Raw genomic sequence first — 72,089 nt, forward strand, 5'->3', positions numbered from 1 at the left:
GTGGGCATCTGGGCTAGGGAGCTGACATGTGTCCCTAATTCCCTTTGTGTAAAGGGAGCTTGTGTGTGTGTGTGTGTGTGTGTGTGTGTGTGTGTGTGTGTGTGTGTGTGTGTGTGTGTGTGTGTGTGTGTGTGTGTGTGAGTGACTTTCTCTGTCATCCCCTAGAAGAAGGGCTCGCCCCCTCCCATGTAGGGATATGCAAAGACTTTTTTTACACACACAAAGCATCCAATTTCCCCTAGGGTTGACCTTTGGACACAACCTTTGAATTTTGGAACCTTAGCATTTTGGAAGTCTTAATGGGCTGAACCTTAGGGTCTTTTTAACCCATTGTTGCACATGGATCTTTTGCAGATGGCCCCCCCTTTGGATCCCTATTGTGGCCAGTCTGCTAGCTTAACCAATATTCTAGCTTTTTCTCCCCTGGCACTTCCCCACATTAAATGATCAGTTTAATATGAGAAAACCATTTAGGAGAATTAGATATTGATTATTATGACATTACCTCTCTCTTGAAATCATAGTCGTCCTCGACTATGGTGTAGAGAAGATAAAGCATATTCATGAGTCCTTTTCTTAGCGGGTAGAGGATCCCTATGTTACCCTACGAAATCATTCCACAATGGATGACTAGTCCATTTGGCGCTTGAGAGCCTGAGGCTGCCGCAAGCATGTCTACACATTAGTCCTATCAGTCTTCCATAGTAGAGTGACAAGCTCTACTTTGTGTTTGGGAGACGTCGTCTCCGCAAACTTGATCTAAGCATGCATACTACTTCATTTGCACTAATAGCACAGGTGAGCAAAATGGAGATGAGCTAGGCCTAACCATGTCCTTCTCAACTAACTCATGCACTTGCCGCATAATCTCCTCTTGTTGAGCTTGAGAAACTCTATAAGGAGGTTTGTTAGGTGGTGAACTTCCTAGAAGAAGTTCAATTGCATGGTCATCATTACCTCGTTTAGGAGGTAGCTCACAAGGGATGTCGTCAATAAAAACATCTTGAAACCCCTTGAGAAAATTAGATAACTCTAATTCCTTTTGGTTTATTTTATTTTCTTTTGCTAAAGCATTAGGTTCATTTTGAGAATCTTTAACAAAAATCATGTACACAGAAATAGAGCTCTTTATTGACTTGTTGAAAGCTGGTGTATGTACAATGGGGATAGTGTTACCCATTTCCTTAGCATCTATATACATGTCTTTTTCCCTGAACTTAAAGGAGATTCTCCTTTCAGGAAATTTAACATCGGCCCAGGCGGTCAAACCATGGTGCCCCTAGGATTACATCCTCATGCTTGAGAGGAGAGATAAAGAAGTCCTCTTTGTCCACATAGCCTTGGACATGAAGCCTCAATTTCCCGATTAAGGGAGTGACTGAAGCTTCTTGCCCCTTGAAGGCACTATCTGCAGGTAGGACATCTCCCATCTCGTAGGATTGTATGCCTAGCTTGGTGGCCAACTCTATAGATATAAAATTGTGAGTAGAACCAGGGTCAAAGAGAATAAAAGCATCATGTTCTCTTACCTTCCCCCAAGCATGGCATAGAGGAGATCCTTTGTGATGAGTTTGGTGAGTCTCCTCCTCTTGGATTTCAACCAAGGAAGCTCTAGGAGGATCTTGGCGGTTGTTCTTTTGGGGACAAGCGTGGTACGCATGCCCTTGTTCGCCGCACTTGAAACACCGGTTATCCTTGCGATAACGCTCAAGTTCTTCAGGAGAGAGTTTGTTCTTACCTTTGTAAACTCCCTTCTCATTAGCTTTGTTGGAGTTGCCCTTAGGAGACTTTTGGACATTGTCCTTCCCCTTAGGCTCATTGGAACCCTTGTTTTCCGGGGGCTTATTATTTCTTTTAGCCCCCGTTTGAAATTGATTCGAGAGGCCATCATAGTATGGTGTATTACCGCTGATATGGTACGTGGCCTTTGCGAGTTGACATACTCCGCCATTTCTTCGGTTAAGCCCGCACAAAATTGTTGCTTTTGCTCTCCAAAATCCAACTTTTTAAAGACAGTGGCTTTGAGTTGTAGGTCCGAAAACTTGTCTACATATTTGTGGATGGATTCATCGGGAGAAAGCTTTAAGCTTCCCCATTCGGTGAGTACTTTGTCTTTGGCATCGGTGGCCAAAAACTGCTTCATAATGGAAGCTCTTAAAGCTTTCCATGTTTGTGGAGCTTCACCGCCGTTGGCTCGTAGGCTAGACCACCATTGCCTGGCAGACTTTTGAAAGTGCATAGCTACACGGCGTAGCTTAGAGGACTCCGTGAAGCCCTCATCTCCAAAGGCCGCATCAAATTGCTGGATAAAGGCCAAGACTTTGTCCATAGCACCAAAGGTGCCATCATAGGTAAGGAAAGAGATGCTCTTCCCTCCCTCTTTGAATTTCTTCAACTTGGACGACCTCTTCCATGCGGCATAGGATTTCCTATGGCCTCTTCTTTTTGATGGTTCAAAGGTTGCACCATCACTTTCTTCAAAAGGTAAAGAATTTGAAGAAGGTGGAGAAGAGGGTGACCTCTTTCTCGCCTTTTTCTTGTCTTGATCTTCGTTGTCTTCACCATCACTTTCATAAGAGGAAGAGAATGAAGAAGATGGAGAAGAGGGTGTCCTCTTTCTCGCCTTTTTCTTCTCTTGCTTTTTATCATCCCTCTTTGAATTATGGCGTGGAGAAGAGTGTGATGGTCTTCTCCACTTTGGTGGTGATGGAGAGTGTTTGGCCCGCCGTCTTCGTGGAGCCATCTCCGCCGAGGTGGTGGGAGACTCACTTCTTTCTCGTTCCTTCGGTGGAGGCTCTTGAGTTCTCCTTTGGGAAGGAGATGCATCATCAAGAAGTAAATTCTTGAGCCCTTCGTATGGATTCTCTTCTTCTTCACAAATTAGAGAGAGACCTCTTTTGGGAGTCTCACAAGGAGGCTTCCTAGGTGTTCTCTCATCATGGTGATGAGCTTGGAGAATCCCGTGAGCACGGAGCTGCCGTTGCACTTCGTTTTGGAGAGATGGATTTCCCATGGCTTGTTGAAGCCTAGAAACAAGATAGTTAACAAGCATTGAAGCATCATTAGTGGCTTGCTCATGAGAAAAATCAAAGTTATCAACATTAATTTAACTCTCTTTACTATTGTCAGCCATTCTAACAACTTTTAGGTGTAAAATTTTTAGGTGTACTTTGGCACTTCAAGCCCTAGTTGGTACTCCTCTTTACCCCTTTAGAAAAAGAACTCAAGCTACTGTACCCGCGGCTCGAATACCATTAATTGCAAGGAATAGAAGAGAGGGTCTTTCGACACCAAAACACCACCGGCTCCTGTCAAGCTTCTAATAGCTCAATAGTGGTTAAGACGTAGGCAAACCCCGTAGGACTCCACTATTAAGACCATAGCTCTCGACGGTGATGCCCCGTTAACTGCACAAAGGCAGGCGCACAACAAGGCTGAAAAATCCCTATTCTACTTACTCACAGGCAATTAATAATACCAACCATTTATAGCTAGCTTGAGGACCTCCCTTATTGAGCAAGAAAAAAGAAAACTTGTGCTATGATACCAATGTAACATCTAATGGCCTAAAAACTTGTGTGCAGCGGAAATTAGCATGAACATAGTGGGCATTTCATTAGAATAGATTCCTAATGAGAATTACAAGAGTGCTTGGGTGGAGAGAGCAACAAAAATCATAACACCTAGTTAGATAGCATCAACAATACTTTCAAAAAAGAGAGAAATTAAGCTATTGACAACAGTTGAGGATCGGATTTGCATGGAGCCGGTCCCCCCTCCAAAAGGCTTTGTATTATGGTTTCTCCCATCAAGAGAGACATTGTACAATACAATTCTTTGTGTTCCTTCAAGACTAGCTAGTGCAATGAAGATGAGAGCTTCATGCACTAAGAAAAACACTTAGTAAACACAACTTTAATTATCCCCGTTCTCATACCCAAGACCTCACACACCTTCGAAGATGGTGAGAGCTAGCAGGGTGTGAGAGTAGATTGAGAGGAAGAAGGAGTATCTTACGAGAAAGATGTACATCTCCTCACATAATCACTCATATTAGCATAGCTTTAGCTTAGTACTTAGCTTGGTAGAGGAGATGAGCATGCATTGAAGCTTGGCTCTTGGTTGGATTTGCATCCACAAGCCAAGAGTGTGTCGATGTAGGCTTCTATCTCACAAGCTTGGAGTAGGTGATGAGTTCTCCATTAAAGCTTGGTAGAGATAGTCTTCTCTTTCTTCACACATGAGATTGTGTGAGTGTGTGTGTGATAATGCCTTGCAAAAATCATCCCCCTCTCTCTATTGGGCGAGCCCTCTTGCTAATTGCTTTTGCAGGCTCCCCATTGGACCTCCCCAAGTCAAGCCAATGGCTATTAAGCAGCATAAGTGATAGCCTTCTGACATGTGTCCCCCTTTCCCCTTTTGTAAGAGCTTTAGGTAATTTAATAATTAAACTAAACTCTCATTGGACCCCTTTGCCTCCTGGCCAATAGGAATCAGGCAAGCCATTGGGCTCCTGAATGCTCATTGGACCCCTTGGGAGACTGTCCAATAGTCTTCTAGGAGACTTAATTCTCATTGGTTCTTTTATTAAGTGTTTTTAAATTAATTAAACTAGATTTTATCTAGCCTAATTCTCATTGGTCCACCTTCAAGGCCATCCAATAGGAATTTGGCACACCTTGTGGGCATCTGGGCTAGGGAGCTGACATGTGTCCCTAATTCCCTTTGTGTAAAGGGAGCTTGTGTGTGTGTGTGTGTGTGTGTGTGACTTTCTCTCTCATCCCCTAGAAGAAGGGCTCGCCCCCTCCCATGTAGGGATATGCAAAGACTTTTTTTACACACACAAAGCATCCAATTTCCCCTAGGGTTGACCTTTGGACACAACCTTTGAATTTTGGAACCTTAGCATTTTGGAAGTCTTAATGGGCTGAACCTTAGGGTCTTTTTAACCCATTGTTGCACATGGATCTTTTGCAGATGGCCCCCCCTTTAGATCCCTGTTTTCCCTCCTTTGGATCCCTACTGTGGCCAGTCTGCTAGCTTAACCAATATTCTAGCTTTTTCTCCCCTGGCACTTCCCCACATTAAATGATCAGTTTAATATGAGAAAATCATTTAGGAGAATTAGATATTGATTATTATGACAAACACCTCAAGCACCTTAATCAGCTCAAGCATGACAAGCACCTCAAACACATGCCTACCTTGTTTTAGATCTAAAGTACCTAAAGATTCTAGGTCTAAGGACTTTTAACACTAATCTTTGGAGGTCTTTAATGAAGCTAACCCTATGGTCTTTTAATGTCCATTATTTGGAATTGCTCTTTGCTAGACCATCTCCTATTTGGACCCATTGCCTTTGGTCCCGTGGTGCTTAGATAAATCTAAAAGCACATGTCTATATTCTAGCTCTTGTTTCCGTTTATTCTCCCACATTAAATTATCAATTTGATATGAGAAAATAATTTGGTTTAGTTAGATATTAGATTTTATGACATTACCTCTCTCTTGAAATCATAGTCATCCTCAACTGTGAGGTAGAGAAGATAAAGCCTTAGTCATTAGTCTATGTTTCTTAGCGGGTCATTAGTCTATCATCCCTTTTTCCCCTACGACATCATTCCAAAATGGATGACTAATCCGTTTGGGGCTTGGGAGACTTAGCTGCTGCAAGCATGTATGCTCTTAAGTCTATTTCATCCTGCCAAAGTAGAGTGATAGATTCTATTTGGTGTTTGAGAGAAGGTTCATACTATCCTTAAGCTGTGTTCCTTGCATCCATCTAGCATCTTCAAAAGGGTTATTTTTTAATTTAATAAGATACCATCGGATAATCTTACCATTTCTTAGTACCTTGTCTTTGTCGTCAAAGAATCGATTCGTGCTCAAGCACCTCTTCTTGATCTTCGATCTCAGGTGGGTCCTCAATGATTGGTTCTTGTGGTGGATCTTCTTTGTAAAACTTAACTAGGCTCATATAAAAAGCATTGTAAATGAGCCAATGGCTGGGCAACTTGAGTTGATAGGCCATCTCATTGTTTGGTTTTAGAATTTGAAAAGGACCATAGTATCTTTTTGCTAGTTTAACATAATACTTTTGGTGGCCCATAGGATTTTTGCACGTAGTCTGCCTCAATCAAGCCTTAGGAAATTTGAGTAGGACCCAATTGTTTTCCTTGAAAGCTAAGGCCCTTTTGTGCTTGTTAGCAGCAGCCCTTTGCTTTTCTGTGAAATATTCTTATAGGTCTTGGCTATACTCATTGACAACCAAGATCTTTCCATGTACCTTAAGTGGCAAGGGACTTTTAGGTCTTTGTTCAATGATTTCAAAAGGTGCCTTCCCATAGTAGTATGGACGGTGTTATTGCATGCATATTCTACAAGAGGTAGGTACTTTTCCCTTTGGGAATGTTAATTTACTTTCATAACATAGGTCTTAAGTAGATCTAGAATCGTAAGGTTGGCTATTTCACTTTGGCCATCCGTTTGTGGGTGATAGGCCGAAGACAAATTAAGCCTAGTACATAGATTCTCAAAGAGACCCTTCTAAAAATTACTGTTCATTCAAGGATCTCTATCCAACACTATTGATGTTGGCAAGCCATGGTGTTTAAAAATTTGGGATAAGAAGAGGGTTTCCATTTGATGTGCCTTAATAGTCTTTTTGACAGGTACAATACGTGCTTATTTACTAAACATATCTACTATTGTCCATATTCTCGTATTCCCATGGATGGACTTGGGCAATCCAAAGATAAAATCCATGGATATGCTCTGCTATGGTGAATTAGGATTTGGTAAAGGCTGAAGCAATCCAAGTTGCTTTCCCCTATCATACTTTGTCTTTTGGCATACCACACATTTTGACACATAGTCTTGTATGTCCATCTTCATGGTAGGCCAATAGAAATACGTCTCTACTCCGCAAAGGGTAGGCTGAATCCCTTGATTCCCCACATAGGGAGGAGCATGGGATTCATACATCACTTTTTCACAAAGAGAGTGAGTAAACATAGCCTATTTCCATAGAAAAGATGACCATCTTATAAGGTGAATGGTTCTTATTTCTTCCCTTTAGACAAGGGATGAATTTAAATCTTTAAAATTGGGGTCAGTAGCATACTCATCTATCATAGAAGATAGATCATTGTGAGTTGCTATGGACATTGCATTGGCTCTTGGCCATCATAATAGTGCATCAACTACTTGATTGTGGTTGCAATATGAAAATTGAATTGCAAAAGAAAATTTTCCCACCTCATTTGTTTGTCGGAGAGCTTGGTTTGCATCATGAAGTACTCAAGACTTTGGTGATTTGTGTGTAGGATGAATGGAGTCCCCAAAAGATAGTGCTTCCATGTGTTGAGGTCATGTAGGATAGCTAGGAGCTCCTTCTCGTATATGCCCAATACTCGCTCGTCAGAATTGAGTCTTCGACTCTCATATGCTATGGCATCCCCTTCTTGAAGCAAAACTACTCCAAGGCAATCTTCACAAGAATCACATTGGACCTCAAATGTTTTTGAGAGATCCGATAGTGTAAGCATGGGTTGAGAGGTAAGCTTTTCTTTAAGCTTGTCAAAAGCACTTTTCTCTTTAGCAGTCCATATGTACTTAAAATTTTTCTTTAAGTTGTGTAATGGTTGTGCTATTTGGGAGAATTTAGCTATGAAGCATCTATAGTATGCGCAATAAAGCTTTGTAGCTCATGTAGATTCCTTGGATTAGGCCGTCCTTTTATTATCTCAAGCTTGGTTGGATCCATACGGATACCATCTTAGAGATAATATGACCTAAGTGTTGAATCTCTTGGAGAAAAAATTCACTCTTGTTTTGGTTAATGAAAAGTTTATTCTCCTTCATAGCTTGAAAAACTACTTGGAGGTGTTGCTTATGCTCCTCCAAAGATTTGGAGTAGATGATAATGCAGTCGAAGAACACTCCAGTGAACTTGCGATAGGGTCTAAATATTTTCTCCATTAGGCGGTTGAACGTGGTTGGAGCATTTGTCAAACCAAAAGGCATGACAAGATAGTCATAAATATCAAACATTGTATGGAACACGGTCTATATGATATCTTCATTCACTATCCTTATTTGATGATAGCCACTTTTAAGGCCAATCCTATTGAAGTAGGGCAAACCTTGTAGCTTATCAAACAGATTTTCTACCCGCGGTATGGAAAATCTGATAGTGATATGGTTTAATGCTCAATAGTCCACACACATGCGGTATGTGCCATCGTTCTTTCGCACTAAAAGGACTGGAGAAAAAAAGGGAGAGGAGCTAGGTCTCACCATTCTCTTGTCTACCAGCTTATGGCCTTGCCTCATAATCTCCTCTTCTTGAGCTTGAGAAACTCTATAAGGAGGTTTATTAGGCGGTGAGCTCCCAGGTAAAAGCTCTATCCTATGGTCATCATCCCCTTGTTTTGGAGGTAACTCCATAGGATGTCATCGATCAATACATCTTGGAATCTATTTAGAAAATTAGACAAGTATAATTCTTCTTGATTCCTACCACTCTACCACTTTGCTTTGTTAAAAGATTAGCATCATTTAGAGACTCTTTGACAGAAATCATGTACGCGGAAACCAAGATTTTCATTGACTTATCAAAAGCAGGTGAATTTACAAGTGGTATAGTATGATTGGACTCATTAGCATCTATATACATGCTCTTTTCCTTGTAGGTAAAGTAGATTCTCCTTTCAGGGAACTTCATGTTGGCAACCATGCGATTGAACCATGGTGCCCCTAGGATAACATCCTCATGTTGGAGAGGAGAGATAAAAAAGTCTTCTTTGTCAACGTGCTTTGGACATGAAGCCTCAACTTCCCAATCAAGGGAGTAATAGAGGCTTGTCGTCCCTTGAAATCCCCATTGGTAGTTACAATATCTCCCATCTCAAAAGCTTGTATGTGCAGCTTTGTGGCCAACTCCATTGATATGAATTTGTGAGTAGAGCCATGATCAAATAGGATGAAGGCATCATGTTCCCTCACCTTCCCTCGAGTATATGAAAGGGATGATCCTTTGCAATGAGCATCCTCTTTTGGAGCTTCGACCATGGAAGCTCTAGGAGTCTCATTGCAGGCATTTCTTTTGGGGCAAGAATGATAACCATGTCCTTGCTCCCCACACTTATAACATTTGTGATCTTTACAAAAAGCCTCTAGCTCTTCAAAAGAGAGTTTTTTTTTACCTTTTAAACTCCTTTCTCCTCGGTCTTGTTGTTGCTGTTGTTGTTGGAATTGCCTTGGGAAGAACTTTGAGCATTGTTCTTCCCCTTTGCATCATTTTGTTCTTTATTTTCCTTGGTCTTGGTATTCCTTTTAGCCATTTGTTGGAAATTGATACGAGATGCAACCATAGTGTGGTGAATGACTTTGGTGATAGAACTAGGCCATTGGGAGTTGACTTACTCGGCCATTTCTTTAGTAATACCCGCACAAAATTGTTGCTTTTGCTTGGTGAAGTCTATCTTCTAAAAGAATGTAGCTTTGAGATATAAGTACCAAAACTTTTATACATATTTGTGGATAGACTCGTTGGAGAGTAGCTTTAAACTCTGCCATTTGGTGAGCACTTTATCTTTGGTGTTGTTAGCAAGGAATTGCTTCATGATGGAAACTTGTAGAGTTTTCCATGTTTTTGGAGCTTCACCATTGCCATGAAGGCTAGCCCACCATTGACGAGCATATATTGAAAGTGCATAGCTACATGATGTAGCTCAAAGGATTCAGTGAAGCCCTCGTCTTCAAAAGCCACATCAAATTGTTGGATGAAGGCCAATACTTTTTCAGTAGCACCAAAGGTGTCATCATAGGTGAGAAAAGAGATACTTTTTCCTCCCTCTTTGAACTTCTTAAGCTTGTGGGACCTTTTTTCAAGCAAGGTAGGATTTGTGATGTCCTCTCCTCTTGTATTCTCTAGGAGAATAATTGATGCTTCCATCGAAAGAGGACGAAGATGAAGAAGAAGGACAAGAGGGTGACCTCTTTCTTGCCTTTATTTTCCTTTGTTTCCTCTCTTTCCTTTTGGAGTGACGAGGAGAAGGACTATAGGACGATATTTTCCTCTTGGGAGGAGTTGGGGATTGTCGAGACCGTTGTCTTCACGGAGCAACATCTTCAAATGAATTCGGAGATTCACTTCTTTCTCATTCATTGGATTCCTCCTCTTCTCTTATTGGAGAGAGTCTTCTTTTGGAAGTCTCAAAAAGAGGCTTCCTAAGCTCTCTCTCTTCTTGGAGAGGTAGGGAAATCCCATAAGCACAAAGTTGCTAGGAAACTTTGGCTTGCAAGGCAGGGTTGCCCATAGCTTGTTGCAGCCTAGCAACAAGATAGTTCACAAAAATTGGGGCATCATCAAAAGCACCTTCATGTGCAAAATCAAAATTGTCAATATTCATTCTACTCTCTTTATTATTGTTAGCCACCATGCTAACTATACTTATGTATATGCTACTATATGCTTTGGTACCCTCAAAAACCTCAGTTCTACTCTTCTTTACCTTTGAAAATTAGCTTTCAAGCAGCCACACCCATGGTTTAGAGACTCTTGATTGCAAATAGTAATGGAGAGGGTCTAACATCATTGCTTGGTTGATTATGTTTCTTGTTGAGCTTGCTAGTAGCTTAATAATGGTTAAGCTGAAGGCAAGCCCCGAGAGACTCCATTATTAAGTCTATAGTTCCCAACATTGTACCTCAAAATAAGTCCTTTTCAACCAAGATAATAGATCCATGTCCCAGTTACCCTCTTGCAATGAACATGTCCAACCTTTCATGGACAACGTAAGTACCTCTCTTCTTAAGCAAGAAAAGAGAAACCAATAGCTCTGATACCAATGTAACAAAAATGGAGCATGAACATTGAGAACAACGGAATTAAGAAAACTGTAGTGAGTATTTTTATGAGAATAATTTGAGAAAATAGAGGGAGAACTTGATTAGAGGTAGGAGTATAACTATTATACCTAATTAAATTTTCATGAACAATACTTTGCAAGAGAGAGAATTAAAGAACTTGAGAACAGTTGAGGATCGGATTTATGTGGATCGGGTCCCCCCTCCAAAAGTCTATTGTGTTATAGCTTCCCCCATAAAGAGAGACTTGGTACAATACAAGCTTTGTGTTCCTTGAGACCTTGATGGTGCAATGAAGATAGAGAGCTTCATGCACCACAATTATGCCTGTAACTTAGCTAAATGAAACCATTAACTTGTCCCCGGCCTCAGTCCCAAGACCTCAAACACCTTCAAAGGTGGAGAGAGATAGTACGGAACGAGGGTAGGTAAGAGGAAGAAGAATTAATCTTACAAGAAAGAAATAATCTCCTCACTTGTATTACTCTTGTAGCTTAGCATAACATAGTAGCATAGTAATGGAGATGAAGAAGATGGCAAGCTTGCACTTTGGAGCATGGGTCTTGGCTGGATTTGCATTCCATAGTCAAGAGTTGATGGTGTAGGCTCTCAACTTCTCAAGGTTGGAGAAGGAGATGGAGTTCTTTCTCAACACACCATGATAATGAGTGTGTGTGTGTGAGAGAGAGAACATATGGTCAAGCTACCCCCCTCCTTGCTTGGATCGACCCCTCTCCTAGCTCAAGCTTGAAGTTGATTGGACCTTCTCTAGACTAGCCAATAACATGCATTAGACATATCAAGCAACCATGGTAGCATTTGGACAAGTGTCCTCCTTTCTCCTTTAAGAGAGAAGGCTTGAAAAATGCTTAAACAATTAATTATAAATTCTCATTGGACCCCTTTAGAGGTCAACAAATAGGCTTTAGGCACTACATGAGGGCAATATGTGTAGGTGCTTGACATGTGTCCTTGTTGCCTCTTATGTCTTCGGCTTGCCTTGAGTGAGTGTGTGTGTGTTCTCTCTCATGCCCCTAGCTTTAGGGCTTGCCCCCCTTCTTGTAGGGATCATGGTTGCCTTGCACACCTCAAGCACATTGTCCTTCAAGTATGACAAGCACCTCAAGCATTGGTCATCAAGCACGACAAGCACCTCAAGCACCTTAGTCAGCTCACAACAAGAACCTCAAGCACATGCCTAGCTTGTCTAAGGTCTAATGTACCTAAAGGTCCTAGGTCTATGGACTCTTAACACTAACCTTTGAAGGTCTTTGATGAAGCAAACCCGAAGGATTTCTAATGCTCCATTATCTGGGATTTCTCTTTGCTAGACCATCTCCCATTTGGACCCATTACCTTTGGTCCCATGCTGAGAAAAATCTAAAAGCACATGTCTATATTCGAACTCTTGTTCTCATTTATTCTCCCACATTAAAGGATCAATTTAATATGATAAAGTCATTTGGGTTAGTTAGATATTAGATTTTATGACACTATTTTTCTTGTGGATGTGTATGCCAAGTGTGGTGACATTCTTGCCCATGTGTTAGTGTCCTAGAGAGAAAAGTGTTGGACTAACGTTCTTGTGGATGTGTATGCCAAGCGGGGTGTGTTGTCCATGTGCAAGTATCCTAGAGAGACACTTTTCTCTCAGTGTGATTTTTGGGTGCTTTGATGTCAAGGTATGCCCTTGGGTATACCAAAATATGCAATGCCAACTAGCTCTCAACTACTTTAGGCACATAGGAGGCAAATCCATTATGAGATTTGCATGTAGTATCTGTTTGGGTGTGATGTCAAGGGTCAATTACAAGGATGTTCTCATGGTGCATGTGTTCAAAATAGTCAAGAGCTTGTTGGCCTTGTCCAATCAAAGCACACCTTGTTATAAGAGCACCAAGATAACCTTGCCTAGAAGTCTCATCATGGACATTCTTTCCCATTCCATGGGCCCAATCCCACTATAGGGTCTAAGCCCTACATTTTGCATGCATATTCACGATAACATTACTGCATAGTATGATACTTACTAAGTCCTTTTTGGGACACAATAGACCCAAGTGAGTTTTCCTTGCAATCAAAGAAATCCAAGAAAGGATGCTACACGAAGGTAGGACAAGTTGTAGCCCACCACAAACGTTTTCTTCCGTGTGAATATCCAAAATCCAATAAAAAAACAAGCAATAGTTGACTCATTTAAAAGAATGGCAAAGAGAATTTTGGACCAAGCGGGCCTCAAATTAGACCATTGAATGTGACACTCCTACCTAGAAATGGGCACAACATTCAATACACATATGTGACTATGAGAGTATTTACCTAGCACATTATAATGCTTCAACATGAGACCCAATCATGGAGCTTACCCTCCACTGCCAATCATAACACAAAGCAGGCAATCCCCACCCAAAAATCTCATCATGGATATGCATTCCCTTGTCAATGGTATATATATGCAAAAGAGTATTACCCAGAGCTAAGGGGATTGGACCAACAAGCCTTATGGGTGAAAGCATGTTAACATGACATGTTTCTTGCTGTCCCGGACAGTGCTAGTTGGCACAATTTTGACATATGCTAACTAGTACAATAACATGAGCTAGATCTCTAAGGTCTATGATGTATGATATATCAATAGAAAGCTCCTGAAACAAGGAATCCAAATTCAAAAATCTCAACAAGTTTTGATATTATTTGTGAAAATTTTACCATGTGCCCAAGTGTTTTTTTTTTGTTGAGAAAAAGATCCTTCTATTAGTTAATGAAACTGCCCATAGGGATACAACCACCTCTTTGAGAGAGGGCTACAACAACCATGATGGGGAGACTCTCCCAAAGAAAAAACAGCATATGTACAATGAAGCTAAATCAAGGCATGGGAGGAGGGAAAATCCACACAGGTGGATGGTAGTGCCATCTAAGTACACCCTGGACCATGGTGAAAAAAGGCCCAGGATGCCAAAGTCGAAGGAAGGCCTCTCTACCCTCCCTCATGCGGTCAGAGCTGCCCTGAAGTCTCTCGAGATGTCCTCTGAGAGTGTGGATCAGCTCTAACCAAATATCGCTAACAGTCTCTACTGGTGGTACAGGGCGAGCCTCAAAGATTCCAAAGCAACGGGCCCACCAGATGAACCAGAGTGTCAGGCCATTGATGAGCTCCCAAAACTCCTCTCTCTCACTCCACCACTCCTGTGGAGTAAGCTCTATGGTAGAATGGAGTGTACGTCCCCCCCCTACATCACTATCATCCTGTTGGTGAAAGATAGATCAAATTGAAGTGTCGGGCCCGTGAGAGTGGACCAATCAGCTGCCCCCAAGTGTACTGTTGACCCGTCAAGAGCAGGCATCAGCTGAAGAAAATGAAGCCACACTTGTTGTGCCAAGGGACGGTCCGAAAGACAGTGAGGATGACTCTCCACAAGATGGTCACAAGCTGCACATGCGGTCGAGAGACCACTATGCACAAGCCATCTCCCAATTGCTGTAGCTCTATGTGCGACCAACCACTGAAACAAAGTGACTCGCCTCGGTTGTTTGGAGTCCCACAAATTCTCCCAAAAAGCTGCCAAGAACTCAGCTATGAGACCCTCCTCCTGCCAATGAGGTGTTGCAGCAGGGTGAGCCTCTTTCTGTGCTTCCAATATATGACGTCCCAATCAAACAGTGTACTGAAAGTAAGGGACACCTGGGTGGTCTGCAGAAGAGAAAGGGTCCCTCCAAATACACTCTCCAGGATCCCACTGTACTCGTGCCAGTGGACATCACTTCCAAGCCCAAAGTCTCCAATGTCCAGTCTCAAGAGCACCTGGGTCGGGATTGATGACACAAGTCCACCCACAGATGCCCACCACTCGGATCCTCTGAAAACAGCACTCTGCCACATGCGGGGCCTTTACTGCAACTGATTGTAAGCGTCCCTCACCCTGTAACTTGAAAAATAGGGAGGGAACAGTCTTTGAGAAAGCTCAAACTGAGATGAGAACCTCTAGTCGTGTGAAGGTTCCCATCCATCTGGGTGGACTCAAGACGTGTGAGCCACTCAGCTGGTACTACCTCTAAGATGTCCTGGCACATGCTTTGGACCCCTCTCATGCCCTGCTGAAAGCCTTGCAGCTCCTCTGACAAGCCTAAAAATTGTAACCAGTCACCTAAAGAGCGTGCTGGACCCGAACCATGGGGTTCCAAACAAGGGGCTGTTGCAAGTGCTCCTCTGTGCAAGTAGGCTATCGCTGTTCCAGGCCTCTCTGGAAGTGCTCCCAAAATTGAAGCAAACCCACAGCAAAGTGGTCCTACAGTCTCCTGCTCAAACCAACTCTACACATCTCTGTGAAGATCCATACGGTCGAAGGTTGCCAGGGGCCTCCTGCCTAAGGAACCCTAGCATGAAGCCGCTATAGTAAGAACTCCTTCCAGAGCTCCTCACCTAGAAGAAGTCCTCGAACTTCCCAAGAAGGGCTCTGCTCTGTTGTGTTGGGTCTATGATCCCAAGCCCTCCCTGTGAACAAGGAAGAGGGATGACGTGCCAACCCACTTTGGCCCGGGATGGCTGTCTGAGTGTCACGCCCTGACCAAAAGAAGTTCCTGATCAGCCTCTCTACCTGGCTGATACAAGAACTCGAGAAGATCCAGCAAGAAGTGATGTACCACACAGTAGCTAACAACACTTGGTTGGCCACTACAACTCTGCCAGCAAAATAAAGTCGTGTCTCCAATGTAACAACTTCCTCATGATAGACAGGAGGGGGGGAGAAATCTGCTACTCGGGAGACAAGTCCAAACCAACTTGACAGCCCAAGTACTCAACTGGAGTCCCTGGGGAATCCACCTGAAACCCTCACCTGGCATCCAATCAGCTACAGGAGCACTACCAACCGAGAAAGCCACTGTCTTTCTCCAGTTGATCAGTGCGCCAGATGCACAACAGAAGGTCTCAAGATCCTGCTCACAGCTGTGAAGGTTGGCCCCCTGGCCATCCAAGTACAAGGCTGGGTTGTCAGCAAACTCGGTGTCCAGTAGCTCATCTCCCCAAATAGGGAATGCTAAGCCCCGTAGACCAACCTACTGCTAAGCCCCGTAGACCAACCTACTGCAACACCAAAAACCTGCTCATCACCTCAGCATAGAACAGAAAGAGGAATGGGGCAAGACGGTATAGCCATGTCTGACCACATGTGTGAGCATGAAACGATCACCTCTACCTCCTGACAAAAGTACCTGGCTGTGTGCTCGTCTGTACAAAGATGACACCCCTCTGATCCAAGCATCTGAGAAGCCCATCCTACGTAGAGTACCCTCCAGAAAGTCCGAGTCAAATTTGTCATAGGCCTTCTCAAAATTGAGAAGAAGAATCACCATATCCTCACCACTCCCAAAAAGTAAAGGTGTTGTCAAGGATACTGCGCTCCTTGACAAAACCTCTAGAAGGCTCTCTAGAAGTGGCTAGATCCTCAAACTTAGAGCCTTGGCAAGACTTTTATAGACTGGGTTGAGGATGGTGATGGGGCGCCACTGTTGAATCTTATCCAAGTAGCCATCCTCCTTGGGAATGAGGTAGATGAGACTCTCACTCATGCTGTCATGCATCTCTCTTGTGTGCAAGATGTACTGAAAAGCACTACAGAGATCTGGGCCAATCAAGTCCCAGTACTCCAAGAAAAAACTGGGAGTCGAGCCATCCTCACCTGAATAGATACCATAGGGGAGTGCTATCATTAAATCTAATATTTAGCCAACCCGAATTATTTTTCCATATTAAACTGATCATTTAATGTGGGATAATAAACGTGAACAAGGGTTACAATATAGATATGTGCTTATAGATCTATCTCAACACGGGGCCAATTGTAAAGGGGCCCAAATAGAGATGGTCTGTCAAAGAGCAAGGTTAACTAATGTAGCTTAAAAGACCTTAGGGTTAGCTTCATTAAAGACCTCCAATGGTTAGTCTTAAAATTCCTTTGACCTTAGGCAAGCTAGGACTGAGCTTGAGGTGGAAACCCGACCTAAACTTTCCTTTGACCTTAGGCAACCTTAGGCAAGCTAGGGCTGAGCTTGAGGTGGGAACTCCACCTAAGGTGCTTGGCATGCTTGATGACTAAGGTACTTGAGGTACTTGTCATGCTTAATGAGGAAGGTACTTGAGAAGCTTCCCATGCATGGAGGGTAAGGTGCTTGAGTCAAAAAGATACCCTACAAACTTAATGATCAAGGTGCATGCGAAGCTTCCTATGCATGAAAGTCCCAAAGTTAGGGGAATCTTTGACCTAACCTTCCACTCACCCAAAGGGCACCCCTTTTCTCAAAGAGCACATGGGACACATGTCAGATCTCCCTAAGCTTAACCACATGGTGTGCTTGAATGCTATTGGTTGGGCTAAAGAGGGATCCAACGAGCTTCTAGTTCCATCCAATAAATATCTGGATATTTTCAAGTTCTCTCTCTCTCTAAGGGGTAAGGAGGACACTTGTCAAAAGACTACCCATGTACTTGAATGGATGTTGCATGTGATTGGCTAGAGGGAGAGGGGTCCAATGAGCTTGAAGCATGTGGAAAAGCTACCACTCACCCCAAGCAAGCAAGGGGAGTGCTAGGGGGATATACACCACACACACGTGCTCATTTTGTGGATCCATTCTCACTTGGTGAAAGTTGAGGAACTCCGCCTCCTTCTCCAAGCTTGTGAGAAGTGAGAGCCTACACAAACACTCTTGGCTCTAGAATGCAAATCCAACCAAGAGCCATGCTTCCATGCTTAAGCTTTCCATCTTCTCCATCTTCATTACTATGCTACTATGTACGCTAGCAAGAAGAGTAATGATAAGTGAGGAGCTATTTCGTTCTCCTATGGAATGTTTCTTCTTCCTCTTCCCTATCCTCATTCCCCGCTAGCTCTCTCCACCTTTGAAGGTGTTTGAGGCCTTGGGACTGAGGCTTGGGATAGTTAATGCTTTCTACAAAGTTTATGTTATGCTTGTGATGCATGAAGCTTTCCATCTTCATTGCATCACCTAGGTCACAAGGAACACAAATATTGTATTGTACCAAGTCTCTCTTAATGGGAGAAACTATAATACAATTGCCTATTGGAGGGGGGACCGGCTCCATATGAATCCGGTCCTCAACTATTGTCATGTTCTCTAAACTCTCTCTCTTGTAAAAGTATTTTTCATGCCAAGTTAACTAAGTACCATGTTTATGTTGCTACCATCAATTAAGTTCACCCACTATGCTCACAAAGTAATCTCACAAAAGTGCTTCATCTAATTTTCTAATTCCGCTACTCTCAAAATTAATAGACCATTTCCATTACATTGGTATTAGAGGTCCTTAAGTAGCCTATTAATGGTTGTTTTTGTTAATTATATTAGGGTAAGTGGGACTGGGATCTATTATCGGTTTTGTTGATCCCACTATGTGGGATATGGTGCACATGTCGGGAGCTTTGGTCTTAATAATGGAGTCTTTTTAGACTTGTTTACGGCTTTACCATTATTAAGCCATAAGAAGTTCGAAAGGAGCTATCCCTCGACAACTTTGCTATGTGAGACTCACTCCACTACTCTCTATAATTAACCAATTCGAGCCATGGGTGTAGATACTTAAGTGCCTATTTTCAAAGACTAAGAGGAGTAGCAACTAAGGTTTTGAATTTCCAAAGCATACACTAAGTAAACACATAAGTTTAATTAGCATGGCTGACATTAACCAAGAGAGTAGAATGAACATTGATAACTTTGATTTTGCACATAAAGGTGCCAATGATGATGCCCCCATGTTTGTTAATTATCTTGTCACTATGTTGCAACAAGCTATGGGCAACCCCACTTTGCAAGCCAAATTTACTCAACAACTTCGTGCTTATGGGATTTCCTTTCCTCTCCAAGAGGAGAGAGAGCTTACGAGGCCTCTTGATGAGACCCCCAAAAGAAGACTCTCTCCCATACGAGAAGAGAAATCTAAAGATCAAGAAAGCAATGAATCCTTAAATTCCTCCGAAGATGTGACTCCATGAAGAAGGCGGACTAAATGATCGCCAACTCCTCCCAAGAGGAAACGGTTAACCCATAGTCCTTCTCCTCGTCACTCCAAAAGGGAAGAGAGGAAACCAAGGAAGAAAAGGGCAAGAAAGAGGTCACCCTCTTCTCCTTCTTCTTCACCTTCCTCCTCTATCGATGAAAGCTATGGCTATTCTCCTAGAGAATATAAGAGGGGAGGACATCGCAAATCTTACCTTGCATGGCGAAGGTCACAAAAGCTCAAGAAGTTCAAAGAGGGATGAAAGAGTATCTCTTTTCTCACCTACGATGTTACCTTTGGTGCTACTGACAAAGTATTGACCTTCATTCAACAATTTGATGCGGCCTTTGGAGACGAGGGCTTCACGGAGTCCTCCAAGCTACACCATGTAGCTATGCACTTCCAAAAATCGGCTCGTCAATGGTGGGCTAGCCTTTGTGGCAATGACGAAGCCCCAAAGACATGGAAAACTCTATGAGTTTTCCATCATGAAGCAATTCCTTGCAAGCGATGCAAAGGACAAGGTGCTCACAGAATAGTGGAGTTTGAGGATTCTCTCTCATGAGTCTATCCACAAATATGTGGACAAGTTTTGGGATTTACATCTCAAGGCTACTGTCTTTCAAAAGATAGCGGGATTACCTGAAGATATGGCTGAGTATGTCAACTCTCAACGGCCTGATTCTATCAGCGAAGTAATCCACCATACCATGGTTCCTTCACGCAGCAACTCCAACAAGGGGTTATACGAAATGTCAAGCAAATGGAAAATAAAGACAAAAGTGATGCAAAGGGAAAAATTAATGCCCAAAATTTTTCCCAAGGCCATTCCAACAACATCAACAACAATCGGTCCAAGGAGAAAGGAGTTTACAAAGGTAAAAATAAACTCTCTCCTGAAGAGCTTGAAACTTTTCGCAAGGATCACAAATACTTTAAGTGTGGGGAGCAAGGACATGGTTTTCGTTCTTGCCCCAAAGGAATGCTCGTAATGAGACTCCTAGAGCTTCCACTATCAAATCTCCAAAAGAGGATGCTTATTGCAAAGGATCACCTCTCTCCTATGCTTGGGTAAAGGTAAGGGAGCATGATGCCTTCATCTTGTTTGACCCTGGTTCTACTCACAACTTCATATCAATGGAGTTGGCCACCAAGTTGGGCATTCAAGCTTTTGAGATGGGAGATTCTGTAACTATCGATGCTGCTTTTAAGGGACAAAAAGCCTCCATTACTCCCTTGATTGGGAAGTTTAGGCTTCATGTCCAAAGCTATGTCGACAAAGAAGACTTCTTTATCTCTCCTCTCCAACATGAGAATGCTATCCTAGGGGTACCATGGTTCAACCGCATGGCTGCCAACATGAAGTTCCCTAAAAGGAGAATCTACTTCACCTACAAGGAAAGGAATATGTTTATAGATAATAATGAGTCTGGTTGTACTATACCACTTGTAAATCCTCTTGCCCTTGATAAATCAATGAAAAGCTTAGTTTTTGCATACATGATTTTTGTCAAAGAGTCCCTAAAAGGTCCTAATGTTTCATCAAAGGTGAATGGTAGGAATCAAGAAGAGTTAGACTTGTCTAACTTTCTAAAAGGATTCCAAGATGTGTTCATCAATGATGACCCTATGGACTTACCTTCAAAACGAGGGGATGATGACCATCGAATTGAGCTCCTATCAGGAAGCTCACCGCCTAACAAACCTCCCTATCGAGTTTCACAAGCTCAACAAGAGGAGATCACGAGGCAAGTACAAGAATTGGTGGACAAAGGGATGGTGAGTCCTAGCTCCTCTCCCTTTTGTTCTCTAGTTCTTTTAGTGCAAAAGAAAGATGGTACATATTGCATGTGTGTGGACTATCGTGCACTAAACCATATCACTATCAATAACAATTTCCCATACCTCCGGTAGAAAATTGGTTTGATAAGCTACAAGGCTCTACCTACTTCAGTAAGATTGACCTTAAAAGTGGCTACCATCAAATAAGGATAGTGAATGAAGACATCCTAAAGACCGCGTTTCGTACAACGTTTGGCCTTTATGAATATCTAGTCATGCCTTTTGGCTTGACTAATGCAGCTACATGCAATTGATTGATGGAGAAAATTTTTAGACCCTACTGCAAATTCACTGGAGTGTTCTTTGATGATATCATCATCTACTCCAATTCCTTGGAGGAACACAAGCAACATATCCAAGTGATTTTTCAAGCATTAAGGGAGAATAAGCTTTTTCTCAATCAAAAGAAAAGTGAATTTTTTTCTTCAAGAGATTCAATACTTAGGTCATATTATCTCTCAAGATCGTATCCGTATGGATCCATGAAAGTTGGAGGTAATAAAAGCATGGCCTAATCCAAGGAATCTACATGAGCTAAGAAGCTTTATTGGTATGTGTGCATACTATAGACGCTTCATAGAAAAACTGTCTCAAATAGCACGACCATTACATGACTTAGCAAAGAAAAATGTTAAGTATTCATGGACTGCTAAGGAGAAAAGTGCTTTTGACAAGCTCAAAGAGAAGCTTACCTCCCAACCAGTCCTTATGCTTCCGGATCTCTCAGAGCCTTTTGAGGTCCAATGTGATGCTTGTGGTGATTGCCTTGGAGCAGTCTTGCTTCAAGAAGGACATGCCATAGCATATGAGAGCCAAAGGATCAACACAGATGAACGGGTCTTAGGCATTTATGAGAAAGAGCTATTAGCTGTTCTACATGCCCTAGACACATGGAAGCACTATCTATTGGGGACTCCATTCATTTTAAGAACAGACCATCAAAGTCATTCGAGTAGTTCATGACGCAAACAAAGCTTCCGACAAACAAATGAGGTGGGCAAATTTTCTTTTGCAATTTAATTTCCACATTGCTGGTAAGCACAATCAAGTGGCTGATGCACTTTCACAACGACCAAAAGTTAATGTTGTGTCAATAGCAACTCAGAATGATCTATCTTCTATGATAGATGAGTATGCTACCGACCCTGACTTTAAAGACATAACATCAGCCCTTGCTTTGGGGAAGAAAGAGGAACCATTTACTTGCAGGATGGTTATCTTCTCCATGGAAATCGGCTATGTGTTACCCACTCCCTTCATGAGAAATTCATGTATGAATCCCATGCTCCTCCCTATGCGGGACATAGAGGCATTCAACCTACTCTTCGCGGAGTAGAGACGTACTTTTATTGGCCTACCATGAAAGTGGACATACAAGAATATGTTTCAAAATGTGTGGTATACCAAAAGACCAAGTATGATAGAGGGAAGCAACCCGGATTACTCCAGCCATTGCCAATTCCTAATTCACCATGGGAGAGTATATCCATGGATTTTATCTTTGGATTACCCAAGTCTATCCATGGGAATACGGGAATATGGACAATAGTCGACACGTTTAGCAAGCAAGCACACTTTATCCATGTCAAGAAGAATTTTAAGGCACACCAAATGACAACTCTCTTCATATCCCAGATTTTCAAGCACCATGGATTGCGAACATCCATCGTGTCAGATAGAGATCCTAGAATGACCAGTAATTTTTGGAAAGGTTTATTCAAAAATCTAAGTACAAGATTGAATTTCTCTTCGGTCGATCACTCACAAACGGATGGCCAAAGTGCGATAGCCAATCTTACGATTCTTGATCTACTAAAGACCTATGTTACAGAAGTAGATAAACGCTCACAATGGGAAAAATACTTACCTCTTGTAGAGCATGTGTATAATAATACTTTCCATACTTCTACGAGAAAAGCGCCTTTTGAAATCATGGAGGGAAGATCTAAAAGTCCCTTGCTACTTAAAGTACATGGGAAGATCTTCGTTGCCAATGCGTATAACCGTGACCTGCAAGCATCTTTTCAAAAGGTTAAAGAGGCTATATCCATCTCCCAACTAGGGCAAAAATCTGCTGCTGACAAGCATAGAAGGGCCTTAATGTTCAAAGAAAATGATTGGGTCTTACTTAAGTTTCCTAAGGCTCGATTGAGACAAACGACGGGCAAAAATCCTACGGGCCATCAAAAGTATTATGCTAAACTAGCAAAAAGATACTATGGTCCTTTTCAAATTTTGAAGCCAATCAATGATGTGGCTTATCAACTCAAGTTGCCTAACCATTGGCTCGTACACAATGCTCTTCATGTGAGCCTACTCAAGCCCTACAAAGGAGAGCTTCCAAATGAGCCAATTATTGAAGACCCTCCTGAAATCGAGGATCAAGAAGAGGTACTACAACCAGAAGCTATCCTTCGGCATGAAGACAAGGTACTACAACGTGGTAAGATTACCTGACGGTATCTTATTAAGTTCAAAAATTATCTTTTTGAAGATGCTAGATGGATGCAAAGAATCCAACTTAAGGATAGTATGAACCTTGTCAACACTTACAATGCTACATTAGAGTAAGTGAATGTATATGTTTCTTTTAAATGATCAATGTTTTTGTCTTTCAAGATTAATTCTCTCTTTATTGTGCACAAATTTAAGTAGTATGCATACTAAGAATCATGTTTGGGATGACGACGTCTCTCAAACACCATGTAGAATTTGTCACTCTACTTGGGAGGATGAAGTGGACTAAAGAGCAGACATGCTGGCAACAACTATGTCTCCCAAGCACCAAAAGGATTAGTCATCCATCTTGGAATGAGGTCATAGGGTAAAAAGGAATCCTCTACCCGCTAAGAAAAATTGACTAATGACTATGGCTTTATCTCTTTTACCTCATAGTCAAGGATGACTATGATTTCAAGAGAAAGGTAATGTCATTAAATCTGATATCTAACCAACCCAAATTATTTTCTCATATTAAATTGATCATTTAATGTGGGATAATAAATGGGAACAAGGGTTAGAATATAGACATGTGCTTATGGATCTATCCCAACACAGGGCCAATGGTAAAGGGGCCCAAATGAGAGATGGTATGTCAAAGAGGAAGGTTAACTAATGGAGCTTAAAAGACCTTAGGGTTAGCTTCATTAAAGACCTCCAATGGTTAGTCTTAAAAGTCCTTTGACCTTAGGCAAGCTAGGACTGAGCTTGAGGTGGGAACCCGACCTAAACTTACCTTTGACCTTAGGCAAGCTAGGGCTGAGCTTGAGGTGGGAACTCCGCCTAAGGTGCTTGTCATGCTTGATGACTAAGGTACTTGACGTACTTTAGGAAGGTGCTTGAGAAGCTTCCCATGCATGGGGGGTAAGGTGCTTGAGTCAAAAAGATACCCTACAAACTTAATGAGGAAGGTGCTTGAGAAGCTTCCTATGCATGAAAGTCCCAAAGTTAGGGGAATCTTTGACCTAACCTTCCACTCACCCAAAGGGCACCCCTTTTCTCAAGGAGCACATGGGACACATGTCAGACTCTCCCTAAGCTTAACCACATTGTGTGCTTGAATGCTATTGGTTGGGCTAAAGAGGGGTCCAATGAGCTTCTAGTTCCATTCAACAAATATCTAGATATTTTCAAGCTCTCTCTCTCTCTCTCTCTCTCTCTCTCTCTCTCTCTCTCTCTCTCTCTCTCTCTAAGGGGTAAGGAGGACACTTGTCAACAGACTACCCATGTACTTGAATGCATGCTGCATGTGATTGGCTAGGGGGAGAGGGGTCCAGTGAGCTTGAAGCATGTGGAAAATCTACCACTCACCCCAAGCAAGCAAGGGGGGTGCTAGGGTGATATACACCACACACACACTCATTTTGTGGATCAATTCTCACTTGGTGAAAGTTGAGGAACTCCACCTCCTTCTCCAAGCTTGTGAGAAGTGAGAGCCTACACCAACACTCTTGGCTGTGGAATGCAAATCCAACCAAGAGCCATGCTTCGATGCTTAAGCTTGCCATCTTCTCCATCTTCATTACTATGCTACTATGTACGCTAGCAAGAAGAGTAATGATAAGTGAGGAGCTATTTCGTTCTCCTATGGAATGTTTCTTCTTCCTCTTCCCTATCCTCATTCCCCGCTAGCTCTCTCCACCTTTGAAGGTGTTTGAGGCCTTGGGACTGAGGCTTGGGATAGTTAATGCTTTCTACAAAGTTTATGTTATGCTTGTGATGCATGAAGCTTTCCATCTTCATTGCATCACCTAGGTCACAAGGAACACAAAGATTGTATTGTACCAAGTCTCTCTTAATGGGAGAAACTATAATACAATTGCCTATTGGAGGGGGGATCGGCTCCATATGAATCCTGTCCTCAACTATTGTCATGTTCTCTAAACTCTCTCTCTTGCAAAAGTATTGTTTATGCCAAGCTAACTAAGTACAATGTTTATGTTGCTACCATCAATTAAGTTCACCCGCTATGCTCACAAAGTAGTCTCACAAAAGTGCTTCATCTAATTTCCTAATCCCGCTTCTCTCAAAATTCATAGGCCATTTCCATTACAGTGCACTAAGAGTCGTGTGCAACTCCTCAAGCTGAAGCTGAAGCTCAAGCCTCTGACGCATCTCCTTAGTCACAAGGCAAGGCATTTGTGTCCACACCTGCTCCCTGCATGCATCCTAACGCTCTGATTGAGGCTCTGCAAACAGTAACTCACGGTAAAAGTTAGTAGCAATTGTACGCATGTCCTTTGGCTCAGAAGCAAGCCTGTCAAGCCTCCTCAATTGACTGACCTTGGCCTGCGTATGGCGAGGTCCCACTGCCTCGAAGAAAGCACCAGTCACTTTGTCATCCACCTGTGTCCACTGAGATTCTTATTGATGGAAAGCAAACCCATGGCACCGCTCCTTTGTGCTAACAAGCTCCTGGCGAGCCTGCTGTAACTGCTCCTCCAACCAAGAACTATCTACATGCTGCTCTTGCATCCTCTACAAGGAAGCAACACCCCATCTGAGACGCTGCTCCTCCTCTCTCGTTGCACCCAGGCGAGCCAAAGACTCCTGGAGAAAGAAGCGACAAAGCTGAGCTAGTCCTGAGCCACTCTGTCTCACCAGGAGAATCCTTCATGTCCAAGCTCTCTGTCCATAGAGCCTCTACTCGCTCTCTGTCCATAGAGCCTCTACTTGCTCTCTGAGTGCAGAGTCCAGCAAGACCCTCTCAGAGATGCGAAGCATCGTGCTCCCCCTCCTTTGTTTATCTGCCACTGTGAGGATCACTGGTGCATGGTCCGAGAAGGAATTCCATGCCATAATGCCAACTATCCCACCCAAGTCACAGAAATCGTCACTAGTGTAGAAGCGATCTATCCGCGATAGAATCACTCCTCCCATTCTGCGGTCCGAATGAGAGAAGGCCAGGCTGTCTGGGGGCCTCACAAAGCTAGAGTACTACCACACATCCAAAACCCTTAGAGTCATACAAAACCTCTCCCAAGCTGCCAGCTCAACTCCATGCACAGTAGCATGGCTATCACCAATCCTATAAGAAGGGTCCTCCAACATGTTGAAGTCACCCCCTATGCACTACTGCGCTGCCTGCGGCAGCGACTCAAAAATCAGTGACCAAAACTTTGCTCGTGCACTCACCATATTGGGTGCATATATGTTCAGGAAGCCCACAAGGCAACCCTGAACCTGCATAGTGATCCACTGAACCCTGGATGGCGGCACAATAATCCATCTTCCCACAATGGCCTGCTGCAAAGAATCTGCAATAGTCATACATACCCCACCCTGGATACCTCCAGGTCCAAAAGCAGATGACCAAAAAGTATCATATCGTCCATGCAGAGCTGACCACAACGTCTAATGTGGCTCTCACACAGATGATGCTCATGTAGCATAAGGAGATCAATCTCTCCTCCCACAAGGCAACGCTGAAGCTCCTAACGTAGTCAGCCCCTCTGCCACTAAAATTGGGACCCACCTAGTCCCTGCACGTTCCATGAGACGATCCTCATGGGGAGTGAGAAGAACAGATAATGTCGTAGGAGCTAAATGTCCGATCTTTGAGGCTGGCTTGGATGGGGAGTAATCTGCCTCTGAGCATCCTCTAGATAGACATGACTGCAAAGAGTGCCTGACCCAAGCCCAAGTAGACCAAGCCCTACGTAAAGCAACCTCCTCTATCTAGGAGGCCTCATGAATGTGTACATAGCAAGGCGAGCACTGCGTATCAGCAAAGAAGTGAACCACAATGTGTCTACATCCTGCTGCATCTGGAGGGGTCACCGCAAACTTGGCCAATGGCACAGAGTCTGAAGCATGTCTGTAACTCCTAGGTCTCCCATGTGGTGAGAGAACTCATGTGTATGCAGCCACTCCAGCACTGAGTCGCGAGTCCCTGCTGCATGTGGTGAGAGAACTCATGTGTCCTTGCTGGAAAGGGGAAAAGAGAAGCCAACCACCGAGTCCAAGGCCTCTATCCCCCTAGCTGCAAGGAACAGAACATGAACCCTAAAGCAGGTTGCCTCAAGGTCTGATGAGGAGTTGTCGAGAAAGCGTGTAAAGTCGTAGGCAAAGAAGTCCGATCGGCACGAATGTCAAAGCTCGTCAGACCTCTATACCTGTAGAGGAGGTCGCAAGAAAGGCTGTCCCTCTCTCACCAAGCGACTCGTGGCAAAGGCGTTGCCAAGAGATCTCCTAGCAGCCGGAGATGGCCCTTCCCCCTACGTCGATTGTGGAACTAGAGCGGGAAGGGGGGGGGGGGGGGTTGTGTAGGAGCAGGGGGAGGTGAGGGAGGGGGAGTAGGAGGTGGGGGAGAAGAGGGGCAGGGGGAACCGGCAAAGGTAGAGGGGCAAGGGGGAGAGGTAGCGAGAGCAGAAGGCGGGGGGGAGTCTGATGAGGAGGGGGGGAACTGGAGGGAGGAGGGGTTGTCGAGGGTGAAGTTGAGGTGGGAGCTGGAGCAGGGACCTCGTCTTTCTCAAGAGGAACAAATCAGTTCCCCGTGGGAAGCCACTGCTAATGGGGAGGCGCGTGAGGACCACTCTGAGTGCCAGGCTGTCACTCTGGCCCCTAATGTTGTCGACCACAAACCTGCTACCATCCCTCCTCCATTGGAGCCCCAGGCTCGAAGGGTGGCTCTCCCCCACTGTTGTCGACCACAAACCTGCTACCATCCCTCCTCCATTGGAGCCCCAGGCTCAAAGGGGTGGCTCTGTGTGTGTGCTTTGTGTCTCTACCCATGGCTGTTGGCCAACCCTTGCAGACTGGGGCTGAGTCTGTGGTGTAGGTCGGGGCCTCCTGCGTGGACAGGCCTTCGCAAGATGGCCCATCTCTTGACAAATGAAGCACCGGTTCGAGAGGCCCAAATACTCCACGCTCTGTCTAAACCAACCCCCACTCACCCGAGGAAGGAGGATGATTCGCGAGAGTGGGAGTGTCCCTAACCAAAACATGAACTGAGGGAGTGTTGGCCACCTTGGCAGCTACTGAGGCTGCCGTGCGAGGTGTCTCCAGGACAGTCCCAATCGTTAAGCCTATACTGGACAAAAGTGGTAGGCACTCCCTCCACAAACCAAGAAAGCAGACGGAGATGGCAATGTTTGCCTCCTCTACCAAAACATCTGAAGCAGGGTCAAAACCATGTCTCCACTATTGAAAGTGGGCTCGAGCTGTTAGGATGGTCAAAGGGCTCATGGCGATGACCTTGGATGCCATCTTGGGGTCTCAAACTTGATCTGATAGTAGCCTCGTTCGAGGATCTGAACATCCAAGATCTTGTCCACCTCTACGAGAAGGCAGGCTTGGAGAAGGTCACGTAGCTCTCCTCTGCTAGGTCTAGTGCCGAGAATCCTGCAGATGCAGAAGTCACCTGCAAGCGCTCTACCTATGTGGCGGCTAGGCTTGCTTGCTCTGTCGATGAAAGAGCAAGTCGAATGGTGGGCTCAATGGGGTAGGGCGAGGGGACTTTGGAGGAGTCCCTCTGTGGAGAATCTTGAGCCTCCATCCGTGTCTGCTGCTGTGAAGAAAAGGCAAAGAGTCGTTGACCATAAAAGGCCTTTTGCACCGGAGTGCATAGAGGAAGATGACGATCTCAATCAAGCAGAAAACCGGGGATGCGAGGTGAGGCTGGTAGGATTGGAGGGATTGGGAGGTGGGGCTCGCGGGTTGAGGCGAATGGTGGGGCGACAGGCGGGTAGGGCAGTGGCGAAGGACTGGCGGGCATGGGGCAGGGTGACGGGCGGGGTTGGGTAGCGAGCAACGGGCAGGCAGCGGGCGGGCTGGGCAGCGGGTGGGGTGGGAGGTGCGCTGGGGGACTGTGTGCAACAGGTGAGAGCGGAAGGTGCAGAAGGGAAGGGGGGCAGCAATGGCGAGAGGGGGGCACATCAGTAGCAGCGAGCACTCTCCTTGGTGGTATTTCTTTATTCTATTGATTGCAACACACTATCTCTTCTTTTCGTGCCCATGTGCTTTTTAGATATGCTAACTTAGCTACACTAACTAGCACAAAAAGCATGTCACGTTAACATGCTTTTACCCTTATTCATTCAAAGCTTTCTTGCCATACCCTTGTTAGGCATATCTTGCATTCAATGTGTGTCCAGAGACGTCATCCCAGAGACAAATCTCCTGAAACACTTTTGGGCCTTTTTGATGTACACAAATTTTCCATGCAAGTTGTCCAAGGCATTGCCAAACAATAGGTTTCTTTTCAACAGTCCCTAACTAACTGTATCATATGCCGATATCATCATCTTGCCTATTTCCACCCTCGCTTTGCATCCATTGGAAGTAGCCCATAACTTATAGACCGTACACTTGTTGGGCATATCCTACCATGAGTGTGTTCCAAGAGAGTTCTCCATCCTAGAGATGAACCTCCTCAAACTCTTTTTTGTGCTTTCTAATGTATGGCATTGCCAACCACTAGGATTCTTTTCAAAAACCCCTAAATAACTAACTATATAATCCTAAATTCTTATGCTTATATCATCATCTTGCCTAATACCACATGCCATCAAGATGCAACCATAGGTGATTGACCCTCTCATTTTGTGTCCATTGAAAGCATTACATAGCTTCTTGGTCATAACCTTGTCGGTGTGCACGTATGTCGCACGTGTCAATGCAAGGAAATTTCCGCTACACCGTGTGCGAGCCACAAATGGCTCCAAGCACACAACAAGCCTAAACTAGTAAGCTCAAAGATGGCGTTGGTGTGTCACTCACCTCTCTATGCTTCCTGTCATGGAGGATTCCTCGCCGCGAAGAAGAGGGAGACGCCGTTACGCCGCGCTCAACCGCCTCGCCGCCGTCGTGCCTCCTCAATGCTCGATCATACACTCTCTCTCTCTCTCTCTCTCTCTCTCTCTCTCTCTCTCTCTCTCTCTCTCTCTCTCTCTCTCTCTCTCTCTCGCATACACACACACACAAGGAGATGATGAAGAAGAAGATGGAGATGGAGCAAGAGCACTCTTCAATTGCACAAATGAGAGAATGAGTGAAATTTAGGTTTAGTTGACTTTTATATGAGCTTGCCCCATTCACACTTGGGCGCCCATGCTTAGCCAACTAATCCCTTGAATGTTTTAGTTAGAGTGTGCCTCTCATCGGCGATCACTCTTACCCTTTTCCTCTTGGAACGACAAGCCCAGTACCTGACTCTACAAGTAAATAATACAACGTCCATTGTAGGTGATAGGGTGTGCGTGAGCCGTGAGGGTTAACATGTCCCCCCTTCATGATGTAGATTCCATCCTCGGAAGCTATTGAGTTGAAGCTCGTTCGTCGAAGTGGAAGAGCATTTGAGATGAATGTCCTTAGCCTTCTTCATTCACTACAAAATCAAACAACATTGGCACAGGCAATTAAAAAGCATATGCAGTTGTAGGCAGACAATTTGATTGGTAACAGAATTTTAAACCATTTGTCAGCAATAAACATTAAATTGCAATATAATCAAACACATAAACAACTGTAAAGGTAAAAAAATAAACAAGTCTAGGGTCGCTAATTTAACGGTCGAAAGGTACTAGAGATCGACTATTAATACCATGGGTAAGCTTCTCAATTTTCTTTGGTCAATTAAGTTGTTTAATCGCGAGAGCCAAGTATTTCATGTTCGGGGGATGACTAGAGACTATACCTACAAGACCTTGTAGTTAAGCTATGATAAAAGGAATTGCTCATGAAATCATCGCCTGACTGATTAACTTTTCTTTGACCCCCCAAAGTCTTTTCACAGTGATTCAATTTTGATGCGTGTGCTTATTTTGTATGCCTTGGGTTTTTTGCTTTTCAAGGAAAAGCGCCCACACTGGGAACCTCTAGAGCTCTAGTACCATAGGCGATACATGTGAGTGAAGTACCAAATCAAGCTTAGATTTCTCTTCCAGTTTAAGATTTTACATTGTGGCACTTTGATTTTTTGTTTGTTCGTTTTCAGCATTTTAATTTTGTAACTTTGGGGGGTCATATAACATTGTTACCCTCCCCAGGCTCATCACACTAGTAAACTCCCTTTATAATACTTAAGCTAAAGGTCAATAGGGACTAAGCTCACTAGAAAGCCCTAGTACATTTCACAAAATGTTGCATAAATCAGATTAAGAACCTAAGTAACCATTAATTATTAGGAAGGCATTCCCCATGGTATTAAGAGAAGATCTCTAACCCTTAGCTTGGTCAAACTAGCTTAGTCAAACTGCTTGATTTTCAAACCTAGACAAGTGATTATGACAAAAATTACATTGAATTAAATGTTTGATACTAAGCAAATGCGATAAATATTATGCAACCAATCACAATTAAAGAAAACAAACATGGATGCAAAAAAGATAAGGGGCAATGCTAATGGACAAGAAACACCTGTTTGTGTTGATGGTTGCGCTTGATTTGAAGTGTGAACGAGAGAAAGATCCCATGAAGGTCCAAATCCTAACTACAGCAACACGTTCTTGTACACACTAGGAAACACAAAGAATACCTCTAGGAGGCACATCTAGAACTTTGATAATCACTCAACTCTAAAACAGAAACACTCCTATCGTACTAATCCTACCTACCCTCCATCACTTGAGTGATGAGGATCAAAGGTGTTTTATGGCATAGGTTTCTATTTGAGTATACCGGATGTGAATGTGTAGGTTTGGTCAATGTTTTATTGTGCATACTCGTTTGCTAATTGCTCTTGCTCTTTATTTTTTTTGTTTTTTGTGAGTATAAGGCTTTATATGTACATTCCCTAAGATTGGGACATTGAGAGGTCAGGGAGGAAGGTTGAGAGGGGAGTGAGTGAATGATGATTGTCAGCAAAAACACTCCCCCCTTCCTTGGGTAGATCATATCATTTGAAATGTGCTCGTCACACTTTGAAACCAATTGTTCCAGTTGGTAATAGGTGGGGATTTTTGCCATTAGTTTTCTATTACCTTTGGTGCCTCATCGAGTTGCAAGGGTGGTAAGGTACTCTCCCAGGATCGAACTTGAAGTGGTTCATCAGGTGATTCTTGAACACTGGGAGGTGTGGATTCCTTTGTAGCTTCATGGAGGTCCACTATTGTGGCTAGAGGCTGTGGAGAAGCTTTTACCTCTATGGATGCATTACATGAGGAGCTAGAAGCTTCATGGGACTCCCCCCTTCCTGAGCTAGGTGGAACAAATCGTTCTTTCTTTGGTACCCAAACTAGCTCTGGAGTGGGTGTGTATCATTCTGTGATTTTTTTATTTTCGTGATCCTTGATTCATTTTGGAGCTACAGGATTGGGCTCACATGGGTCAGGTGACAAGTAAGAACACAATCTACGTTTTGGCACCCATATTTGATCATTTCCTTTATAGTAGCCTTGGGCTTCCAATAGTTTTTTAGGAGTCCAACGCAACGTTTCTTTAAATTTCTTGGGGTGAATGGGACGTCTCTTACCAGGCTCCTGTCTTTTAGCACTGGCTATGGTCGCTAAAGAAGATTTAGGGACCCATTTGTATGTTCTTTTTGTTATATAAGGACGAGTCTTGTCAGAAGCTATATGCACTGCTTGTAGCATATTTAAGGGTAAGAGTGGTGGCATTTCATCCCCCTCAGGTGTTACCCAAGTCGTCACCCTGTTTTCCCAAGTGTCTATGGTTGCTGCTAGGTGGACCCAATCCACATTGTCCGACTCAGTCATCCCAGGTAGTACATCCATATAAGGAGAATCTTCCCCAACATCAGGGTCGGCTTTACATGTGTAACAATACTACAATGGGACCGAGTGAACTGTGGTGTTAGATCTATGATCAATTATAAACTTGTTTCCTAGAGGATGTGCTCGACCAGTTACAAGATCCACTCGAATGACAGAATCTTGGAATTGCAAGTAGACATGGTTTTCAGACCAGTCATGCACCATTTTTGCTTCCCTCATGAAAGGACGTCCTAAGATCATCTCCGATGCCATAGTGTGTTTGGAGAAATCCATAACAATGAAGGGGGGCTTTCTAATCAACAAGCGAAGCCAATTTTTGAGCAAAGATGAGCAACACCCTTGACAAATTGACGCGAGTGCAAGGTATATTGAAGAAAATATCTTGTCATTTTAAATTAAGCTAGCTTCTCAACACAAATGGCCATACATCTAAAATTACGACAAAGGAGCAGCCCTAGCAAAATCCCAAGTCATAGCAGTACATATAAAGCGGTAATTGTGGATGCATCAAAAACATCAAAAAAGGTTAAAACTAACAAACTTTCAAAAATTCTATGAGAAGTACACAAAATAACCTTGTAAAACTAAGAAATCTCATGATCAAGAGCATAAGATTTCTCTCTTATTATTTTCTTTGAGCTCAAGCTTTACATGCTCTTTGACAAAGTGAGAGGATGGCAAAGAGAAATCTCGGCCATCAATGTCAGAATGTTGCTTATTAATAGTGTCAACTTTAATCTCCTACACATGACTATCAATCATACGCACTAGTCTCTGAGCTTGTTGTTGATGCTGCATTTCTTCGATAGGTTCAAGTAGTCCCTTTGTAAACATTCTTTCCATCAAGAAGTGAGTACGCCCACTTTCCCATGACTTTAAGTCACTTTCTTCTTGGATGACACTAGGTATGGCTAAGGGTCTATGGTCTTGGTGAGGTTGTTGTTGTGTAGGGAACACGGTGTCTGTAATCTAGATCTTCCTAGGGGCTGGTTCTAGATCCCTTTGGGTATCTTCTACCAAACTCCTTAATTGCTTGACTCGCTCAATCTCCTCTATAGGGTTTGGATAAGTTCATATCTTCTTCTTGGATCCTGGCCATTGTGGCTCATGAAGATCTTCCTTGTTGGTTTCTATCTTAGTGGTCGTTTTGGTCTCCATGGTTTCACCTGAATCAGAATCCTCTTCAGTGTCATTCATATATACGGGGTCGTCACCAGTCCCTATGTTGGTCTTTGAACTGGGGTCTGACTTCGTAGCTTTTTGCGATATCTTTCTTCGTGTTTTCTTCTTTTTTTGATATTGGGCAATTGATGCCGTGTCTCTTTCCTCAAGAATATAATTTTGTTTTTGGAGCATCGATCGTGTGAGTACGTTTACTGGTACCACATGTGTACTTTGTGATGGCTCCTCGGTAACTTCAATCAAGTTTAATGGCGTGATCTTCGGTGCATTTGGATTATTTGGACATTGGGCAATCAAATGATCTATGCCACATCGATTACACATGAGTATCGGCATTGTAGACATGCTCTCTTGATTGGTTTGCATTAGTGTGGCGTTCTTTTGTAGCCTAATAGGGCATTCGGCTACAGGATGTGGACCTCCACACTCATAGCATTGAAAAGGTGGTCACTTAGTAGTGTAATTGATATTTTGGCCTCTTGTCGCAAGAGCAGCTACTTGATAGACAGGTTTGACTTGTCCCCAATAGTCCTCCATGTAGTATTGTGGACTTTCTTCAAGCACATCCATCCCATAGGAAATATTAGGATCTATATCTTCCTCATAGCCTTCCAAAAAAGCAATAGATGACTCACAACCCACTTGATTCACAGAAGTGATTCTCGGATGTGGTGGTTGCGGTCCTAGCACTGGAGGTGGTAAGGGTGTTGTTTGAACAACATTTTGGGCCCTAGGGACCATGTGTTGTGCTGTTTGTTCAAGAGGTGGGCCGGCATCAATGCAGGCACCCGAGGTGTGTCTGTCCATGCTAAGGTTGGTCTATTGGCCATCGCGCGCTTAAATACTATGAAATCCTTAGCTTGATGACCATACCTTCCACATGCATTGCAATTCCCATTGAATTTTACTCTAAAAGTAGGGCATTCACTGGTACTATGCGGTCCATAGCATACTGAGAACCATTGTTGCTCCCTTCTTGAATACATATGATTGTTTTGCAGAGCACGATTGTCTCTAAGACTCTCTTGAAATAGCCTTGGTGAGATCTACTAAAGTCATCTCAGATATCTTTGGCTCCTTAGCGATAGGCTTTAGGGTCATTGGCTGATGCCCCGATTCTTGTGAGCTAATAGATTTAGACTCAACAGACACTCTTTCTCCTTGAATCATTAAATTATCCTCCAATTGGATAATTTAATGATTCAAGGATTGCTTTCCAAGTGGTGATACCTCTAATGACTATGCCATTGTAGATATCCTCATGTCGTAATCCCCTAATGAATCTATCAAGCAATTGGTTATTGTTGATGCACTCATTTGGATTACATCGAGAATTCAAATGCTTCAAGCGGCTAATAAAGTCTCTCACCGACTCTCCTTCCTCTCGTTGGGCTTTTTGGAGCTGAGAGGCTACACCCCAAAGTACTCCCTCTCATATGTATTCATTTAAGAACAGTCTCCTAAGAGTAGGGTAAATCGTTTTTTCTTCCACCCTTAGGGTTCTATACCAATCCCCAGCCTTTCCACTTAAGGTTAGGCTTAAAGAATTACTCTTATGTAGGTCATTGTGTTCTCCTAGATAATCACATATTTGTTCAAACACTTTGATATGCTTTCTCACATCCCCGTCTCCACTAAATTTTTGTGTGAGCTTGGCTATTTGTACTGCCTTACTTCTAGGCTCTCTATCAGGTGTGTTACGTATATTCTCAGCAATAGATCGACCAATAGCTTGAGCAAATGTTGCCAAGTCACCTAAGTGAGCAGGCACTGTGGGTGAAGGCGCTCCAGAGACTACATGTGGAGTAGGTATTGGCATTGGGCTTGGCGCATAAGAAGCCCTTGGGTTCCACGTTGGGTACGATGTTGTACCATGTGGTGGTCCAAAGTTCATATGTGTGGCCCTAGGCATAGCAGACGTCGGATGTGACATGCTAATGCTAGCGGGTATAGTCCCATGGAAATAAGAACTTGGGTGTTGTGGTTTTGGAGCATAGGTAGTTGAAACAATGGGAGGGGTAGGGACTACATGAGTACGAGGACCCATGGGTGTATACGATTGGTACACACTTGTAGGTACTGTTACACTCATTGAGCTACCATGTAGCGCTGCTTTACTAACAAATGAGGTCCATGGCGTGTTTCTTGGCATGCCCATCATTAGGGTAGGCATGGTAGCCATGGTGTCATCAAGGTAAAGATGAGCTAAACTTGGAAAGGTGAAGCTATCACTTGTGGGCTCAAGTTGTAATGAGACCCCTGGCGAAACAACATATGGGGGATCCATCGGACTTATCGAAGGAGTCTCCATTTTCTATAAGGTTGGTTGTTTAGCCTTCCCTGTATCCAATAATCTCATGAGACCTGTTGAAGGCATGTTGATCCTCTTGTTCTGTCTCTCTAACTCAATGACCCTATGGATGACCTCACAAACTCTTTGTTGTTGATCCTCCACACTAGTAGCACCCATTGTGGATTGTAGGACATCTAACTTACCCACGTGATAGGTGTGACCTGTGTATAGGTCGGTCAGAGTTTCTGTTTGTAGTTCGTACTCCCAGTTCTCATTTAGGAACACTCCATCTAGGATTGAGGTGCTAGGGGTGTCCTTTGAGCTAGATGCAATGTTGCTTTCTAGGGGTTGGCCCTTAGCGGTTGCTAAGTCAAGAGCACTCGATTGTTCTCTTAGCAAGGATATTGACATAAGGGCTTTCTCTTTTAACTCTCTTCATTGCTCCGCCTTGCGTAAGCTCTCGACTTCCTTTTCCCTTGCTGCAAGGATATATCGCTCAACCTCTGGCACTTCGGCAAGGCTTCTACCATCGGGTAATATGACCTCGAAGGGAAATAACTCTGAAGAGTCAGGCGGTGCAGTGAATGAAGTATTCACGTGTACATTCTCTAACGGTATAGGGTCTACGTTGGTCACGAATGGAGAATTTACTTCCCCACCCCCCTCATTTACATCATTAACTCCATGTTCGGAGCGAATTGCTCTACTAAAGGTTTCCTTCAGGCGGCTAAGCATGCTCGGCCCGGACCGCGGGCCCATGGTATTCATGTCTTGGCTTGAGCTATCGGGATTAGGCATTGGGAAACCCTCCATGACGTCGTAGTCAGAGGAAGAGTCACTAGCCACTATGTTCGGGCCGTGGTTTGTACTACCTTGGGTCCCCGCAGAGGGCCCAGAACCTAAAGTAAGTAGATATTAAAAACTCGCGTAAGTCGAAATTATCTCTAGTTGCTCCGTCTCTAGCACACGTCCAGAGCGCAGATGCATGTGCCTTTGGCACCCTACAAGTGTCGGCGAATAACCTCGAAGGTTAACCGCTTACCTTTTTTAAGCGTCCGGTTTCACTCATGTTTTTTATGTTTTTAATATTTTTTTAATGTTTGATTTTTTTAATAAAAGTGTGTGATAGCTCGAAACGAGCGTATCACTTAAAGGGTCGCCATGTGCTTTACAGCACAATTTTCGGGCATCTGAAGTTTCGTTGGTCCTCAAAAAATCGATTTTTAGCTACGTGTGATTCTAAAATTGGTAATTTTAAAAGGCAACGTACTGAGGACTAGGCCTGAACGTGAGCTTGGGCTTGGGTCTGGGCTTGGGTCTGGGAGATATTCCCGATCCCGGTCCTACCTTTAATTTTTTTATAAAAAAAATAATTTTTAATTTTTAATTTTTTTTAAAAGGATAAGGTCGTCGCGGCCTGTGCGAGAGCACACACACACTCTATCTACCTACTTCTAACTAATACACCAACTGTTACACACTAACACACTCTATTAGCTCTCACAGATCTACTTCCTACTTACTGTACACAGAAAACTAACAACCTTAATACACTGAGAATAAACACAATACCTTTGAAAACTCCATTAACAAAGAAAACTAACAATCTTAATACACAGAGAATAAACACAGTACCTTTGAAAACTCCATTAACAAAAAAAAATACACAGTATAACACAAAATCCTTTTTCTCAACACACACACCCTCCTTCCTTACCTTTCCTACAATTGAAATTACACCACAAAAGAAGCACAGAGTGCCATTCAAGCTTAGTGTATGGCATTCCCCGGCAGTGGCGCCAAAAATGTGCGCTTATGTCGCACGTGTCAATGCAAGGGACTTGCCGATACACCGTGTGCGAGCCACAAATGGCTCCAAGCACACAACAAGCCTAAACTAGTAAGCTCAAAGATGGCGTTGGTGTGTCACTCACCGCTCTATGCTTCCTGTCGTGGAGGATTCCTCACCCCGAAGAAGAGGGAGACGCCGCTACGCCGCGCTCAACCGCCTCGCCGCCGTCATGCCACCGCAATGCTTGATCATACACTCTCTCTCTCTCTCTCTCTCTCTCTCTCTCTCTCTCTCTCTCTCACGCATACACACACACACACACACACAAGGAGATGAAGAAGAAGAAGATGGAGATGGAGCAAGGGCACTCTTCAATTGCACAAATGAGAGAATGAGTGAATTTTAGGTTTAGTTGACTTTTATATGAGCTTGCCCCATTCACACTTGGGCACCCATGCTTAGCCAACTAATCCCTTGAATGTTTCAGTTAGAGTGCGCCTCTCATCGGCGATCACTCTTACCCTTTTCCTATTGGACCGACAAACCCGATACCTGACTCTACAAGTAAATAATGCAACATCCGTCGTAGGTGATAGGGTGTCCGTGAGCCGTGAGGGTTAACAGTCGGGCATATCTTGCAATCAATGTGTGTCAAGAGATTGCATTCCAAAGATGAACCTCCTCAACCAATTTTTGTGCTTGCTGATGTACATCACAATTGGCATACAAGTCACCCAAGAAGGCATTGCACATCGATCTTCAACAGCCCCTAACTATGCCTATATCAACATCTTGTGTAATGCCACATACTGTCAAAAAGAGGCTAAAAGAGTGGGTAGTCGGTTGCATAGAGAAAAGGTTTTGACTATAACATGCAGACTGGTGAGAATTTAATAATCTGACAGCACCAGCATGATGAGAATTCAAAGATGAGTGATGGAAGCAACAAGACGCAAATTTTTTTGGAGAATAGCTTCAAAATAGCAAGGGCTAGAAGCTCACCAAGTTTCATGTCAAAAGGAGGTTAAACATGGATGGCAATCCATGTACCTTATCATGATGTTTGGATGAGATTTGAGTAGTAGGTCTCTAAGACTATTTGAAACACTTTTCCCAAATGAATCGTTGGCAAAAAAGTTGTAAAAAGTGGTCAAAAGAGCCAAAAATAGAAGATTGTCTTAGAAACTATCGTAGCAGACTCAAGAATTCACTTTTAGTTGGCTAAAATTGATCCAAATTCAAAAAAGATTTGGGATCCGGCTACAAACATCATAAGCTATCAGCTCACCAAATTTCAAGTCCAAATGTGACAAAACATGGATTGCAATCCATGTACCTTATCTGAGTTTCTGGACAAAAAGTTTGGCAGCTTGTAGCAAAGACCATTATGAACAAAGCCTCCCAAAGGAGGGTTGCCAAAAAAATCCAAGAAACTCATCAAAAGGGCCAAAAACACTCCCACAAAGACAGACCTTGGGTTTTACTTTTGGCTGAGCAAAACTTGTCCACATCCAAAAAGATTTTGGGGATAGCTTAGAAATACCTTTATCTATAAGTGGTTTAAATTTGGGGTCAAAATTCTCCAACATGAATCAATATCCATCTACCTTTTGCAAATCTTGAAAGCAAAACTTAGCCACTTTGTTCTACATGCTATTTCTAGCCTAATCTCAAACTTTCATCTCATTTGGACATCAAAACCCAAGCCAAAATCCCAAAATTACCAAATAGTCTAAGCAAGTGCAAAAATTGACCTAATTTCCAATCTAGAGGTCCAAATCCAAAAGGTTTGATACCATAGCATCTACTAGTCATGTTGTTTCTAATGGTACTAAGAAAAGTCGATTTCGCCTCCAAACATGGATCGCGATCCATGTACCTATGGTGATAGGTTGACCTAAAACTTTCCCAGAGTGTAGTGTATATACAAGGAAACATACCCCCAAGTTCAATTTTGGAAAAAGATCAGCAAATTTGGGTCAAAAGGCATCAAAACAGAAGACATAGTGAAAATCACAAAGCTGACCTAGGGTTTGGCATTTGACCTATCAAAATAAGTCCAAATTCAAAAAGATTTGAGATATAGCTTGTGGACATATAGTGTAGCAAGCTCTCCATAAATCAAGTCCAAATGTGGTGCAACATGGATCGCGATCCATGTACCCTAACCTCAAAAACTGGTGAAAATTGATATAGAGCTTGTGCATGAGCTTGTCTAACTACTATTAAAATTTAAAGCCAAAATTAGACAGAGGAACATGGATCGCGATCCATGCACCTCTTCATTGTAGGGGTATCTCACTTGATGAGCTTGAGGACATACTTGAGTACATCTCAAATCTCAAGTTTGAGCTAAAAATACGTTCTCAAGACCAAGATAAAAGCCAAAGTTCCTGTGTTCTGGTCTTGAGACCGTTTTGAGTGTTTCAAGTGTAGTTCACCAAAATTGCTCTAAATTTTGATACACAACTCCAAACTAAGTTAGATATAGCCAGAAAGAAAGCTTATAAGCAATAGGTTTCCTAATTCCAAACTTTTAGGATACCCATATTAGGAAAAGTTTGGAGTCAAATTTGGTTCTTTTAGCGCTAGAGAGAGAATGCAACGGACTACCGCTCGGATTTTCCTTGTTTTCATCTCAAATTTCAGCATTTTCAAAAAACAATTTTTAGTTGCATAAAAAACCTTAACACTAGTATACGTGGTGATTTGCTCGAATCTTTCTTGTCACAAATGTACCATAACTCACACTCAATGCAGTTGTACACACTTTTTCAATAGGAGAGACTTCATAGTATTCTCGCTCATTCTCATTCATTTGCACTCAACTAACTATTCTGCTCGCATTTGACTGTATTGTGTTTGTGCTCAGAAACACTCCCCCTCTCACATCTGTGCTATGCATCTTGCCACAGAAAACTCACTAATGGAGATTAGAAGACCTCGACGACCATCCACAACTATTAAGTCTGTCAAAATTTTCAACAGCTTCGATTTGGACAATGGTCGATGGCTTTCCACAACCATTACTGTTGGAAGCTACGTTCTCCTATAGACGAGGAAGAGAAAGCAAACGGGAAACGAGTTTGTGAACAGTTATAAAGGTAGGGTGAGAAACTTTTGCTTGTCACAAACGGGTAAAACAGTCAAAGCGGTTCTCATTGAACGTGCATATATAAACTCAGAGTTGCATCTATGAACAACGCCAACAAGATTTCTAACAAACCAACCAAATTGTAAGTTTTCTTACATCCACAATTGTGTTTAACCTGCCAGTTGTTGCAGATATTTATCCTTCCAACAAAGAAGACTGGTAGCCGATGGATTGCATTATTGGATGCATTTCATGCAATTGTGGGAGAGCTACTCTATAACACTAGCGTCAGAGGAGTGTTGGCTAAAAGGGGGGTTTTCTTCTTCGACCACCTTTATAATGCTCCACATTCTATGCTTGGCTTCGACACTCTAGAATATCTCCCGGTTCCTTTGAAGGACAGTCTAGAGTGGCCAGTCCCTTCATCTGAAACCTCTGAGTGTTTCACACTAAAGCTCCATCAAGAAATACAAAAGTGCTTAAGACCAAATGTTGCTAGTCGACTGGTATGTGTTTCAATCTTCATGCTCATGCATATGTTCATCGACTTTTTCCATGATGAAGAGATTAGGAAGACTAGAACTATGTTACTCTGTAAGACAAAGAAATGCCTCGATTTTTTGGATGAATCTTGGGATGTCCATGATTTTGATGGAATCTTATGCAAGGTAAATAAAAAGTCTATTGTGTGTAAGTACATGATAGCTTCTCAAATTTTCATAGCTTACTTCCACTACATAAGGTGGCATTGAGTGAATGGTCATCTGGTAGCTTTGGACCAAGATTTAACTCATGACCTGAACAATCCTTTGAGAATGCTTGAGGTATGGTGTGGATCTGATCCACTAACTGTTCTTAGCATTCAAGGCAATCTGATACTACGATAAGTGCGCGAGGATTTGGAGAACAAGGCTGACCTCCATCTGCCTCCAAAAAAAAATAATCCAGTGCAACATGTGAAAGGTAGTATGTTTTGTATGTAAACATTATTGCTACGTTAGTTATTTCCCTGCTGGTTATCATCACAAAATATTGGTCTAATCTAACTATTCGATTAACTATCATACAGGTGCCTCAGAGAAAGAAGAAGAAGACATTATGCACAGAAATAAAGGATGTCCAATTGTTTCTAGTTTAATGCAACTCTTGATTGAAGAAGGTGGCTCACACAGTATATCACATTGCTTTGAACACTGCAAATATCAAAGAAAGCTCTTGACATCAAGCTTGCAATCTATATTCATGCGAAAATGAATTGTTAAGAATTTTTTCGCAACTAAAGTCTGAGAACAATTATCTTTTCAAAATTGACTCAAGTTGTCTTTACATTGGGTTTAATAATGTACACTGTAATGTCAAATTAAATCCATTGATTAGTAGCTCTCATTCACAATTGACGGAAGCTCTCTTGGACTTGATTATTTTGACTGGAATGTAAAGGCTCAAGAGACAGTATGGGGGTTGGGTGAGGGGTTTGGGGTCGAGGAAAAAATTGTGCAGTGGCCTTGTCTGTTAGGAAATAAGACGTAGCTAAATAGATAATTGATTAGATTACTTAATGGAGAGAGACAGATTTATATACACGAGATTATAGAGTAGAGAGAGAGAGAGAGAGAGAGCACACACGATATACGTGGTTCACCCAATGTGGGCTACGTCCACGGGAAAGCAGCCACTCAATGGCTTTAGTACTTCAAAACAAGAAGTAGTTTACAAAGGGATTATACCCTTAATGGAGCTCCCACCTTGCTTCACTCTCACCACCTCACACTCACCTTGTTGCATCAACTTCACACTATGAAATGTGTGTAGAAATGGCCTCCTTTTATAGGCCAAAAGGGCTGCCCACTCTTATGAGAGACAGCCATGTGTAGCCGCCCTTGTGCGAATAAGTCCAAATCGGACCCTCCAATCCGCCCATGTGTGGCCGCCCTTGAGAAGACAAGTCCACTTTTGAATTCGGCCATTGACTTCCGACCACCGGCCATCGGCCAACCGACCGGTTGTTTTCCGACCACTTTTCGGCCGTCGTCCGGCCATAATATTTCGGCGAAAAAGAATATTCCGGCGAAAATTTTGGTTTCCGGTGAGTGATTTTCCTTCACGCACGATGGCTTCTCCTCATAATGGGGGCTTTACAACTGTGCGCTTTTACCACAGAAAATTACAAGGGTAAATCAGGCTCCATACTTAACAATCTCCCACTTGGAGACTGATCTCCAAACCAAACCTGTGACTGCTTTCCATTCTAGCTTCTTATCCTTGAATGCCGATTGAAGATGAGCAAAAGCTCAACTTCTCCTTGTTGACCACCTTTGTAAACATGTCTGCAGGATTTTCACTCGTATGCACCTTTCCTAGCTTTAGCTGTCCCTCTTCCAAAAGAGTGCGTATGAAGTGATATCTCACCTCAATGTGCTTTGTCCTTGAATGAAAGGCTGAGTTCTTCGCAAGATGGATAGCGCTTTGGCTACCACTGTACAACACACAATTGTCTTGTTTGAATCCAAGCTCTTCTAAGAATCTGTGGAGCCACAGAATTTCTTTGCTTGCCTCCGTCATTGCTACATACTCTGCTTCCGTGGTAGAAAGTGAAACCACTTTCTACATCTTTGAATCCCAGCTTACTGCTGTGCCTCCGACCGTGAACACATAGCCAGTAGTGCTCCTTCGAGTATCTTTGTCACTTGCCATATCTGCATCAGCATACCCTTCTAGAAAAATATCAGTTCCTCCAAAATACAAAGCATTTGTTGTTGTCCCTTTTAGATACCTAAGTATCCACTTCACAGCTTGCCAATGCTCTTTACCTGGGTTGTCTATGAACCTACTCACAACTCCCACTGCATGTGCAATGTCTGGCCTTGTCCAGACCATAGCATACATTAGAGAACCTACCGCTGCAGCATATGGAACTTTAGACATATAGGCTATCTCCTCTTGTGTCTTTGGACACATATCCTTCGTGAGTTTAAATGACCAGCCAAAGGTGTAGAAACTGGTTTTGCATTTTGCATTGCAAACCTTTCTAGTACCTTCTTGATTTAATCTTCTTGAGATAGCTTTATTGTCTTCTTCGTCCTGTCCCTTGATATTTTCATACCAAGTATCCTCTTTGCAGCACCTAAATCTTTCATTGAAAAAGATTTGGACAGCTCCTCTTTTAGGTCTTTGATGTCCTGCATGTTAGCACTTGCAATCAACATGTCATCAACATACAACATTAGGATGATGAATTTCCCATCTCCCAAATTCTCCGTGTAGACGCAGTGATCCGAGTTGCATCTTGTGAATCCATGATCCAACATCCATCGATCAAACTTCAAGTACCATTGTCTTGATGCTTGCTTTAAACCATACAAGCTCTTCTTTAATCTGCAAACCATTTTCTCCTTACCTTTTACTTCATACCCCTTTGGTTGAAGCATGTAGATTTCCTCCTCTAAGTCACCGTGAGGGAATGCCGTATTTACATCCATTTGCTCGAGATTTAGATCATGAGCAGCCACAAGGCTTAAGACAAGCCTAATTGAGTTCATTTTTACAACAGGAGAAAATATTTCATTGAAGTCAATACCTTTCTTTTGAGAAAAACCTTTTACCACAAGCCTAGACTTGTACCTTTTCTTCCCACCTTCTTCTTCCTTTAGTTTGTACACCCATTTGTTTTGAAGTGCCCGCTTACCTTTAAGCAACTCAACCAACTCCCATGTTTGGTTGCGATGTAGTGAGTCCATCTCCACTTGCATGCTCTTCGTCCATTCTTCTTTGGATTCATGTTGCATAGCTTCTTCATATGATTCCGGCTCTCCAGAATCTGAGATCAAGAGATGGTTGAAGGAAGGAACAAACCTTTCTAGAGGTCTACTTGCTCTTGTAGATCTTCGGGGAATAGGTTGAGGCTCCTCATTTGGTTGACGTTGTTGCACATTGTCACCGTTTGCAGTCCTTGAGTCTTCACCGTCCTCAAGCTCCATGTACTCATCACCTATCCATGCCTCTTCTGGAACTCCCCCATCCAATGCCGTTGAGGGTGACCGATTGATTAAGTACACAGACGTACTTACAGCTTCCGCCCAAAGCTCAAGCGGTAGGCCTGCATGTAGCCGCATGCTTCGTGCTCGTTCCATGATTGTCCTGTTCATCCTTTCCGAAATCCCATTTTGTTGAGGTGTCCTTGGGGTTTCCCTTTGCCTCCGAATGCCATTGCTAGCACAAAAGCTTTCAAAAGCTTGGCTGCAATATTCGCCTCCATTGTCGGATCTGAGGCATTTAACCTTGGTACCTGTTTCATTCTCCACAAAGGCTTTCCACCTTTGACATATGGAAAATACATCGGATTTATTCTTCATGACATAAACCCATGTTTTTCTAGTCGCATCATCTATGAATGTTACATAGTACAATGAGCCACCAAGTGATGGTGTACTTGCAGGACCCCAAACATCAGAATGAACCAACTCAAGTTTTTTATTTTTTCTTTCATTTCCTGATTTTTGAAATTTTACCCTCTTTTGTTTACCATAAACACAATCTTCACAAAACTCTAAGTCCACTTCTTTCAAACCTGGTAGAAGCTTCTTTGTTTGAAGGATTTGCATTCCTTTGGCACTCATATGCCCAAGTCGGTAGTGCCACACCGCACTGTCAACTTTTGTAGTTGCTGCACAAGCTGAGGTTGCGTGCTAACAGTACACAAGTAAAGTGTACCGACTTTTTCACCCTTGGCAACCACCAAAGATCCCTTTGAGATCTTCCACCGTTTGTTTCCGTATGCAATGTTGTGACCTTCATCGTCCAATTGTCCTGTAGAGATCAAATTTTTGCAAAGAGAAGGAACATGCCTAACATCTTTAAGCTTCCATTCATTTCCGTTAGCAGTTTTGACAAAAACTGTACCTTTGCCGACAATCTCACAAGCTTCATCATCTCCCAAGTATACATACCCAAAATTACCTTTGGTGTAGTCTTGGAAATGCTTGTGTGGTGTCGCATGGAATGAAGCCCCGGAATCTACTATCCAGGAATTAGACACATTGTCTAATGAGAGAATTAGAGCATCTTGCTCTACTTTACCTGCCACATTGGCCTCCGATGTTGGCTTGTTGTCTTGAGACTCTGTCTCCTTCTTCTTCTTGCACCAGCAATCCTTCTTGACGTGGCCCTTCTTGCCACAGTTCCAACATTCAAGAACTGACTTTGTGCGTGACTTGCTCCGCCTTGAGCGATCACGACCCTTTTGGTTTTTGAACCTCTCCTTAAGCCTTCCTCTTGTTTCCACTGATAGTGCAGCACTTGATGATTCTCCTGTGCTTCTCCTTCGCATTTCCTCGCTTAGGAGAACACCCACAACATCATCAAACTTAAGAGTATTTGTGCCAGAGATAGAATTACTTACAGCCATCACAAGGCTGTCCCAACTATCCGGTAGAGATGATAGTATAAGGAGAGCTCACACTTCGTCATCGAAATTGATTTTCACTGATCGAAGTTGACTTATGTTTGTGTTAAAGTCATTTAGGTGTTCTGCAACTGAACCATTCTCTGCCATCTTTAGATTGAACAAGTGCTTCATAAGAAATACCTTATTGGATGCCGATGGTTTCTCGTAGAAAGTCGTCAAGTGACTTCATCAAGTCCTCCGTGGTCTTCATCTCCAAAACATTGAAGGCCACTGTTGACGCCAAACTTAACCGGATTGTTCCCAGTGCCTTTCGATCAAGGACAATCCATGCTTCATCTGCCATTGTTGCGAGCTTCTTCGCAAGACCGCCTAGTGGCAAATAGAGGTCCTTCTGGTAGAGATAGTCTTCAATCTGTATCTTCCAATGTTGGTAGTTTTTGCCGTTGAACTTCTCAATCTTGAGCTTCCCTTCCTCCGCCATAACTCCCACTCAATTCAAGGAATCCTTTCCTTGAGATAATTTAGCTACGAGCAAACCATGCTCTGATACCAGCTGTTAGGAAATAAGACGTAGCTAAATAGATAATTGAGTAGATTACTTAATGGAGAGAGACAGATTTATATACACGAGATTATAGAGTAGAGAGAGAGAGAGAGAGAGTACACACGATATACGTGGTTCACCCAATGTGAGCTACGTCCACTGGAAAGCAGCCACTCAATGGCTTTAGTACTTCAAAACAAGAAGTAGTTTACAAAGGGATTATACCCTTAATGGAGCTCCCACCTTGCTTCACTCTCACCACCTCACACTCACCTTGTTGCATCAACTTCACACTATGAAATGTGTGTAGAAATGGCCTCCTTTTATAGGCCAAAAGGGCTGCCCTCTCTTATGAGAGACAGCCATGTGTAACCGCCCTTGTGCGAATAAGTCCAAATCGGACCCTCCAATCCGCCCATGTGTGGCCGTCCTTGAGAAGACAAGTCCACTTTTGAATTTGGCCACCGGCCATTGAATTCGGCCACCGGCCACCGGCCATTGACTTCCGACCACCGACCATCGGCCAACCGACCGGTTGTTTTCCGACCACTTTCCAGCCGCCGTCCGGCCATAATATTTCGGCGAAAAAGAATATTTCGGCGAAAAAAAAAGTCTCGGGGGCCTCCGCCCCCGAGGCCTTTAAAGTTGCCCCTGATTCTTATCCGTGAAAATTTTGGTTTCCGATGAGTGATTTTCCTTCACGCACGATGGCTTCTCCTCATAATGGGGGCCTTACAAATGTGCGCTTTTACCACAGAAAATTACAAGGGTAAATCAGGCTCCATACTTAACATTGTCTTCCTCGGTAAAATTGGGTATCATAAAAAGACTAGAGGTTAAGTGGCCAGAAACATGAGGGGAGGCAGGTCCAGGCGCTTGGTCTATCATTGGTTGAGGTGCTGCTTTGTACCTCCGAGGTGGAGGCCGAGGTTGTGGTTTTGGCGGTGGCACGATAAATGCATCGGTGGCTCCTAAAGGACGTGTCTCCACAAGATTGATCATATTCTAGATCATCGTCGTCCTGAATACCTCCACATGGACATTCGAATAATCTGCCAGGTTTCTTGCCTGTAAATGAGTTCTCTAGCTTTTATATGTAATTCAAAGAAATCATGTGTGCAAGGATTACAAAAGTGAAACATTGAACTTATACTTCTATGCTCATCCAGAAGAAGCTTCACATTTGCAAGAACTCTCCATCCACAAGAATGCACGTCGTCTTGCTTTGGGACCTTGCAACTTCCCAAACATTGTCTTGGGTCAATGCTTCCCATGCAGCAACAAGTTTCTGAATAGACCTACAAGATGTAGCATATGGTGACCACATGTTGCATCAAAGTTGCAGAATCAAGAAACAAGTAACTACCTTCGAACATTCCCATGAAAATCATGCGCAGAATTTGCAAGGTAGCAACACTTGCACTCAATGTTTAGTCGAACAAGACTCTAATGTGAACTAATTGCTCAAAACAAGGACTTAGTTTGCTATTCATAGTATACAAAATATTGAAGAATAGCGAGATAAAAAAACACCTACTTTTCGTTGTAAGCTAAAAGTAAAACTTTCGTCGTGTCCATGTTGATTTGTTGAAACCAATCAATGACTTCTATCAGGGAAGTGGACTCCAAGGTAAGCACGAGTGATAGCTGTGAGTCCAAAATGGCTACCTTGGATTGTTCATTCTATGCAAGGTTGGAAACCAGCATGCTGCAAATTGAGAAAATTAATTGATAAGAATCTCCAATAAGCCAAAATCAAATAAATACCTCTGTAAAAATAATGTAACATACCAGAGATCAAAATTTATAATTTGGTCCGTAAGCTCCCTCTCACTATTTCAAAAAACAACTTTCTTGTGAGGGCCGAAACAAAAATACAAATTTTGGCTCCAGACCAAAAGTGCTAGGTCAAAAGTTGGGCTGAGAAAACCTTGGGTATCACTGTTAGCTTGGTCAATTGTTGCTAACATCTCCCATTCATTTGACTCGGCTAAAGGCTCTTCCACAAGGATCTCTTGGGTCCACTCCACTTTCAAACGTGTGGCATACGTGTGCTATGTGATGCTCAAATCATACACCTTCACTTTGAAGACTAGAAAGATTGTCAAAATGTTGTCAATTCTCTTATTAGATAGATGGATTGGTGCAAGTATCTTGTTGTACCTGAAGTGTAATAGCCTAAGAGGATTGATATCTTGGGACATCACTGTCACTTTGTGAGCATGAGCTATGAGGACGTAGCTGTCTTAGAACAACTCGATCAGAAAGTCCTTGGTTGCCTCGTGGAGGCAACCCATCGCACTTCTAGCCCACCGAAAATCCAAATTCGTGCTCTCACAAATATGGCAAACTACTCTTTTGAAGGGTAGCTTAGGAAAAGCTAGAGAGATATGCCTCTGGAGTTTTTGGTTATGCTCGTACCTCCGACTATGCATTGTTGCTCAAAGATTAGGTAGGGTTTTGCCTGCAACTCTTGAGGATGAAGGTTGGTTGTCTTGTGGGTAAACCTTCCTTGCGGTCTACTTCGTGCAAGCCATGGGAATAAGTGTTTGCCCTGGAAAGCATTATGGGGAAGAATAAGAAGAAGATTGAGTAATGAGAAGGTTAGGTTGCAAAAGATGACTCTTAAGAGGTGAGGATAGAGGTCAAACAGCAGTGGGGTATGCGGAAATAAAAATGGTATATAAGCACACTGGACATTATCATCATTAATAAACATGGGATATGCATGTGGCAGCGGCCAAAATTAATTGAGTCACTCATCATCATTAGGAAGAGTGTGTCACCGCATGAAGGACACGTGGCATACTGCATGTTGACTATGTGGTTGTTGTGGCACAACCCGATATAGGATGGTCCTTGATCAACCACATGAAGGACACATTGCATACTGCATGTCAACTATGTGGTTGTCGCGGCACAACCCGATATAGGATGGTCCTTGATCAACCAAACCCCCTCCTCGCATTGTGTCACGACAAGGAAAAATGTCACGTCACAATACGAGAAGGGGGAGTGTACAGCAGCCATACCTCCTTATCGTGTTGTGGCGTGACACTCTTGATGGCTCAACACTCTTGATGGCATGCCACAATGCACTAAAGAGTGCCATGCCAAAACGTGATAGGGACCAACCATGTTGTGGAGATTCCTTCCTATCGCATTGTGGTGCAACATTTGGATGTTGTGTGACAACGCGATAGGGACCACCCATATCATTGAGATACTCCCTATCACATTGTGGCGCGATATTTGGATGTTACTCCATAACGCGATAGGGACCACCCATATCATGGACGCGTCTCTCTATAGCGTTGTGGCGTGACATCCAAATGTCACGCCACAACGCGATAGGGACCACCCATATCGTGGATGCAGCTCCCTATCGCGTTGTGGCGCGACATTTGGATGTCGCATCACAACACGATAGGGACCACCCATATTGTGGATGTGCCTCCCTATCGTGTTGTTGCACAACATTTGGATGTTGCGTCACAACGCGATAGGGACCACCCATATCGTGAAGAGAGCTCCCTATCACATTGTGGAGTGACATTTTTCTATCGTTGTTGCAGAGGGCAAGCATATCAACGGCTGTGTGACATAAACCTCCCACTCACATTATGGTGCGGCACATTTTGATAAAAGCTCTTCCTTCATAATTAGTAACCAAAAAGAGAAACAAAGAGGCAGAGACAAAGGAACAAGATATGAAGGCATTTGCATTATCTTCAAGGACTCCATTACACAAGACTAAGAGGTGATTGATGCACTATCTTGTTTGTCCATTACAATTATTCTTCTTCCTCCTTTATCATTGGTGGTTTCTTCTCCTCGGTCTTTGCAGTGCTCGTTTCCCCAACCTTTGCCTTCTGGTTTCCTTTGTTTTTCTTCTTCAGCTCCTTTCAAAGAGCTTTCACCTTAGCTAGCATTTTTTTGACCTTTTTCATTTCCGCCATCATCTTTTGGAAAAGATTCACCTTTCCTCTCTTCTTGTCCTCCATACCTGCATTGTGTAGATGTGAGAGAGTTCTAGAGCGTGCATTCAAGGTGCTTTATATAGCTACAATACTCACCCAACTAGGACACGTGTCATAGGGATGGTTGAGCTTACCTTGATCTTTGTGCTGCTTTCATTGCATCGTTACTAATGCAATCATAAGGGTGGATATAATGACCTGGTCAAGTTCCTGAGGAGTCTATATATACAAGACCAGTCAGTCCCCCCTTAGTACTCCCTAGTGTTAGCCAGTGCCTTCCTACCTTTACCCTAACCAACAACCTAAGTTTTCTTACCTCTCTCCCCAAATGGATCCCTTTTAGATCGAGATAGAGGAGGACCTGCCTTGCTCTAACGAGGCACCCAAAGACAAGCTGTGCCATTTTCTCTATAGGATTGGGCTTCAACAGCGGAGCAGGGATTCAAGACTGTTTTCAACCCTGCCTTCTCATTGCAAGAGTTTTTGGCTTCTGCATCACATTTCCTTGCAGAGTTTCGTCAAACATACGAGCAACAGATGATCAGCCGAACATTTGAGTTTGAGGGTTGTTGATATGTTCATATGAAGCATATCAATTCTAATCGTTTAAAGAAAGATATTTTCTACAGGAGCAGCCTCAAGGCCCCACTAGAGTCTCAGAGGAATGACATCAAATGTCCTATACATAATCAAAAGTGTCGAGTTGCAGAATACTATGCTAGGTTCATACTCTTTTTGAATGTTAATCTGGATGATCACTGGGACACATCAGAGGAGGCTAAGAGCAGTCACCGTTTGGTCACCGGTTGACGAGTTGGTGCAACCATCAAGTGGTGCTTTGTGTGTTTCAGAAGGTGTCCAATTGCCAGAGGGAGCTTTGCCAACAAATGTGTTCCCTATCGTCCCCATCGGTGATCATCATTATGTAATGTTTAATGACATCATGGTTTGACTTGAGAGCCTTGCTATAGTTGCTCAAAATCTACAAGAGGATGACATTATAATTGACCCTACCAATGACAAGTATTCTATCATGGATGCTCATGTAACAATGGGTGAGTTTATCAAACCAGCAGAGGCACTAACAATTATATACAAGGATGCAGTCGCATGTGCCATGATGCGTCCAACAGAGTCGGAGTTCAGGGCGGTACAGGAAAGGCTTGGATCATAGAGATGGGGAGAATTTCTCCATCAACAACATTGATGCCTTTCTCATCCTCTGCAAGTGAGAGTACTCTTGACTTATGGAATGCTGCATTACTCGAAGAAGATGAAAATCAAAAGGTATACTACTATGTACATGTTTTTTTGCTTCCCTGTATGAGAGTTTTATGTGTATATACCAGCACTTGGCTTTTATTTCTCGTAGCTCATAGTCTATGATGTGATAAGTTCATTCCTTGTCCTCATGGACGAGGTAAAGGAGACTTGGGAAAGAATTCCTTCCTTGGTCAGTACTTGGAGAATTTGAACGCTCCAAACTTCCTCTGCTTCCATTCCAGCTTCTCCAAGGACAAGGTTGAATTTCCTCTTACCCACGTGAGTTGCCACAATATGGAAAACATGATCTGTTGAAACAAAGCAGCCAATCATCCAACTTACAGAAGAGGCCCCGCAGGTTGAGGCATCTGAGGAGATCTAATTGCTCGACCTCAACGTGCTTGTGACAGATGCTAATGACAAAACGCGTCATTCAAAGAGACCAAGGCACGAGGAAGAGGGTCCTTCAGATAAGGGCAAGAGGCCAAAATATTTTGTATCATTTCCAGATGACTAGAAACAAATAGAATGTATTTGTTTTATGCATCAAAGTTAGATTGATTATATAACAGTGTCTTGCAATGTACTTTTTTTTTGCAACCATCATTCACATTATGAGAATTTGAAATGATAGAGTATCAATGTCTTGCCGTATTTTAATTTTGTTGCAACCATCATTCACAATATGAAAATTTGAAATTACATCGATTCTTCTAGCTACATTAAGTTTGGTGTTTGGATCTTGCTATGGCTGAGAGTTATGGCATAACTTGCAACGGTGTTGTCCAAACCCTTCCCACAGGCTGTTTTTGTAGCCCCCAATCCGTATGTTGTCTAGCCGCAGACGATAACTCCCATACCTCCTTTCTTCACTATTTTTTGGCTAATCTTATTGCATAGCCAATCTGACTTTGTTTGACTTATTCCTTGCGATGTGACCTGCGAATTAGTTTCTGATACGTCCATTGGTGTAGCTCCTCTAAGCTATTTGCTTTGTCCGCACCACCTCCATGTCAAGTGTGAGTGAAATAACTAGTACGAGCTTGGTAGTGGGTTTTTTCCATGCCCTGTGTAGACCAAACACCCAAGCTGCCATATTACCTTGAAAACCAAGGCATGTAATTACAGATAATGTGTTGCACACAAAGCATGCAAACATTATAAGGATGAGTATTTTCAATTCAAAAGATTATCATCTCATCACACCAATTACAGTACCATGTAGTGAGCAACATGTTCATTTGTCCGCGCACTTATGAATGTCTTGTGGAAGGTCTCCACAGCTTCTTGGAATTTTGTATAGTCGCCATCAGTCCATGAGTTCAATTCACAGAACTTGAATATTGCATCCAAGGTTTTCCATACCTTCGCTTTGCGAATCCTTGCTACACCATTATCTTCATGGTCAACTACAGCACTGTGCAAATTTTTCCACCTGTTGTATTGTAATGCTTGTCTTTCCTGTGCACTTTGGTTTTTACGTTGTCCAGTTGTGGGCACTGAAAGGAAGAGTCGGGGTTTCACACCACCAATGGACACCTTCTTTGGAACATCCCGGCCATTTTTCAATCTCTTCTCATCCTGCTCTATCTTAATAGTCCTCCATGCAAACCCATTTTTTAGAAGGCCGTCTCTAAGGATGAGATTGCCCTTTGCTTTGCAGAGAGAGGTCGAGTGGTCCAGGCAAAACAGATGTAGAGAAACATTAGTTTTTCTATTATTCTACAAAGTGCATGCATTGTGCATATGTGTACTCTAGATAGTGGGATATCCAAAATGGGTCGAAAGTTAGGGTCATGCAGATGCCTACCCGGAGCTCTTCTCCAAAATGGTTTGTCAAGGATGTGAACCCCTCCCATGCAATACGAGCAAGGGCTTTTTCTTGTTGCTCCTTTGGAAATTTTTTACATGCATTTTAAGGTTTTTAAGTCTCCAGCCATGTGCCACTCTACATTGTAGGATCCCATGCCCTCCACATCCAATTTCATCCCATTTCTCTGTTTGCTTATTGTTTCTGGTATGTTTGTTTGATGAAAGACCCAATTCAATATATCAAAGTTCTCAGTGGGCACCTGAAAGGATAATTTTGAACTTTTTATAATGCACATTCAAAAGCATTCAACAGAAACATAACGATAAATTATCTTGAACATAACTTCTACGCACCTTGAACGTCGTAGAAGGAAAATTTTATGCTCAAATTACACACTAAAGTTTCAAGGATCATCTGGTCCAATGCTTGCATCCAGAGCTCTATTCATAAGTGTGATTGTGACTTGCTCAACCTTTACAAGCTCACACTCATCTAGCTCGATAACAAACTTCAGGACGTCGTTGCACTCTTCAGGAGTAACATCAAACAACTGCACAATGTATGACTTTAGCGCGATCATATCATAAAAAACATTGTTATAATTGTCATAGACCATTTCTTCTCCTTTTGGCAATTTGTATGGCGATTCAATGTGGAAAGGACTTCCTAGCTTTTGAAGCACCTCCTCGTTGACTTCCCGTCTTGTTTTTTGAATAGAGAAAGGATTTGGAAGTAGCGTGTGCTTGATGCGGAACTTTTTGACTTGTCTCTGCACAGATCTGAGTAAGAGGAGTTAAGAATCAAAACCCTTTTATAGTGGATCAACAATAAAAATGATGCTACGTACTTGAAAATGGCAGCATATCCCTTATTGGATATACTAGCTTCATCCAAAATTGATTGAACATCTCGTGCAGAGATTTTGTTCTCCTATAAAAGGCTGTCAAGTTGTTTAGAAATGATCTTACCATAGCGCTCATCATCCAAGAGGCTAGCTATGTTTTTGCGATTCAATATGAGCCCGTAATGGGCCGAGGAGGTGGTTGTGTTGCGCTCCACTTCCTTGTCATGGTGAAGCAAAGATCTGCGCAAGCATGTGCGGCAGTAAGAGATGTAAGAATTTATGAATATAAACTTAAGAAGGATAGATGCACTCACTTGACGGCTTGCACTCTTTTCTTGATTCCTCTCGAGCAAACTTTCAAGTCCTCGATGTCTCTTAGTTTTCTTTCTCTTTGGTGAAGACCTAGCACTGCTTTTTTTCTCTGAGTTGTTGTGTAAGCTCCTTGATGGTCTCCTTGTTCCCTTCAACCTGTTTAGCACATTGCACAACTTTCTGGTGTAAGCGGACATTCTCACTGTATACAATATCTCTCTCTTGTTGCAAAACATCACTTCTTGCAGTCAATTGCTTAGTGTAGCCATACAAGCCATGGTGGCCATCTCCAACATAGTTCACTAAGGATGTAATATCCTTAAAAGGTGGAGTGGAGTTTGTGACGGGATGTTTTGGATACATTCTGTCATCCAGCCAAAGGTCCACATTTTTCATGCCCTATGATCTTAATTTCTCCTTTGAAGCTTCAAAAAGTGTCTGGTATTTTTTCTTCTTGCAGAGGGGTTCATACTCTCGTGAGAGCTCTACGTGCATGTGATACACATCTCTCCTATTTCTTGTAGAATTTTTTTTGTGGAGAAGCTACAAGTGTGAATTGAGACATGACTGATCAAAATTGTGTGCAGAAGGAGGTGGGGGTGATAGAAAAATGGCAATTTGAATATTACGTGCACATGAGAGAATGTAGGAGGGAATGGGGAGGAAGAAGGAGGTGAGGAAACAGAGCTTAGTTTTCAAAAATACAAAAGATTGAGATATTTGGCATTGAATTCAGTAGCCGCCGCGCATAGTGAAGTGTTATCATGACTGGATTACTTTTTGGGTTTTTTAATAAACAAACCTTGCATGAATAAGATATCTAGATTTTAGAAAACATGTATGAAAAAGGGTTAAAATGAATTTTCTATTATCTTTCTCTATGCTGACGTGGCATTTCTTACAAGGCCCAAATTTGAGTCCAAACTTTCCTGATGAGATGGATTTTCAGAGACCAAAGGGTGATAGAGACCTGACTTTTGAGAGACCTAACTAAGGGCACAAAGGGATAAGTTGCACCCAGCCAAGGTGGGCTTGTCAAAGACTATCTTGAGAGTTTTGAGTGAACATTGACAGAAGCATACTAGCACAAAAAGGTTGTGAGGTTGAGAATGGGGGTTCAAGGTGTAGGGTAATGACAAAATCATTCTAGCATAGAAAGCATGTGAGTTTGAGAATGAGGGTTAAGGTGTAGAGTATGGTAATTGAAGGGTGCAATAGGTTGTTGATCATGATACATCACAGGTTGAGCATGGATGCGATGAATAGGTATGCTTCCAAACACAATAGTAAGAAACAAACGTTGTACCTAGGGCATGACATTGAAGCTAAAAGTTTCAAAATAGTATCAAGCTGTGGCTACATCTTGGCCCAAGATGTGAGTATCCATGGAATATGGAGGGTAGGTCCAATAGCCATTAGCGGAAAACCTTGAGGGTGTAAGCATGTTTTTGCACCACGATGATAGTAGGGCTGATGTTATTTAGGTGAAAGGTGGATGGGGTGGTGAACTACACTAGAGGTAGGCAAGCTTGGGAATATGCATCTTAAGGTAGCAGAGGAACCGAATTTGTGTTGAGCCAAGTAGATGAGTTTGTAAGTGGAAACCTGAGAAGAGAAGCAGGTACAAAAGCTGGTATTGGTCGAGACAATGGAAGACAAAGAGGGTGCTACACCCTCCATGTCTGAATTTAACAAACTTTTGAGGCTTAAAAGAGAAGTATTGGTGTCAATTTTTAATCTTAGCAAGAAGCAAGGAAACTGCCCTTCTAGAGGTTGAAAAGGGCGAGATTGGGGGAGAGCGTTAAGATGGTGAGAAGTAGGGAGGGTGCTGTAGATCCTCCACCAATAGATGGTAGTCACTTGAGGTAGCCTACCACCATGGCCATGAGGGTTGTGACAACTTGGAGACATTAGAAAGGTCAATCACATAAGAAGGCAGCGCAAGAAATTGAGGTAGACTTGAGCCATGGCTTAAGTCGAGAGTAGCTTCACATCCCTCAATGGAGTAATGACGTAGATCTAAGAAGAAGCTTGCCATCATTCTTGAGGAGTGCTACTTCATATTATGAAGTGGAATGAAGGAATCAAGAAACCCGTTGATGTAAGAGGAAGCATAGCCTACATGGTAGTTTTGGGTAAATAATGATTTCTATGTTGGAAAGTGCATTGTCAACATCTTCAAATAGTACTGCTTGTAAATAAATAGTATCAAACTAGCTAAAGTTTTTTGAGTTCCTTAATTCCAAACTTTTAGGGTACCCAAAACCAGTTTCCAGAAACCAAAGAGTGACAGAGACGTGACTTTTGAGAGACCTGACCAGGGGTAAAAAGGGATAAGTTGCACTAAGCCAAGGTGGGCTTGTCAAAGACTATCTTGAGATTTTTGAGCGAGCTTTTACCATGACAAATCATCCACCCCAAGGGTTTTCTACTCAACTCAAAGACATGCAAAACGGAAAAAATGCAACACCTTCAAGAGTGAGAATCTACGAAGACCTAGAGGAAAGACATCTACTAATCAACAAACCCAATGTGAGATTCATCAAAACCAATGAAGCCATGAGAGTTCTACTGGACTATGCTCATGAGGGCTTGTATAGGTTCTCAAATGGGGATCAATATATCTTCTACAAGCATGTAGAACCTAATGCTAAGGAGTTGACAAACCATAAGAACCTCTATGCATTCACATATACAGATGCCCATGGAGTGCAAGTTTAGATGGGTAGATAAGTATGGAAGAGAGTACAAACTTGTTAATCCATATGACCTAGAAAGGTATACAAACAAGGGTAGTCCAATCTCTACTTACTTTCAATAAAAAATGATGCCGAAGCATATATCAGAGAGGATTCCACCAGGATTTTCTCCAAGACGAGAAGAGAGAGCAAGAGACATCTTTGTAGGAGACCCCCAATTGGTCAGATTGGTGTCTAAACCATGACAAATGAGACAATCTCAAGTGGCCAAGTGTGTCAAGACAAAGTACAATGGGCTTAATTAAGTTATCATTTTGTCTACATTCTCTCTCTCTTGCATTAAGTTAATTAGTGTACTTATCAATTATGTTAACATGAATGCTAGTTTTGTTAAATCACCCTAACCTTTCATGCAAAAATTGATCTCTCTCTCTCTCTCTCTCTCTCTCTCTCTCTCTCTCTCTCTCTCTCTCTACATGTGTGTGTGTGTGAGAGAGAGCGAGAGAGAGAGCAAGCTACAGACAATCCGAAGGCACCAATTATTTCCAATGCAAGCTCCTTGAGCTTCGTTGCACATGTGTGTGTGTGTGTGTGTGATACTCTCTCTCTCTCTCTCTCTCTCTCTCTCGCATTGAATTAACTAGTATACTTATCAATTATGTTAACATGAATGCTAGTTTTTTTTAAATCACCCTAACCTTTTATGCAAAAATTGATCTCTCTCTCTCTCTCTCTCTCTCTCTCTCTCTCTCTCTCTCTCTCTCTCTCTCTCTCTACATGTGTGTGTGTGTGTGAGAGAGAGAGAGAGAGAGAGCAAGCTACACACAATCCAAAGGCACCAATTACTTCCAATGCAAGCTCCTTGAGCTTCTTTGGACATGTGTGTGTGTGTGTGTGTGTGTGTGTGTGTGTGTGTGTGTGTGTGTGTGTGTGTGTGATACACACACTCTTCCAAAAGCTTCAACCCTAAAGGCTTCAATTTAATGTTGTTGCTTCCCCTTACATTTGTGCTACAGAAAGCGTTAATTCTGAAAATTGAATTGTTGCATTGGTTCAAAAAAAAAGTCACGCAAAAAATACTTGCATCCCTTGCTTTCCTCTCTCCGATTTCAGCATTGCAGTAATCCTTTGACCCTCAAGGCTCGGTTTGAGCTTGAGGTTGGTGTATATTTTTTTATGTTCTTAATACTATCCACTCACAATTGTGAGTTTTGTAAAATAAAAATAGAAAAATCAAAGAATTTTGATTTCTTTTGTTGCTTGTTTTCAAATCCTCGACATTACCTTCAAAGCCTCCAAGATTTGCCCATTTTAGATCTATTCTTTTCTTTTTTGGTTGTTCCCTTGCCATGCTACTCCAAAGCTTTGGAAGCTTCAAGAAAAAAATTACTTGCCCGTATTTTACAGGTCCACAATTTCCCCACCCCAAGGCTTCATTTTTTTTCTGTACAAAGCCTTGCTTGAACCTTAGAGCCTGTGGTGGTAGGTGTTGCACGTGTTTAAAAGCAAGGAGATGTCACCAAGGGACTCTGATACTTGTTGTGAGGGGGTGTCCAATGCACACGTGCATGCGCACGGGAAGGGGAGGAAGAAGAGAGAGCAAGATGGGGAAACACCACATTGTAGTAGTAGAGTGTGTGTATCCTTTATTATGTATATGTGAAGAGTATTGAGTTAGTGAGATTAGTGAAGTAGGGTGCTAGTCATGGGTGGGCTTTATGGTCTTTACTCCAACATGCCAAGGCTACCACATTCGTTGCATTAAAGGTGTTGGCAAGAGATAAAATTGGGAAACCTTTACTATCATCTTCTTTGGTGAAATTATACCATCAATTTGTCTGCTTAATTTATAAAAACACGCTCAGTTGCTCGTATTTTTCATTTGTGAAGATATAAATGGTGTCATTCTCGTGTCATTCTTACATAACCATATGTTACTTTTGGATTTTATTTCATTTTTCTTTTTACCTTGATGGTTTTTGCATCTAAAATTGTGGAAGGCTTGTTAGTAAACACAAATCAAGCCATTCGCCAATGTCAACATATAGTGGACAAATTTGTTAGGAAATATGACGTAGTTAAATAGATGTTTGAGTAGCTTACTTAATGGGGGGAGAGAAATTTTCACACACAAAAGATTATAGAGTAAAGAGAGAGAGAGAGTACACACGATATACGCGGTTCACCCAATGTGGGCTACGTCCACGGAAAAGCAGCCACTCAATGGCTTTAGTACTTCAAAACAAGAAGTAGGTTACAAAGGGATTATACCCTTTTTGGAGCTCCCGCCTTGCTTCACTCTCACCACCTCACACCCACCTTGTTGCATCAACTTCACACTATGAAATGTGTGTAGAAATGGGCTTATTTTATAGCCCAAAAGGGTTGCCCTCTCTCATGAGAGGCAGCCATGTGTAGCCGCTCTTGTGTAGATAAGTCCAAGTCGGACCTTCCAATCCGTCCATGTGTGGTCGCCCTTGAGAAGGCAAGTCCTCCTTTGAAACGGTCATCGGCCATTGAATTCGGCCACCGGCCAATCGACCGATCGTTTTTCGACCACTTTTCGATCGTCGGTCGGACATAATATTCCAGCAAAAAGAATATTTCAACGAGTGATTTTATTTTTTGACAAGTTATTTTTCTTCACGCATGATGGCTTCTCCTCATAATGGGGGCTTTACAAATGTGCGTTTTTAACACAAAAAATTACAAGGGATAAATCAGGCTCCATACTTAACAAAATCATTACATGGACTACATAGAAGTGATAAATAGCTATAGGCAACATGCTATCCTACCTTACAAAAAACTTAAGATGCTACTTTAAAAGTGCACATATGTCTTCAAAAGACTCTCTTTTTTCTTTATGAGGATTTAAAAAGAGGGTATTTTGCATGGTATGGTTTTTAGATCTCTTTAATCTCGGGTAAAGGAAAAAAACTTTGAAGACATTAGTAGTCATTAATCAACAATTGAAAATTTTGTTCTTGAAATTTGCACTTATCTTCACAATCTCCAAATTTCTCCCCAATTTATTGCCCCAATTATTCCTATTGTGAGGATGCAACACATAGAGCTTGAGATGGGCAAACATGTTTACAATCTTTTCCATGGGCAAAAACACATGTTGGTGTTTAAGGATAGGTTATGCCAAGTTGCAATTGCATCTCTAAAGGATCACTTTAGTCTTATATGTTGTTAGTCACAATTCAAGATCTGTTAAGGAGTATGAAAATTTTATGCTAAACGTGGCATAGTTCTCGACGAGCATCCTTTCCAAGGTGCATAATGCCCAGATTGGAAAGGACTCATAAGTTTGTTATTTCAAACATTTTTCAATAGCTAGGAGACAATTTAGACTACACTTTGGTCTCAAGATACCATGGCACCTATTATGTATATCATTATGGACAATCTGCAAGTTTCGTCAACACAAAAGAAGAAGATAGATGTAGAGATTGGGCCATTCTAGATTCAAAGAGGACCTGGTGGACTACAAAGACCAAGCACTTCTATGATATGTTTATGCTAGCAGTTATAGAGCTTTCCAAATTCAAGGAGGGGTGGAATATGCAAAAAGAACACCATTGGTGGTCTATACTTTATTTGAACGTATGGGATTCCAAATGTACTTTAAACCTTTTAAGTTTTTTTTGTGTAAGTTGGTATCCCCACAACCTAGAACATGTATAAGAAAATCCTTTGGAATGGTACATGCCCTAAATGTGGAAGACTAGAAACTATTAAACATAAGGTTTGGGATTGCAAAATTGTAGTTAATTGGTAGACATGGACCAAAGTTTGGTGGCATGATGCATGGCTTGTGAAAATCACCAAGCTTAATGTTACATTTGGTTTTTCAAAATTTGATGATTCTATTATATTATTTTGCCTCAAATCTTGTTGAGTGTGGTTTCTATGGTTATTTGAAATATGAGGAATGCAATAATGTATGAAGGTCACAAAAACTTCATCAGATCCTTCCTAACATCACTAATTTGAGACAAAATGTTCGACTCTCAGGTCTCTCTCTCTCTCTCTCTCTCTCTCTCTCTCTCTCTCTCTCTCTCTCTCTCTCTCTCTCAGCCCCCTTCTTCTCCCACGTGGAAAGCCTCAACATGGGTAGCTATAGGTTCCATAGATGAATATGTGAGACTTTTTAGTGGATCTTTCTCTTCCCCCCCCCCCCCCCCCCCCCCCCCCCTCTCCTCCAACTCACAAATTGTGAGTGATAAATATATTTAAAAAAATAGGTTCCATAGATGAATATGTGAGACTTTTTAGTGGATCTTTCTCCCCCCCCCCCCCCCCTCCAACTCACAAATTGTGAGTGATAAATATATTAAAAACCCAAAAAAAGTTACATCAAAAGCCATGCTCTACTTGAGCCATGACATCTACACACAATCAAATACACCAGATACATCGGCTGATAAAGGGCGCCACCCTGAGACCATGTTGTGGTCCATCAACACATAAAAGACTCACTTTGAATAACCTCGTGCATCATGAAATACACAAACAACATTTCACTAATAGCAAGAGATTACACACAAACAACCTTAAAAATTGAATAGAACACAACACAGAGTAGACTCAGTCATAGTAGAAAACCTAACAGAGATTTGATTCATGACGAAGTTACATCCACTCATAATACGACTACATGACTCACACTAATGCCCTTGCAAGGCACAATCTAATCCCATGAAGTAACTAACACCAAACAGTTGTAACTACTCAAAATAAGTTCTTGGCAAAACATTTAACTGATCAATTTTGACTCATCATATTCGATTCAGCAAGTCTGACACGGTAATTTCGACTTAGCATACAATGCGGAGTTGACACATGGCATGCCCCAATGGTGCATTTCAAAGAAATCCGACCCAGACTCACATGTCCCTTGATTAAAGTACAAACAAAACCCAAAAGGTAATCCTATGTCCCTACTACATTTTTGACACTACTCAGCTATTTTTTCACCATTCACACGCTTTGTCTGCACACTGTTTGGATTGGTCATTAATATTTTGGACTCAAAAAACAACTTCTCAGGTACCTCCACAGCTGCTTCTCCACTTTGATCCTTTGCAATTTGCAACTTTGTCTAATTGACCACGTGTGATGTTGGTCCTTCTCCTAGCTCTGGAACCTTCTTGACATGCTCACATTCCTGCTACTTTTGATCAAAAACCTGCTTCGCCAATTCTTTGGCTCTATATTCTTGGACCTCCCTAGTCCAAAACTCCCTTTACTTCTTTAACCGATCTACCTCTTGTAGCAAATTTGCTTCCTGCATACCAATAAAACCTGTCTTTACATCCTGGTATGCATGTTTGATCACAACTGTGAACCTCTTCTTGTTGATACCTTTCCAAACCTCCGGCATGCTTTCCACCATCTATTGTTTAACAATGGTCAAGTCACCCTCAGACATCAATACTCCATTCACATACGCATCCTCCTCTGGCAATGGTTGAAGCCTCTGATTCAATATCTCATTTTGCACGTGTAAGTTTTTGTTTTCATTGCCCAACTGCTCTAATTCAAACTTCACTTTCATCTCCAGAGCTTTAGTCCACTCTTTAAACAAGCCCAGTGACATCTTGACTTTGTGACCTCAATCTCATGCTGAGTCAAAATATTTTGAATTTCTTGCTTATGTTGATCTACCATCACACCCATGTCCAACTTCATGCTGGTAAACACTTGAGTTTGCTCCTGTAGCATCACCTTTGACAAAATAGAGTCTGCCACTTGCTGCATCTGATTATCCATCAGATTCTGCTGATGCCCAATAAATTCCTACACAACCATCAACATTTTCACTTCCATGCCACCATCCTGTACAATAACCTTCCCTCGCTCTGAAGGCTCTCCAAAAGTAAACGCTTTGCCTAGCCTTGTTGGTGTCTCAGTAACCTTGTCAGGCCTTGAAATAGCAATGTCCCACTCTTCCAAGGAATACACCAGTTCTGGGGTACCAACACAGCTAAGAGATTCTTCCTCTTATACCCCAATTGTACCAAGCTTTTGTAGGCATCTAGTTTTTCCTTATCACCTTCAAGATGTGCTTGTACTTCAATCTTATAGCTTGACAAATATGTAGCCTTCTCCATAGGTGGTTTAGTTGAAGACCTTGGCTTTACTTGATCCTCAACATCACTCTGCCACAGTATCACTTTCTGATCATATCCAAAAAGGGATGCTAAAAAAGCACTCAGCCTACTGTTAGTTTGAGCCTTCCTCTTATTTGACAGATACACCTCTACAAAAATCCGATCATAAAGCCAATTTTCCCAGCTGTGACAGAGTCCCCCTTACTCAGCAAAACACAACAGTGCAAATTTTTCCTTGGACAGATAATCAAATTTAACCAAAAAGCATAACCTCTCCAGATGCCACTTCAGCTACTCCCTTCTACCATATCCTACATCCTTAAGCATGTAGTACTATCTGCCACCTTCCCTGGCTCCAAATTCCTTCTTCAATAAAAACTTAGAACACTTTGGGATAACAATGAAAACAGTTAAAGGTAGCCAAAAAACCTCTGCAACTACTTGAGGGCTTAATGAAACATGCTATGAAAGCATATCTTTTGTCTTTCTCAGAATCTCCAACTGATATTTTGCATAATAATTATTTCTCCATTCAACCCAAGGTAGCAAAGCAAAGGACAACAAACCTGTTTTCTTAAGCGAACCTAAATTTGCCTCAATCTTGCAGTTGATTTTGACTTTAATCCGCAAAGGGCAACATCAAGGAGTGTTGTATCTTAGCCTTGTATAGGAGGTGTTGGTGGCTCACCCTCCTTAGCAGATGAATCCTCTAGTAGTGAGGGCTGATGTCATCCATAGTCACCACCCCCGTCTGTGCGATCGGATTTTCTGCGATTTTTTGCGGGGCCTCTTTCTCAATGCTTGGTTGTAATGTCGCTCACCGACTTTAATTTTGCCATCTCTTACTCCTTTTGCATGGCCGCTATGTACTTAAAGTTCTTAGAGGAGAACATTATCGTGCATACGTAACGAAGTGATGTCCTTCAATTTGCACAAGGCCACTACAAAAGCTATGGGATTCACTTAAAGCAACTTGCACTTCATCATTAAGATAAGTGGGTTGTCAGCACTCAAAGCAAGGCTAATTTAAAAAATTTCCCCCTTAAAATATCCAACCAAGTAGACTCCAATCCAACCAAATCAGACTGGGCATTCTTGACCCTGATATTCCAACCACTCAGAAACTTGCCACCTTGGATTATCCAATGAACGTAATACCCTCTGAAAATGATCATCAGTTGTACTATTACGCCTTTCTCCTGATACTGGGTCATAGGGAATAACACTCTTGCTCTTTTTATCTTGGTCATTACCCTGCTGTTGATAACAAGATCCAACTTTCCCACTTTCTGCAATCTTTGCTAGTTCCACCAAACCTGCTATTAGCCAATCTAAATGAGGGGGTTTACCTTGAAAACCTAAACCCATTAACAGGCTTCTCAACCCTGGTACCAAAAACATCAGCTACAATAAATGTACCTTGGCTCAAATCTTGGACAATCTGATATGGACCTTTATACCTCAAAGTCGTTTTACCTCGATGTGGCCCTAGCCTAGAATGGTAGAGCATTACCCAATCTCCAACCTGAAAGACCTTAAACTTAACATTCATACCGACCCAAGATTTGCTCCTTCTCTGAATCACCTTAGTGATGTAGGAACTCATTAATATGTTCTCTTCCAACTACATCAGATATTTGCTCATGCATTTGACTCACAATTTAGGGACTCATTTTTTTAACACTCACTCTGAGGCTTGGCACCACAAATTCCATGGGAACTACAACTTCAAGGCCATAAACCAATTTGAATGGAGTCATACTTGTTATTAACATGAAAGCTATTCTAAAAGACCACAAAGCAAAATCCAACTTCTGATCCCCAATCCTTGTGATTTTCCTGAACATTCTTCTTCAAGATTCTAAAGTCTTATTTGACTCTCAGCTTGTCCATTAGCCTGAGGATGATAAATTGTAAATTTCTTGTGCATGATCATGTGAGTTTTTGTCAAATTAAAAATCACTTCATTAAGAAAATGGCTTCCTCTATCACTTACCAGGTCCACAGGACAAACTAAACCTGGTCATTATATTATGGTATAAAAACCTAGCCACACTGTGAGAGTTATTATTCCTGAGAGCTACAACCTCCACCCATTTAGTACAATAATCTGTAGCAACCAGAATGTATTTGCATCCCGTGATTGTAGTGGGCTTTATAGGTTCCACAAAATCCAATCCCCACTTCTGAAAGGGTTGCAAAGGCAAGATAGGGCGATCAGGCGTCCTATCCCTAGAATAAGGCTAACCAAGTTTCTAGCAAATAACACAACTTTTTGCATGCTCATGGGCATCCTTCAACAAAATGGGCCACCATAATCCAGCTTGCAACACCTTTTTACTTGTTATGTCACCTAAAAAGTGTCCACCTGCTGCTCGTGAATTAGCTTCTTGCAATGCAGCTTTCTGTTCAAAATCAAGAACACATCTCCTAATCACTTGATCAATCCCCTTTCTATATAAGTCTCTTGATATAGCCAAAAAGAGTCTACTTTTAAGGGAAAACTTTCTTCTTTGATCACCTGTAAAACCTATTGGCATAGTGCCATCTGTCAAAAATATCAACACCTGATTATACCATGACTCAAATATTGCATTTTTAACCTCAAACAACCCAAAATAAGGAAGATTATCATTAACACTTGTTGGATCTTCTACAGTTTCAAGTCTACTTAAATAATTTGCTATGGCATGCTCCGTACCTAGTGTGTGAACAATCACAAAATTGCAACGGCTTATTAATCAAATACAACAATGCCTAGTGGTCAACATGAAAAACCACCCTGTCTCTCAACAAATAATTCTTGAATTTTTTTAAAGCATACACCATCCCAAGAGCTTCTCTTTCAGTCACAACATGATTCCTTTCAGCTGGTGTCAACATTTTACTGGCATAATACACAGGCCTGAACTATCCTCTCACTCCTTCCTACATGAAGACAACCCCTATAGCCATATGCAATGCATCAACAAAAACATGGAAAGGTAATGTGCAATTTGGAGGCTATAATACTGTTGCTACTTACAATTTTCTTCAACACCTGAAATGACCTCCTAAGGTTCAACCCAATAAAGGGCACATTCTTCTTTATCAAATGAGTAAGAGGCACGCAAACAATTGCTAAAGGTCTGACAGCTATCACACTCTTATAAGGGTTAAGGCACATTATGAACATCTTGCACCTTGTAAAGCACAACTAAAGATGATGTAGGTGCAAATACTTCTTGCCAAATACAAAACAATCATCATGAAAACTCTCATAAAATCCTTTAAATAAGGTTCAAATGTCTTATAGGCTGTGAAATTGACTGACGGTGGTCCATTTTTGAGTCCAAAGTTCATGGCTATACAAGCAAAAGCTCCCTACTCTATGATAAAAATGTTTTTGTTGGTCCTCCTTGGCAACCTTGATCTAATTGTAACTTGAAAAACCATCCAAAAAGTTGTACATCTCTTTCCCAACCATTGCATCCAAGATTGTATCACAAAATGGCATTGAAAATCGATTAATGATAGTGGCTGCATTCAACGATCTGTAATCAACACATACTTTGATCTCTTCTTGGGTAGCACAATGATGGGTGTCAGCCTACAACCTCATAAATTGGTTTAATAAACCCCACATCCAACAACTCGTCACTTTCCTACTTAACCAGTTGTGAAAAATTTGGATTCATTTAGTACCTGTGTTGCACAATCGAAACTGCATCCTCGTTGAGATTGATACGGTGTTGATGCAGATTAGGATCTATTCCTTTAGCCTGAGAGTAGTCTCATGCAAAAACATCTTCATACTCGGTCAACAGCTAAAATAGATCTTGTAAAAACTGTCCATTCACATGAATAGTGACCTTGACTCTCTGTGGATCTTCCTTAGTGCCCAAATTGAGCTCCTTTAACTCATTTTGCTTAACCTTGTTTGATCCTCCAAACCTTCTATTGTATATCTTCTTAGCCAACTCTCTTGCCTCTTTTTCTTCCTATTTTGTAAGGCTTCCTTTGAGCTAGAGGCTACATTCTAATTCACCATTTGTACTAACTTGGATCCCTGTATTTCCTATCCAAGAACTAACTCTAAATCCAGCTCTTCTAATTCATCTTTCTTTGTATGTGCTCAAAATGTACCGCACATGACCGCATTGGGAGTGTCGAGCATGCCTCGTGTACCTTCGTGTGGGAATGCACTCTTAGTAAAGGGGATCTCAAAAGGTGTAACTAAACGGGCATTGGGGATTCAAAGGGTGTTCTTATTTTCCTATAAAAGGGAGGAGTCCTCCTTGTACGCATCATTGGATGTTCAATCATTAATAGAGAACATGTCTTGGGATGTCTGGTTATCGCTTCTCTCTCTATCTCTCTCTCTTGTTGTCTTTATCTCTCTGTAATTCTTCTTTATCAACAACATTAAGGGTGTGTGTGGATGATGCTCTTAACACTTGGCAACCATGCGCGGAACGGACTCCCCTTTGCTGATGAAGGAGGTACGCGAGCAAGTGCGTTCCATGGCTGTCAAGAGCACCAACATCCGTATTAACAGTTCTGCAAAGGATGGCCACTCGCCCAACGGCGACGTCGACTCTAGACCTTCCAAGAATATACCGCAACGCAAACTGATCCCTTTCAGCGAGCCGACACCCCTCTTTGCACAGCCCACCATCAAAGAAATTCAAATGTGTTTTGCACAGGTAGATATTGCTATTTTAATGGAGACCAGACAAAGAAACAGTGCAAAGGACAACATCTCAGACCATCCGTGCCACTGGGCGCAAGAGGCTGTAGCAGTAATGCTAGAATGGCTGCTCACTATAATAATAGGAGAGACAGATCATTTCCAACTAGATTGTGTACCGATGAGAAGAGTACTGTACTATCGCCTTCTCCCTCCCCAGGTCAGCATTGACAATGCCCCCCCGGCCTGCAAGAGCAGCAGTAGCATAGATATGCAGAATCTGAGTCTTCTGAGATGTCCCAAAACTGCTCTTTCAGTCCCTTGTAGGATCTCAATAAAACTGATCAAACAGGTTCTCAGTTATCACAATACAATAAAAGAATCGAAGGTCTCAGCAAGGAGAACAAGGACTCACAGTGGCTTGCAGATGGGCATGCTTGCGCGTGTGCGTGCACTTCAGCAGGAGGCAGCCGAGCCGTGGCTGTGGCACACAGGTCTGATCAGTGAGTAGCACTGACCTTTTGTGCAGACGAGAGCAGTAGAGGGCAGTTGGCCGAGCATGCATCCAAATTACAAGCAACAAAAGCAATGGTGCATCTGTGTGGTCAGAGGGCATTACAAAATGGTTGCAGGTGCAGTCAAAGTGAGGTGTCTAGAAGCAATGAGGTGCCAAATGGAGAGGTCAATTTTGCGGTTTTTTTCACGATTTCGGACCTTGGTTCAGATGCGCCTTGCAGGGTAACAGACTGTAGTGTAGCACGCCGGTGTACGCAAGTTTCAGAAACTCAAGAAAAGTCATCACAGCAAGTACATTTGAGTTAGCAGTCGGATGCGAGGTCTGATGTGGTGTTCAATACTCAAATGAGCTGTGATGTGTGGTGTTCCAAGGTCAGATATTTTCTGCATCCAGATTGCGGAAATACTCCAAGTGCGATGAAGCGGCGGGAAAATTTTGTGCTTGCTCTTCATTGTGCAAGAAGTTTAATTGTACCAAGATTGGTGATGTCCAAGAGATGAAGGTTGATGCGGCATAGGGACATATCGACGAAGAGCGAATGGAGTGCCTATGTGACTGGGCATCAAATTCATGAAGGGACGGTCAAAAGTTTTTGCGGTTATGCGACAAAGAGGACCATGCGATGTTGCGATTGCCAGTGTGGTGCGAAAAAGACATGATTTCCTTTTTTTTTGTTCATGATGTTGGAAATGTACTTCTTGCACTTGAGGTTCTCTGCCTTGGCTATGCCTAAAACGATTTGTAAAAACAAATTGCACTTGACTTCTAATCAAGGGATGCACTTGTGGGTTAGCACAATCCACCGTGCGTGCCAGGTGTATGTGCCCGAAATGTACCGCACATGACCGCATTGGGAGTGTCGAGCATGCCTCGTGTACCTTCGTGTGGGAATGCACTCTTAGTAAAGGGGATCTCAAAAGGTGTAACTAAACGGGCATTGGGAATTCAAAGGGTGTTCTTATTTTCCTATAAAAGGGAGGAGTCCTCCTTATACGCATCATTGGATGTTCAATCATTAACAGAGAACATGTCTTGGGATGTCTGGTTATCGCTTCTCTCTCTATCTCTCTCTCTTGTTGTCTTTATCTCTCTGTAATTCTTCTTTATCAACAACATTAAGGGTGTGTGTGGATGATGCTCCTAACATTCTTCTACAAGATCCCTTCTATATGAACTTCAAATATAGATACAATGGTTTGATTAGCCTTCAAAAATGCTTCTTCCTCATCATCCTCAACTTCCTTTGCCAGATTAATGGTTTGAGCATACAATGCTCTCCTTAAAAGGAATGTTCCTTCTTCCACCAACATGGGGATTGTAATTACCTGTTTCCCTTTCCTCAAGACAACCTTATTCTCACCCAAATCCTTCTTGAATCTAGCCAATTGACTTTACCCAATTTGAACCAAGGTCTTCCAAGGTTAGGAGGTGGTTGAGCCATTGGGATAGGCTGTGGTACTCTCCTAGGTCTTTGCATGGTAGATACCTGTAGTGGGTCAAAGAGGAGTCTTCTTCTACTTCTTGAAGATCTTGCTATCAAGAGTAATTCTCCCTCCAATTGCCTCACCTTCATTCCTTCTGGTGCTCTTGAACTTTCCCCTTCCTGATTCCCCGATTGTAATTTAGGGATAGGTGTTTCCCCTTATCCATCAACGGCTTGCTCATAGTTGAAAGGATCAATGTTTCTTGCTTGGGTTTGAGCCCTAGTATGATAAACTCGGGATACTCTTCATGCTATCTCTGGCATGCATCATCTCCCAATGAAACACAAGGGCCAACTCACACAATGCTGACACAAAAGTACATCAGGCACAACAACCAAACAAGCACAATTGTCTTCTTGCAACTTACTTCCAAAGGTCTTAACTTTGATAATGAGATGAAGGCCATCTTCTTGCTATGTTTTTCCATCATCATGGGATACATTCAATACAGCCATAACTAACTCAGGACCTGGCGGGAAGCTAGTGTCCAATGATGTTACCAGCACATTTCTCACTAAGGAAATTAGATGCTAGTCTCTTGATGAAAGTGGGCACGATGATGCGTATATGGTTCGTGACAGCCATGGCAAGGCAAGGTAACATGGTGGTAGTTGTGATCGTTCTTAGGATGGTAAGAACAGTCGTAGCAAGAGTCGTGGAAGAGACATGAAGAATGTTGAATGTTATCACTGCCATGAAAAGGGACAAGTGAAGAGTGTCGTGAATTGTAGCGTGAAAAGGGAAAAGAAAAAGTGAAGTCTGACACACCTAGAAGCACCATGAAGATAGAAGAACTTAATGTTGTTGAGTCTTCAGCTGTTGAGACTATTCTTGATGCGATGAAGCCATCAGATGTGTTGATCTTTACCTCAAATTTGAGTCCTAATGCATTTTTCGCTCTTGAAAAATGTTATGTCCAAAATTGGATAGTGGACTTAGGTGCTAGCTTTCATATGACTCCTCATAAGGAGTGCTTCTCCACATATACTACTACACATAGTACATTGAAACTAAGAAACTCTTATCAGTTTGATATATGCGGTCTTGAGGGCATAAAACGTTGTAAGCATAATGGCACCAACTTTGTGTTGCAAAATGTCAAACATGTACCCAAATTCACAAAGAGTTTGATGTTTGTCTCGGGCAACTAGACCATGTGGGTTACACTGCAAT

Source organism: Adiantum capillus-veneris, chromosome 19 (genome assembly GCF_014529385.1).
Source record: "Adiantum capillus-veneris isolate H3 chromosome 19, ASM1452938v2, whole genome shotgun sequence".
Classification (NCBI taxonomy): Eukaryota; Viridiplantae; Streptophyta; class Polypodiopsida; order Polypodiales; family Pteridaceae; genus Adiantum; species Adiantum capillus-veneris.